This window comes from Liolophura sinensis, chromosome 12, assembly GCF_032854445.1.
Source record: "Liolophura sinensis isolate JHLJ2023 chromosome 12, CUHK_Ljap_v2, whole genome shotgun sequence".
NCBI lineage: Eukaryota > Metazoa > Mollusca > Polyplacophora > Chitonida > Chitonidae > Liolophura > Liolophura sinensis.
In genome coordinates this window covers 29,180,361-29,252,449 of record NC_088306.1, presented here as the reverse complement: position 1 = coordinate 29,252,449, position 72,089 = coordinate 29,180,361, and the positions used below count along the sequence as shown (strand labels likewise).

Here is a 72,089-nt window from a genome sequence, read left to right as displayed (position 1 = left end):
TGCAAGTTTGTGTGGATATGTGTTATATACGGTGACTGCTCTTGCACCTTCAAGATAAAATCGCTTCGCGCAAAAGACTAGCTGATGGAGTATATTTCTCCACAGGCGAGGGAAGAGACGAATGTTGAATTACATGTATGTATTGAATGACAATTTCATCATTGCCTAGAGAATGTAGGGTCGACTCCGAATGACATAGAAATATTCAAAATCTACTGTAAAAACAAAATTCACCACAAATTGTTTGAATGGGAGCAATTAAAATGAGACAACTAAGCATGTTAAAGACATTAAATAACCCATAATAAATGTAATCCTGTCTACAGTCATGCAGGTATACTCATATATCGCTCAACATTCATTCTTTGCATTCAGTGGCCATCGGTAATTACAGGTACAATATCCCTCACTCTAAGCCAAATGATAATACCGCGGTGTAGACAGCGGTCTAAATTAAATGTGAATTTTGATATTTGACGATTCCCACCAGTGAGGTACATTAGAACTATTATGGAGTAAATTTCTAGATTACCCCATTTTTATAGTTTGTGGTTTCTTAACGGCGCTTTGGGAGGCTGTCACACATGGGTGAGTGTCTCAGTGACATGCACAAATGTTGGTGGTTTACCCCTGCTGGGGATTTCCTCCATCTCTCAACCTGACAGCCAGTGTATCAAAATGAAAACAACAGTGAAATACAATGGAAAAAATGATAGCACGTAAACGATGATGTAAAGAATGACAAAAATTGGCAATTCAAGAAAACTATTCGCGTCGAACTACAAAAACATTGAAATGCTCTCAGGGTGAATAAGACTTTTAGACAAGGCTCAGTGAAGTGCTGCTAGTGTGCTGGAGCCATTTGATTTAGGCGAGATGCGGAAAATTTAAAAGTCTATCTGCTAGTGTCTCTCAAATTACTGATCGTGTATAGTCAGATAATGGCCAAAGAGCTTGTAAATCGCTTTAAAACCAATCTCAGATCTGCGTTAAGCTGACAGTTTTAATAATCATGTTCCGTGTTAAAAGATAGTTTAAATAAGACAGGCAAGATAAAAAGCCAGTTATAAATCCAACAATTTGCAACCAACAATTTTTTTTGAGATGGGCGGGGGAGGGGGAAGGAATCATCAGAGCCCGCCGAAGTGGGGGAACTCAAGGTAATGGTTGAAAGTCTTGAAATGTATTTCAAATTTTCCGTAGATAGCTTTTAAATTATATTTGTTTATTTATTTTCTTGGTGATTTACATCGTACTGAAGAATATTTCACTATTTCGAAGGCGTCCAGCATTACGGTGGGAAGAAACCGGGCAATGCACATACATCACTTCCAGACCTTCCCACGTACAGCATAACCACGGAGATCTGGACTTGAACTCACAGTGATCGCATTATTGAGAGGCCCTTGCAACACGGCGTTGGCTAAGCAAGCTAACAGTTAAGTCACGGATCTCGAGTTACTTACTGAGTACTCCATCAACCACACTCCCATTAAAGGTGGGGGTTCTTAAAATGCAGATGCATAGAAAACCATTTCTTCAAGCTTTGGAGCAAATATAGTCTTTGAAATCATCTAGTGCATTTAAAACACTCAAAATCAGCAAACTCTGGCTTTCACTCATTTAAAACTACTTTAAATTACTCCCACTCCTCCCTCTTCAACCAAGGACTTAACGACGAGATATTTGGTGTCGGAGATCCGGTGGGATATTTGCTTTGTCGTGCTCCATACATTGTACAAAATCAAATCCATTAAAGCGTGACATCAGCACAGCACGGATTTAAATCCCACATTACGAGCATTTCACGTAAACAACTTACGAGGATTTCCTCAAGTCTCGCAAGTGTACGAGCCTTTCTGTGATCACAGCCGAGCTGACGGGAAATCTCGTGATCAAGTTTTAAGTCACGTGCTACCCTGGCAACTGGATGAGAGTGTTAAATGGGGTGTGTATGACAGAGCCTCCACTTGCTGGCATTATCACAGCAGGCTGTTTTAGAACACGCATAAATCAGTGATTTATAATTTTTTTGGCCAAATTTGTTTACGCCACGATCAAGAATATTTATCTTTGGCAAAGTCGGCATAACAGGAAACACTGTGAACAGAAGGCCTACTCCAAAACGTCATCGATCATTGTTAGCCTGATCATCGAAATGCTGACGTCCAAATGTTGATGATAACTTGGCAATACAATCGAATCGAACTTTGGTCAGTCAATGAGCCATTTCGTTAAAGACAACCGATCAAATTACAGTATACTCCAAAGTGTATTCTTTAGGTCTATAGCTCTTACGATTTACAAACATGAAGGTCTATACACAAGTCATGGAAATAAGGATAGAAATATGAACTGTATCTGATATGGCCATGTTCCATGTAAGACGTTGAGGCATGCGCATAGCCTCCAAGCGTAAATCCCGATACATAAACCATGAATAGACATTCCATATAAGTCCATACACTAACCTTTAGGTATCGCTCAGACCAAACTTTCATATATTCACATACAGAAACTCAAGAAGCATATAATGTTGCGGTTGTAGTTTTTGCTGAATTACAAGAACATGAGCGAGCAAGACGAAAAGAGTTATTCTAGAAAAGTTGTCAGACCACTAAATGAACTCTCACAGTCTCTCTAACAGATCTGGCCGTTTTAGGAAAAAAAGTTTATTTGCTCTCCAGTTACACTTGAACCTGATAATTCATAAGTCAACGACATTAGGGTGTCGGTAAGCCTGAGGAATCCCCCGCCCTTGTAAGGCTCTTTGCTGGGGGTACCTTTATTGCGGCTTACTGGGTATTAGATCAAGCGTTGTGGGTGGCTACACCCGCGGTTGTGTCGGCTGGGCCGAGTAGTTCACAGAAAGTTAATTTTTTAGTTTAACAGATGTAAAATTTCATCTGTATTCCATTGTCCCTGTCCGGTGTTATAGCCAAAAGAATGAAGACTTAGATACGAATTGCGGAACTATTGCGCTTTTCAATTCACTCAACATTACTACATGAATATATAAAATACTACGCAATAGATTTATTTATGATTTATTTGATTGCTGTTTTACCACGTACTCAATAATATTTCACTTATACGACGGCGGCCAGCATTATGATGGGTGGACCTTCCCGGCCGGAGAGGAAGCCAGCATGAGCTGGACTTGAACTCACAGCGAGCGCATTGATGAGAGGTTCGTGGGCATGATCTATACCGCCTTTATAAATTTACGCACTGTTTCACACCATATTCACTAATTTTTCATTTTTAGCCTAGGGGTCAATTTTCAGGGCGGAGGGAACCCACCGCTAATTGCCTGCCAATTGCCAGCAAGGCTTCGAGAGCAATCTTGAAAATTTCTTCCATGAAAACTGTATTGAAAACCTGTCTTGTATGTTTAGGTACATGACAGATTTGCACTTAAACCACTTGGCCACGAGCGCCCCCCCCCCCCCCCCTCCTCACTGAAATTATCTGATACCTACACCATTACATATCATGAGCTCATTTCAACAGTAAAGCTGGAGAGTAACTGCTTGAGTAGCATCAGGTTGCAACCCCAGGGATGAAGCAATGTTCTTCGCTTGCATATAAAACTCATCCGTAAAAATAATGACCTTGGATTTGTACATTTACATGCCCTGCTAAAATGAGGCCACTTCCATCAATTATGATGTACCGTATACAAAGTTTAATATAGCATGTACATGTAGATTTCCTCCCGTCAGTTCGACACGAGGGTCTGGTATATCACTTGTTGAAACCAGTCGAAAAGGAATGGTACTGTAGAATCAAAATTGAACAAAATTGCAAGTCTGTCTGATGACATACATGCTAAGGCTAATAAGGTTTCAGTAAAAGACCTATCTAAAATGATTTTAAAACAAATAAGAAAATATTCCAAAAAGTATAAAATACTAGTATAATGCAAGATTTACACACTGAGCCATTTGCATCTTTAATAGGACCCAGGGAGCCACAGCGTGGATCTGTAACAAATTTCCTCAAAACCCGAAAATATCTGGCCCCTCATTTCAAGGAATATGACAAGAGTTGAAGCATAAGGCTGTTCTCCTCCCCAAAAGAAGCGTGTATAGCTGCAGAGAAACCAAAGCACATGCACAAACGGCCAGACGGACAAACATCCATGTTCAGTACAATACATTGAGCAACGTCCCAAGAACAACATAAGCATGGGATTCTTGAAAATTCTATGTTTATAGAAACGAAAGCCTTATCAGAAATGGTTAATCGTCAGTTCCGCTCAAGATGTCTCAACACTCATCACTATGATGAACAGATGTAAGTTCTAATGAGATGAACATCAAATTACCCATCGCTGTGCCTAAAATTTGGCGATAATTTTTATTTCCATATTCAAATGTGTTATTTTCTAAAATGAGTCGTATACCGGGCAGTACAAATTCCTTAGAAAAACGGTCGTTGAAATGGTCTGGATGTTTATAGAGCCAATATTCAATAGCTGTAATCCCAAGTTCACGAGAGATATTGCTGTAAAGATTGATTGCGTCTAAGGTACAATATATTTCATCATCATTTATGGAATTAGGGATGAAGGTTAGGAAATCCAGATAATCCCGAATATATGATGGGACATAGTGAACATATGGTTTTAACAGGGTATCAACGAGCTGACTTAGGCGATGAATAGAACAGACTGGTCCCGCTATAATGGGGCTTCATGTTATTTTCAAGGAATATGAAATTGAAATATTCCTTGAAAATAACATGAAATTTGAAACTGCAGTTGTAATATAACAGAATGTAGAAAGTTGAGAAGGCGTTTTATTATTTTTTTTCCTATGTCAATCCTCCTTACCAGGAGGGTCATTGGGTCCCTTCCTACCTATTGGGCCCCAACAGACCAACGCAAAATCCAATGTTTCAAAGCATTTTACGCCCTTGGAAATTTTCAAACTTGAATATCGAAATAGTCCTATGAGGGCATTTCTAAGGTGGTGAAAATTGTCACCGATTAACCGAAGTATTTCCAGTTTTAGAATGTACTGCCACCGTGTGTTTTAGCATCTCCGTAGGAAGGGTTTCTTCTATTTGGGTATGTAAAGCAACTTAGGGCATCGTAATTGTAAAGTACAAAATTTAGTACATAAAATACAGGACAAATTATGCTTTTTTGCAATAAAATGTTAGTGTTGTCAGTTTGCACTAATTAGCTGCAGGATACCAAACTTACCCAGAATGAAGGATATTGAATGGTCCCTATGAAAGCCTGGATTCAGCGCTCCGTTTACCTTTTTTCATAAACCCTTTAGGCTTCTATTGAGGCTCCATATCAATGAGTAGTGTAGCTGATAGAGCCTATAATTACAGTTATCTTGTAAGAGCACCACTTGGATGTTGCAAAAACCGGGCTGTTCGTTTTTTTTAAAATTGCCGAGTACTTCTCACATGGTGACTGTTGAAAGATGATGTCATCAACTGACGTAACTCTAACACATGCCAGCTACCTCACGTTTAGTACATAATATGTAGGTGGGACCCAGGTTTTTTTGTTGTAAATTTGGTCCGGACCAGAAGATTTTTTTCATATGAAATTATGATTTATACCGGCTCTTTCCCTTGGTACTGCCTTAGAGATCGTATAAAGCAAATATTCTGCAGTACAATGGTACAAGGAACTCAATCGTGTTACTCCGATAAAATGGAGTCAATGTTGTTGATTTATTTAGTTGTTGTTAGAGGCCATACTAAACAATATTTCCCTATTACAATGGTAGTCAGTTTTATGAGAGAAAGCAAGCGGACTGTCATGATTCTTACAGCGCATGTGCGGCTTCATACGCTCTCGTTACCTGACTGCCACCACCAGACAAGCTTGACTTCTGGAGTCCCCGCGACTCATACATGAGCATGTAAGCTAAGTAAGAATTCTCCACCAAAATTGTGCCACATATCTGTTAAAACGAATCTTTGTTGTGCATACATTAGATAAAGAGAGTGCGTGTGAATCAGGTATAAATATAAACAAACGCTGAGACAGGTTTTAGGTCGTACGTGGGAAGATCTGGCAGCAACCTGCGGATGGTCGTGAATTTCCATACTGCTGGCCACCGTCGTATAAGTGAAATATTCTTAAGTACGGCATAAAACACCAATCGAAAAAATAAAAATAAAATAAATCAGAGTTTTTCTATTTCCTGACACTACTTCCTGCCTCATCACTGTGGCCTCAGTAACCTTAGCGCTGTTCGAAATTTGTGTACAAAGTTTGCCAGTGGTGGTAGTGATGTAAAGTCATCGTAGAGAGCGGCGCACGCGCTCCAAGGAGTATGGTGTAAAGAAAGTCGCTGCAGGTCCCTGATGAACATTTTTCACATGTGACAGATATATAGAGCCACAGTACTTGTAGATGCCACATTCTAAAATCTAATGGAAACTGACAGGCACCTTGAGCCATGTCATAGTCACTGAATTAAGTGATGACTACCATCTTGATTGCAATAGCATAACCATCGGTTTATTGAGGACCATAACTTAGATGGTTATACTTAAGATATATACACATATAAGATGCGGAGTGGACTTTAGAACGAGAGGTTTTCAACAAACGTTAGATTGAATAAATGAATGCTTCATCGACCACGTATTGTCACTAAAATCTTCACGAATACTGAGAAGTGACGAATCTGTTAACACCATGTCGAAGGACGCGTATTCTTATTCAATTATATAACTATGTGCGAGACAACTGAGAGATTAGGTCAGGCTCTTTAGAATTCACTTATACAATCTCTTATTGCCCCCCCCCCCCCTCCCAAATTAAAAATGGTCTAAGGCTGGAGTTTGTCGTACAAAACTTTAGCATATATAGACTGGATAATCAGGCTGAAAATCCTACGAATTGCCGAGAAGTCTCACCTGGCACGAGAATCACGAAGCAATCTTAGGCTGAAGTCAAAATTTCGATCATTAAACTTAGTATGTTCCTTTCCCTGATTTTAGCTGAAATGTGTTTCACAATAACTTACCCTGAATTTACGTTCTCAGGCAATTTTTTGACCTTGTTACGTAAAAAATGACAATTTTGGAGTGATTTGAAATTTTGACTCTAAGTCCAAGATCGCTTTGTGATCCCGAGGCCTGATGTGCTTGTATAATAGGAGAAGATTCGAGTTCGGATTCAGTTACCGCTATAGATAGAAAAAATCCTCCTGCACCATGTGACCTGTCAGAAATGTTAGGAAACGTTTTTTGATTATATATGTTATAACATGTGCGTCTGAAAAAGGTTTCACAAAGAGGCAATTGAGGCAAGAGGGGCTGTAGTCTTTTATATTGGAGGCACGCGCTAAATCTTTGACAAAAGAAACTGCACGCGGTATAGAACGTTCATAATACATGACTTCTACTGGCCGTTCTGGCTTTTGTAATAGCTCCGATGGAGAAAACGGAGGTGCACGGTAACTTGAGCAGTGCAAAGTTTGCACGGTAAGCTCACGTACAGGCGCATGCACAACCAGTGGTTAATAGCTGTGCTGTACTGCTTCTATCAACTATACGGGTGTTCCGTCAGGGTTCCTTCCATTAAACACGGACGTCAGCAGTAAGCCTGTAACAGGTAATGAAGAAAACCCAATGTCATCATTTTGCAATGGCTTTAGAAGTCCAGGTATTGGCGCACACAACAGTTTAAGTGTATTATATTTCCAGGGCCTGTTTTGCGATGCAGTGGCAACATGTGCACGTGACGTGTACTGAACAGATGCCACGTCACCGTGCCTGGCGCAACGCCTCGACGGCTTTGCAAAGCCCAACACAATTGGGTCATTCAAAACGCGCAGTAAAAAGCACGAAATGGAAGTTAATACACAAATACAGGTATTGGAAAGAGATGTTTAAGGCTATCAGTCACACCTGTTTGATAAACCGGCAAATACCTAATACATCAAGGGCCAGTTCCATACAACAATGGAAATTTGCTTTGAAACATTTTTGTTGGAACCCAAGAGTTTGGAATATGAAAGCTGTTATGTTAAAACTAAAATATAAATGCGCAAACCTCTAGAAACATTCAACTGATTATTTTATTGAAATTTTAAATTTTGAGTTGACTTAAAAATCAGTTGGTGTTACCAGTTCCAGATCACTGATAACTCCGATATCCCAACGCCACTATTCTGCCAATAAAGGTATACGATTAATGTTCGGTGTTTGTGGTAAATAGCGTTTAACTCCGTTATTTGACAACGTTGGCAGATTAAACTAATATATCTCTCTTAACATTAATGTAAAATTCTTATCCATCTAAGGGAACTGTGAAACTATGTAATAAAAAACAAGTAAGCGAAAGTAAACACATCTTACTCAAAAATATCAATCCGCCTGTAACTTGAAAAAGGCCAAACCATCCGATAGCGTCTTTAAGTTGTGACGCCAAAACAGCGCTGACCACACTAGTGATGATCTGAAAGAGGGGAACAGACACGCATTAGGTGCCCGTACATGTGGGTTGGCTTCCCAGCTTATCTGTCAGTAATACAGGAGCAGATTTCATGAGGCTCACTTAACTAAGTTTGCCCTTATCTACCAGGACAACGTATGCTGTAGAGACATAAGTACACTGAACTGGGGGCTATTTAACACTAAGTATGCTTCATGAAACTCACCCAAGATCTGCACTCTTCCGTTTGCTAGTCTGGAACTCGGTCTTTCCGCGTACCGTATGCCATCCTCGGCATGTGGAAGCTATACGCAACAAAAGCATGTTTCTGTAATCCTTCAGTGATTCTTACTTCATATCACCTAGTTATTCGTGAATAAGGATCATAACGTCGCAATGAACACAAATGTATTTGAAACATTGGCAGCAAGCCAAACTCGCTAACCGCCATTTTCAATTTCATTCGGCCGCATTCGGCATCATCCGGAAAAAGAAAACTCGTGGAATGATTTGATTAAAACCAATGAGATGTACACCATATAAAGGGTGACTCCCAAAATTGTTTGGGAGTCTTAACTTTAATTTGTGTGTTAATTAAGAACAGAAGTGGACTATAATCAGTTATATCGGGAAAAAAGACGATCTTAATTTTGGGAAAGAGGAGCCGACTCCATTCTAGCAACCTAGTCATGTGATTTGAAAATAGCGGCTTGAGATGTTCTGATGCTGCCCGAGTGGGTGCGCCGGCTACATTTGAGGTATTTGATATGTTATGGTCTGAATTATTCCCGCATAATGAGGTGATATGAATACAGAATTACTTTACGGTCACTTTACACTTGTTTTTGTGGCGTACAGCATTGGGACTCTGAAGACAGCGCAGACGACAGGACCAAGTTCCAGATTATTGAATATAACGGTTCAGAGCGGTTAATGTGGAAGCGAAGCTGGGAACATGTCCAGTGGATATCAGGGCTATTTAACGGCGTGGTCAGGAGTATTTCCGTTAAGATGCTACTTCAGTCTCAAGAGGAACCATCTAGAACATCAACATGATATGTAAAATAGCCTATGGAACAGAATTAACAACACGGTGAATAATGATTGACGATGGTTAACGCTATTTAACATCTATAAGCGATGTCCTCAAATGAAAAATCTTCGGCAGTTTCCGTAAGATTTTCCTGATGTGACGTGATAATATTATTTATGTGACGATCAGTCAGGCAGATGTGACGTTACCTGTACATTACATCACCGTTACCGGTGATGTCATGTACCACCATCACTGTTACCTGTGATGTGAAGACGACGCTGTAGTTAATCCCGACTCTGCTGGAGCCAAATGTCCTGGATACACAGGCCGGCATCATAGAGTAGTTCCCGCAGAGCGAGAAGTAGAAGGCACAGACCCAGACAAAAAACATGACCTGTCCACCCAGCTGAGTCAGCTCAAATGTGAAGAGAAAAAGGCACATGCAGGCACACAGGAACATCATGGCGACCTGCACGAGGGCATCAGGCCAAAAAAAAATATAATAATGATAAATAAGTCATAAAAGATAAAAATACAAAGCATGCTGCAGTTTGTTAATATCTTTGGAAACAACGAATGGAAGAAAGAAAGTATGAATAAGGTAGATATAACGTTTTGAACGACGACACAAGACATAATCTCATTAAAAGGCGTATTTATCGAACGGTACCCCTTTACTTTCGTTCTGGAATGTTTAGGCAAAAATCCATGTATTAAAAGTTAAGTTACCCCCACCCCTCAACCACCACTTCGATAGCTTTCACTCTGTAGATTCTCGTGCATCAGTATATACCAAAGTAGCTTTTGCAAACATAGCTAAACACTTTCAGTGTTATTATGATTATGACGTCATGTCTGGGGCCCGCAAGGGGTGGAATTTGTCTCGTTTTGGAACACCATGATACAACAAGTCTCCGGGAACTATTGTTCGGGTTATAGGTGTTTTTCCCCGGTTAAAAAGGAATAGTTTGACACCAGAAATGAGAATGAGGCAATTCCCCCTCAAGTGCCATGCTGTCAGAAAGGAATTTCCCCCGATATCATACTATTCTTTAGTATCTAAATATTTTCTCATTTCTCTGAAACTTTGCGAGTGACAATTATGTGCTTAAAGGCTGAGCAAAATTTCGTCATACTGCATATGCAATCGAGAATATCCAAAATTAATTTACTCAATAACGGACCCATTTCAGAACACTATAGTGCTGTGGTTACTTAATAAAACAGTCAGAACTGTTACAGCACAAATTCCACAAGAAGTACTCGTGAGAGGTACGAGCACGATCAAGGAGTACACTCAAGCGTGCACCAGATACATGTACTATGCCGGCTTGTTGTCCGTGCGCATGACAGTATCGCCATGTACTCTCAAGGACTCTCAGTGTGTTCTAATCTGCTACACTTGTACCTTGTACGTGAAGATGTCTGCCATTAATCCCCAAACAGGTCGGCCGGAGGAGTTGAACAGCGCGGAGAACGAACCAATCAGCGCCAGGAAATGGTCGTCACTGATAAACGTCTGGCCAAAAGCCTGCATCAGACATATCGACGAGAAACATGAGTAGGTTCCATTTATAATTAGCTGCCAAGTGTATATTAGTCCAGCAATGGGTAGCCCAAACTAGCCGACCTCCATTACCTCTAGTAACGGTAGCCCAATCTAGCCGACCTCCAATATCTCCAGTAATGGGTAGCCCAAGCTAGCCGACATCCAATATCTCCAGTAATGGGTAGCCCAAGCTAGCTGACCTCCAATACCTCCAGTAATGGATAACCAAAGCTTCCCGACATCCAATACCTCCAGTAATGAGTAGCCCAAGCTAGCCAACCTCCATTACCTCTAGTAACGGTAGCCCAAGCTAGCCGACCTCCTATACCTCCATTAATGGGTAGCCCAAGCTAGCCGACTTCCAATACCTCTAGTAATGGGTAGCCCAAGGTAGCCGACCTCCAATACCTCCATTAATGGGTAGCCCAAGCTAGCCGACTTCCAATACCTCCAGTAATGGGTAGTCCAAGCTAGCCGACATCCAATACCTCCTAGAGACCAGATCACCGATCATATTTAACCCACCAGGAAAATTTCACTAACCTTTACAACTCATACCCGTACTAATGTTTGGTATACACTGAATCCTAAGTCATCCTGTTCTGAAAATTGTCAAACCCGACACTCACACTCTCTTCTGCCAATAACTCAGCCCTTGACACTTTCGAATAGAAAAGTCCAACCAACGCACGCCATGTTTCTAACTCCAACCTCCGGAAATGTGCGTTTTGGCGGTTTGAAAATTTCTTTCAAACCGTCATTGGATTCCAGTCTAAACAGTCTATCCTTCCACCAGACAGGCGATGTGACGTTAAAAGCCATAAAAACATCATTCATTCATTCAAACATCCAGCTTGTACATGTACATGTACTTTTGCCAAAGGATAGACTTCACAACATAACCCACGTTGGTTTGAAGCGTTGGTGTCAAAAGTTTCAAAGGTTGGATTACTGTTAAATGTTTTATCTATACAATGTTTGACATTTCTAACAATAGGACAGGCTCGAGTTGTACAGTATTGCTGTTCTAGACAGTCATCTGTCTGTCTACCTATAAGTAGAGCACATACCCACTGGGCCTGGTAATCAGTGACTGGTAATCAATGTCAAATAATCAGTGAATCTGGCAAAAAATCAATGATTCTGGCAAATAATCAGTGAATCTGTCAAATAAGCAGTGAATCTGGTAAATAATCAGTGAATCTGTCAAATAAGCAGTGAATCTGGTAAATAATCAGTGAATCTGGTAAATAATCAGTGAATCTGGCAAATAATCAGTGAATCTGGTAAATAATCAGTGAATCTGGTAAATAATCAGTGAATCTGTCAAATAATCAGTGAATCTGGCAAAAAATCAATGATTCTGGCAAATAATCAGTGATTCTGTCAAATAATCAGTGATTCTGTCAAATAATCAGTGAATCTGTCAAATAAGCAGTGAATCTGGTAAATAATCAGTGAATCTGGTAAATAATCAGTGATTCTGGCAAATAATCAGTGATTCTGGTAAATAATCAGTGAATCTGGTAAATAATCAGTGATTCTGTCAAATAATCAGTGAATCTGTCAAATAAGCAGTGAGTCTGGTAAATAATCAGTGAATCTGGTAAATAATCAGTGATTCTGGCAAATAATCAGTGATTCTGGTAAATAATCAGTGAATCTGTCAAATAATCAGTGATTCTGGTAAATAATCAGTGAATCTGGTAAATAATCAGTGATTCTGGCAAATAATCAGTGAATCTGGCAAATAACCAGTGATTCTGGCAAATAATCAGTGATTCTGGTAAATAATCAGTGATTCTGGTAAATAAGCAGTGATTCTGGTAAATAATCAGTGATTCTGTCAAATAATCAGTGATTCTGGTAAATAATCAGTGAATCTGTCAAATAATCAGTAATTCTGGTAAATAATCAGTGAATCTGGTAAATAATCAGTGAATCTGGTAAATAATCAGTGATTCTGGCAAATAATCAGTGATTCTGGTAAATAAGCAGTGATTCTGGTAAATAAGCAGTGATTCTGGTAAATAATCAGTGATTCTGTCAAATAATCAGTGATTCTGGTAAATAATCAGTGAATCTGTCAAATAATCAGTAATCTGGTAAATAATCAGTGAATCTGGTAAATAATCAGTGAATCTGGTAAATAATCAGTGATTCTGGCAAATAATCAGTGATTCTGGTAAATAAGCAGTGATTCTGGTAAATAAGCAGTGAATCTGGTAAATAAGCAGTGAATCTGGTAAATAATCAGTGAATCTGTCAAATAATCAGTAATTCTGGTAAATTAATCAGTGATTCTGGTAAATAATCAGTGAGTCTGATAAATAATTAGTGATTCTGTTTGAGTGGGGGGGTGTTGCACAGTTGAAAACTTACTAACCCCCTTTGACCGAAATTTTGTCTCCTTTCTCTCTCGACTAATTTTGCCATAGTCGCTCTCCTGTGACATGGAAGGTAATTTATCGGGCGACAACTGTCATGGATGGATATAACAGCGAATGACTATACACTGCAATTAATGGAATTAACGATTGTAATCCCCAGCGATTTTTTTTTATATATGTTCTTATGTTCTTTTAGGGGTCTGCTTCTTGGGTGGTGTTGTGTTTGTAGGGGATTCAAGCATTCAATGGGGGCTACCGTGGAAATGGAGGCGGATATACACTTGGTAAAAGTAGTGAACATATGTCTAGGGGGTCAACTGGCCTCTGAGTGGATGACTTTGATCCATATCAGCAGTCAGATTTCTGCAAAGTTTGATCGCGCAACCCTTATCAGTAATTTGACTGAAGTTGTATCAGGGAACGAAGATTACAAGGCCCACAGCCTTCGCACATTTGGGGACAGTGCTGTGAGGCCAAATGTTAACATGTAAGTGTATGGAAAGTTAAGTGCGGAATGTGGCCAAATCTTCCGTCACCCTAGTCCCATATTACCAAAATTGTAGGCTTAACCGGTAACCGCTTACATAATTAGAGACGGCTGAAAACCGGGCGTTTAGTGTTTTACTTGATCACGTCTATATTCTATTCTGGCACGGACACGGAGATGAAAATATGGTCTAAATAACATGCAAGTAAATGCAAAACCTCGCTTTGTGTAGGTTCACAATTTACACATGCTATAAAAAAATGTCTTGTTTTTTAATACAACGAAACACTAAAAATAATCAATTAATTTTAACAGAAAATCTGTTGTCTGGGTGACGCTAGAATGCATTAGGTTGTATTATAACATACGGTGTCGAGTTCACCAAAATATCCCGTTAGTCTAAGATAATCTATACTGGGTGTGCTACATTTAACAGACTAACCTGCTGCATTAACAGAATACATTCTAGCATCACTCAAACATCAAACTTTCTCTTAAATTTAACAAACTATTTTTTGAGAGCACTATAATATCCGGTTAATATGAGTAATACGTTTCTCAGAATATTATCTGAGCCGTCGTCTGTTTGCCACAGCCGCAGTTGAGTGAAGTGCCCGGATGTACGGCCGCTCTCGAATTGTGTGATCAGCACGTACCTTGTACATAGAGGATATGAGGATCGTCCCTTGTCCATTTAACAGGAGAGTCAAGTATAATATCCAAAAATCACCCGTTTTCATCATATCCTTCACCGAATACTGTCTCTGGGATAGACTGAAATGAAGAAGTGCACATATGTACAGTATAATATAGGCTAACGAATACTTTGAGCTTTACGAAGATATGTCTGCAGTACTGCCAGAGTAGTGTTGAATCGTAATCATCCATTTATCCAGTCATTCTTTCACATTTGTTTAAAGTTTCAACTTGAGCTCTCACTAATTTAACATGAGTTTTACAGAAACTTTTTGTACATGTAAAGGTACTGTATATGTGCATCTGTTGTAATGCATTAAGGCAAGCAATAAAAAGGCCTGACTACATGTGTATTTTGTTGCTGTTAAATATGACTAGAATGCAGTGAATCACAACTGATTTGAATTTCGCACGAAAAAGTCACACAGGTTTAAGAACATATAATAATAAACTCCTTCAAAATATCTTGCAACTCTAGGACTTGATCTTGCTTATTCAGTGAAGAAACATGCTACATATCTACCCGGTATTAAGATGATGATGCCGTACTAACCCGACTCAGGGGCTAATTAGGCTAATGATTCAAGAACTGAATCTCGTATATGTTAAGTATCTTGATACTGCAATCATATGGTGCTATCTTCACTCACCTGTTCAAATATTTATACCTTTTTGATATTGTATTTTTTTTATTTCCATTTTTCACTTTAAGTTATGTCAGTGTTATGGATGAGATAACCGGGTGCCCGAGATATACCTGTATCACAACCTCTAGCAAGTTACGGAAGAACTTTCTCACATGTGAGGCTTTATCCCGCATCCCACATTACCTCGCATCAGACAAAATACTCCGGTTTTCATTGGACAGCAACGGTGATGTTTTGAAGTGTAAATTCCCGTATCCATAGGTGTCTGCTGACTAGGTTATCTCCCGTTCTAATGATGCCATTTTCGCATGGTTTAACTGAGTAGCAATGTACTAGATAACTAAGAATATTGGTAAATGGCAAGATATCTTCAGTCAACGTCAGACAAACGCGTAAAACGAATGTCGGTGACTTCTTACTGTGACCAAAACTCTTTACGAATAGTGAGAGCTTTGAATAAGAATAAACGTCTGTCCGTTGAGAGGAACAAAATCATCAAAGTCCATGGCAAAGACCGGGATTCTATTCTTCAAATGCGAGTTAAAACGAATTACAATTTTAGGCTTAAGGTGTATCTTTCAACACGATTTTGTTTAATCAATTGTGTAGGTTTACGGCAAATTGTGCTGTGTGGAAGCCATAAAGTGTTATGCGGGGGCAGAAGAAAAAAGAAAACTGTCTTCAATTTGCATTCAATCTACATTCAATGTCATAATCCTTCGATATAAAACACCCGTGATATGGTTCTTCCGAGAAAGCAGAAGAGAAAAAATTCCCACTGTTTAAAACTTACGTTATATCTGGCCAGTATTTGTAATGCTAGTAATGCTCTATACAATATAAACACATTTACTAGTGAAGTGTGCTCGTCATGTTTGTTTGTTGTAGATATATAAATTTAATGCTCTGTACAATATACACACGTTTACTAGTGAAGTGTGCTCGTCACGTTCGTTTGTTGTAGATATATAAATTTACGTTAAATTTTGTTCTGATATATTAAAGCCAGCCTACGACTCTCTTCTTACTTTGATGATACTTTAATTGGGCAGTGGGGTATGGGGTGGGGATGTGGTGGGGGAGGGATCTTGTGGCGATCTATGATTTCAATGTGTAATTGTGTACATTAACGACTTACACAAGTTTTACAGGAACAATACTTAAGCTCTGATTGCCGCAAACAAGAAATCTGGTGTTATTATTTTTATTCTGGACCAACTCACGTTTTGGATTCATTTTCGACTTCGCTAGTGTAATTCGGTTTTCGTGGCAATTTCTGCAGGTGGATTGCTTCGCCAGTTGGATGGACAAGTTGATGTTGCACGGTAATCGTCAATAAAAGAACGGCCTTGATTGGTCAAAAAATCAGATAGGTCTCCATGATTTTCCTTTCTGCGATCTTGACTGGATGCAGCCCTTGTCCAGTGGCCGAACAGATTCGCCAGTTGACGGACAGACCCGATTGGCTTAAAACAGGAAATAATAGAATTTCAATTTATGAATTTACAGCTTATTTGGACTTTTTAAGGAGGCACTGGTTGGATATATTTTTTTTATTTTTATTAAGATAACGTGAAGATATGCCATCTTTACGTACATGTACATGCATCTTTTTCCTCCAAAATGTGTGGCCGTTGTGTTTTACGCATTAGAGCCTGTATAGGCCTACAGTACACTGTAAATATCTCAAGAAGGTAACGAACATGGACCAGCTCACGTTTTAACGTCGCCGATCACGAGTCCATTATCCTGTGGCAAGATTCCTGAACAAAACTGCTGTTAACTTCTCCCCTGTCGACTGGTTTCCGAGAAAACCTTGTCGTCGTTGTTGAGTCGCTGTCTTCATCGTCTAATGTTACTTCCAAGTCTTCCTTGAAATACAAATCGAAAAACCAAAAAAAGAAAATCGTTCCGAAATAATTTTTAAACACGCTTCGATTAGCTGTTGTGTGGATTTTATACACTTTCCAATTTGACTGGCCACTTTATATTCTGTTCAAAAATTTACCCAGCAAAGACAGAAAAGGGTAATGGTGCTACGGTCGAAATGTGGAAAATCTTGAGTCAAACGTCAATGTTTTTCAATATAGTGTTTGTTGGACATTTTAGGAATAAACTGTGTGGGGTTCTTTTTGAAGACAAGAACAAGATTAGTACATGTAGCTCGTTCCCACGTGGCGATCATCGAGTCGATCTGTCGAATTAGACAAATCGAAAGGAAATAGGACATAACATTCGACAAATCGAATCGTCTGAGTGCGGCTTATGGAATAGACTTATATTCATTCGACCTGTCGTGCTCAAAGGAGTCGATATACGTAAATTTATTTACTTTTGTCTGATTGCCGTTTTACTACGGCGACCAGCAAATATGGTCGTAGGAAACTGAGCAGAGCCCGGGGAAAACCCACGACCATCCGGAGGTTGCTGACAGACCTTCATACGCATGAGCTGGTCTTGAACTGACAGCGACCGCACTGATGAGAAAGCGTCTGAATCATTATGCGTCGCTGGCACGCTAAGAACTCGGCCACGGAGGCCCTCTCGATACGACAAATCGCATCGTGTGAGCGCGGCCTTAGTTAAGTATATTTTTATAATTTTAGTGCAACTGATGACAAGAATAAGAGTTGTAGGTTGGGCGGGTTTCAACTTCTGGATGTGTTGTATAGGTTCGTTTTTCTTTTTTTGTAATCCCCTTGCGCAAGTGTATCCGTCTACAATAATAATTACAAGACTACCTCGGTGGCAGGTGGATCCGATATAAGACAACAGCCGAGGATCTGCAGACCGGCATAAGACCCGGCTAACATAAGGAAACACGTGGGTACTCGCTCTAACACAGCCACCTGGGTGAAATATCTGTTGATCAAATAAATGACACATACAACTAACTTTTAGTGATGTAAAAATACTGCACATGAGAAACCCATATTACCTGCTATTCACTTCATACAGAGCAGTTCATTGTGTTTTTCATTTGTTTTCTTCTGTATTTTTTAAAATCAATTTTAAGGATTTTTTGTGCACATAGCCGGTGTTAATAGTTCCTTGCTTGGAGGACTCGCTTATGTATCTCAGGGACGTCTTTTTCTTAGTAATACAGTTCTAACGCCATTCAGCATACGTACAAGTTATTGGTAGTGGTTTCCCCTGGGTTTTACAGGCGGTTTCCTCAACCGTTAAGTCTGGCCGCCGTCGTGGAGGTGGGATACTCTTTCAAGAGATGTACTATGTACATGGCGTTTAAACACCAAACAAACAATAACAAAGCCAAAGTTGATTTTCTACTTTCATATGTAGTAAAAATATTCTCACTTTTCGTTGGATTGGTTTGATATGGCTTCATCTGGGGTAAGGTTTTCCGGATTGATGTAGATTGTCTGGATCTGGTTTAAAACAAAGGCACCAGCCCCGAAACCCATCTGCACCAGGCCAGTCACTAGACCCTTCTTGGCGGGCAGCCACTGTAACGAAAGGTAGACCTTATACCGCTTGGTGCTTGTTTGTTGTTTTTTTTTTTATTTGTTTGTTTTTTATATAAAGTCGGCGGTAAGTTTCATGAGAGGGAGAAGCTCACGACCTTACATATATTCATTTATTTATTTCATTTGGCATTTGACGCCGTACTCATCGATAAAAGGCTACTCGACAGGCAACATGCACGTGCATTGTCGAGCCTTTATTGAATGCATCAACGAATAAATGGATAACCATAGCTTAACGCCATTCACGTTAAACAGTATTGCAGCCATACCGTAGCGAGGACATGTCTGTATACGCAGACATTATGATTATTACCTTGTTTATTGCCAGCAACATGAGGGAATACATGCATGTAAAAGTGTATAGAACTGACGATTTAAATCTCATCACTATGGGGCTGGCACTGTACAAACACCCCGTGTGTTGCAGAGATTTAAAGGCTTGTAAATGCATCATCACCCACACACCCAAACTTATATTGAGTCTACTTTTCCGCACAAATGTGCACTGGTAATATTTGTTCTCAAACGGTCGTCACGCAAGCAGCACTTGAGTCACGAAACGGCCAATGGACACCTGTCCAACTTTCAGGAGCAGGACCTGGACGCAATTTTATGGACGTCAAGTGTTCCTTTCCCAGCTCATGATGATGACGTCACACTAAAGACAGTACAACGTTACAAAAGAAACTGATATATTGTACCATTGAAGACGTTGCTCTGCAACCCATTTTTGATGTAACAATGGCTAAAGGTCCTGCTTCTCACTACAGCCATCTCAAGGGATAAAAAAAAATCTGCGGCCTTCCCACTGTCTTAGGAAACTACGATTAGAATCCTACATATAAAAACATTGTACTCACTTTCATCGCACAGGCGAACGCTGGGGTATACGCTATCCCGAGGCCAACCCCAAACAGAAAGCCGTAGGTGAACAGTAAAAGCCAGAACGACTGGTCGATGGAAAAATAAGTGACGGCAACTCCACAGCTGTAAACCAATAGGGAAAAATGGAAGCAAATCACGCAGATCAGCCTGATACGTACTTAAGTTTAAAAACATTTTTTAAGAGATGACTGAAAACATCAGGGCAACATTTGATTCTGAAAACACATACAATTATTTGTAAGATGTGTCTTCTATAAATACTTATTTATTTATTATTGATTGACGTTTAACGCAGTGCTAAAGAATATTTTACGGATATAACGGCGCTTAGGTTTTGGGTGGAGTGCCTGTAGCAAACGACCGACTTTTCGGCAGGTAACTGGCAAACCTCGTGACCTAAATCCGCTGACGGAATAGCCAGAGTGGCATTCCAGCACGAGACCTCGTTGGTCAACGGCCTGTCGAATGCACCGAGCGTGTACTTTAATCATTATGGAAGCGAAGAGGCGACTTGTACCTGACAAGCATAGTTGTGGAAGACAAGATGTGACTTGGCGTAGATGGCGGGCTACACAGTATACATGACAAAGATAATTATGGAAGAGGACAGGTGCCTCAGTGCACACGACAGGGATAATGATGGAGTAGAAGAGGTGCCTCAGTGTACATGACAAGGATAATTATAGAAGAGGAGAGATGCCTCAGTGAACAAGACAAAAGTAATTATGGAAAAGGAGAGGTGCCTCAGTGAACACAATAAGGATAATTATGGAAGAGGAGAGGTGCCTCAGTGTACACCACAAGGATAATTATGGAAGAGAAGAGGTGCCTCAGTGTACATGACAAAAACAATTATAGTAGAGAAGAGGTGCTTCGTTGTGGACGGCAAGGATAATTATGGAAGAGAAGAGGTGTTTCAGTGTACATGACAAGGATAATTATGGAAAAGGAGAGATGTCAGTGTACCAATCAGTGTACATGACAAGGATATTTATGGAAAAGGAGAGATGTCAGTGTACCAATCAGTGTACGCGACAAGGATACATGAATTGTGAAAGAGGAGTTCGTGTGTGCATAGCGAGAATAGCTATGAAAGTGAAGAGGTGCATCACCGAAAAAACCCGACTGCCACATTGTTATTTATGACCTCATATTACACATGGATTAATGCGTTGAAACAGACATTCGCATGCCAGCCGTCAACCAATGAGGACGTTCCAGGTCAATAATTTCCCAAAACGACGTATAAGACAAACCATCAAAGAACTAAGAACTAAAAATAGGACGGAATCGTGAAAAGAGAAGCATTCAACAGGTTCCAATGATGTTGGGAAGACGCAAGGTATGTTCTAGGCTACTGAGTGAAATCAGTATTCAAATCGCGTACCATCCTAGAATATCAGTTGGCGATAAGAAAATATGTATCTCAGTTGCGAGAGTCCTAGTCCCGAGACTATCATGTCTATTGGAGCAGTTACAGGGATACAGGTTTCATATATACATATAAGTATGTATGATTTATCTTGCGTTTATCGACACACATAACCCCTCATCATAAAATGAAGCCTACCTCATCACACATCCACCGATGACGGTTGTGACTCGTGTAGAAAACTTGAGCTGCAGACCACCGCTGATGGCCATACCCACGGCCTGACCTGCCAGAGCCGCCGACTGTATCCAGATGGCGCCTGTGTTCCGAAGGTCCTTAGACTGACTATGGATACGCAAGTACGATACCATGTACGGGATCATGTTGCCTGGAACAGGACGACAGGTAACTAAGGGTATGTCAGACAACTATTGGTGAATCATGTTTGTGAATGTGGCTCTGGCGGATCGTTAGCTACATGTTTTCAGTTAGCCAGCATCGCCCCCTTAGCGCCAAGATCAGAATTAGTGCCCAGGGCTGTGCCCAGTTTCCTCCGACCTTAATGCTGGCCGTCGTATGAGTGAAATATTCTTGAGCGCGGCGTAAATCCCAATAAAATAATTAAATATCAGTGAAATTTTCCTCAGTGCTGCGTAAAGCCCCAATAAAATAAATAAATAAATAAAAAGAATTAATGGTCCTGTCAGGTAACCGTGTGTAGGGGTCGTTAAAGAAGAAACGTTAAAGATGCTGTTCCAAAACAACTTAAAACATCACTCCCCAAAGGAATATATAAGACATGAAATAGATATGATAAATAGGGGTGGCTACATGTAAGAGAGAAGCCCTTGTCCATGTCCAATGCAGGGAAGAGATTTGATTTTCTAGGCATGCAATCCGCTTAAAATCTCAGAGTCGTAGTCTACAAATAATGTTCCAGATCGGATACACATAACGGTGTCTCCGTCGCATTTGGATTGCAAATTGTTCATAAACTAAGGGAGGCATTTGCTCTGGTGATTGTTAGATCGATGTTGTGGTAACTTTTTTTAATCCAAAGACTTCTGTCTTGACTCTTGGAAATATATATAAATCATTTTTTAAGAAGTTTGGTAAGACTTGTGAAGTGTGCGTGAACTTTACGAACTGACATCGTTGTTTAAAATAAGCAAACAAAGTCTATTACCCCATCACTTTCAATGTTCATTATGTGTTTGAAGTCTATTTCTCTATCCGTCTATTTGGAAATAAATGCTAAATTGGGCTCTCTTATTTCTTCTACTTTTAAATAACTTTTCAGGTAACACATTTTTTATGGGAAAACAAATCTTATTTTTTTTACTTTTAAGTAACTTCCCGAGGAACACAGTTTTTAATGGCGAATACCCACTGTGCATTCTCACCCATAAGAGGACTTGAGGACCAGCTGGGGGCTGACTTTTCAGGTAACATGGTTTTTTTTATGGGAAAACAAATCTTATTTCTTCTACTTTTAAATAACTTCCCGGGTACAACAGTTTTTAATGGGAGAGCAAATCTTATTTCTTCTATATTTAAATAGCTTTTCAGTTAACACAGTTTTCAATGGCGAATACGCACTGCGCTTGCCATATACTGAAGGCCTGTTTCGAAAATGAAATTAAAAATCAAGCCAAGCATACCTGGGATGGTGCACTTGAGAGGTATTTGAAAAGAAAAAAGGCATTGAGATATGTTTTGATATGGAAAGCATTCAGCCTCGACAAAGCCAGTCTACACGCATGCAATATTAAGCATAGAGTCTATAGGAATTAGGGGACATGCTTATGCATACGTGTAAATTTTAACAGGCACCGTTTGGGTATATTCATTTTTACGAATCAAAACAAAGAAGACAAAATGTCAGATCAGAGTCTCGGGCAAGTCTGCAAGGCTATCCAATCCACCGAAGCCCGTCGTACAACGGAGGCAATTCACAAGGTTAATATGGACAGAGCAGAGAAATATTATATGCACATTTAGATTCAGGCACTTGAATGAAAACATCAAATCATAGTATTGACCATATATATAAGTTAATTCGCAACCAAACAGTTGTGGTATGTATTACTGTATGGGGATTTGTCGGACTCCATGAGGAGATAACTCTTTGTGCGGACTAAATTATCTCCCTTGATTGCACATTTTTACATTACTAAAAACATGTGCACTAATTGCGATGGAATCTGACACGCATGTGGTTAGGCTCTTTCGTTTTCATTAATCTGGGAATAAATCCCAACAGCTTTCACAGGCCAAGCTTGTCGCGTGACTAAGACAATTAATCACAAATTTAACTGTGGTACAAACTTAATGGCCACGCTGTCACATTGTTTTTCACGTTGACATCACCTTGGCCTCTCTTGGTAGCTTCGTGACCGCTCAATATCCCTAGACGTTATACCACGCGGGTTACGATTGTCACATTGTGTGTTGTTTTTGACGTTGTCTTCAACGCAGTTTGTGACGTACTTCTGACCTCTCTTGGTAGTGTCGTGACCTCTCGTTGCCCTGAGACGTCGCGTGGGCCACTGTCACATTGCTGATAGTCTTTATCGGGACGTTGACGTCGTTTCAGAGAAATTTATCTAGATTTACTGGTTTGAGGGCATTTAATTGCTGATTACATGGAGAAGGTGTATTCTTATAAGGGTAAGTATATGCCTTTGTATACTGGTAGTTGTAATTAATGTTGCGATTTCAGTTAAAATTGCGACACCCAGGCCAAACCCTTAATCCTATAAGCAATGTTACAGTGACCAAACAGGATTCAAGTAGATTGACGTTCTATGTATGTAAATGTGACTTGGTAGAGGTGTTTGTGCTATGATTAATGGCGTGCTGCTTGTCTCTTCTAACTTAAGGATTTGAAGGTGACATATAAACCACACACATATAAACCGCCTAGGTAGCCTAATGGTTAGAGAATTTGCCTCCAAGCCTCAGACCTGGCGATCAAACCCAGGTCGGGTCATACCAAGGATTTTCAAACTTGTTGCTGCCTCCCTTGGTGCTCAGTGCTGAAAGGTTAGAGCAAAGAGATATGACTGGTTGACCCGGTGTCAGTATAATGTGGGGTGTTATGTCTGGTGTCTTCGGCAGTAATCCAGTGGCGGCAGCATTTTGTGAACATGGACTCGCTCTTTTATAAGAAGACACAATAAATGTACAGTCATATCACTGAAAAACTATTAAGTACGACATAAATCTCCACGCATACATACGTATTTGTCTGCTATGTGTAATGCATTTAACACTGTATATAATACAACTATGTATACTAGTGAAGCTTACTTGTTATGTTCCTGTGCAGATACCACTAGATGTATACATTTTCGACCACCTGTACGTTAAAGTTTATACTGATATATTAAAGCCGGCCTACGTTTCATTCTCGTGTTACTTAAATAATATTTTGATGGGGTGGGGTGGGAGGGGAGGGGGTGGGAGGGGAGGGAGGAACTTGTGGTTATCTATAATCTCAGTGCATATATTAAAGACATGTCATCTGTGGTGTAGGATATTTCATTTATACGACGGCGGCCAGCATATGGTTAGCGGAAACCGGGAACACCCCGGGGATAACCCACGACCATCCGCAGGCTGCTGCCAGACCTTCTCCCGTACGGCCGGAGAGAAAACCAGCATGAGCTAGAAGAACTCACAGCGACAGCATTGGTGAGAGGCTGCTGGATTATTACGCTGCGCTAGCGCGCTAACCAACTGAGCCACAGAGGCCCCTGATACTTCCAGTGGCTGCAGCACTTTAGTACTGCGGCATGAACTCGCCCTGCCACAAGAAGACGCAGTATATGTACACAGACCTAATGACTCCACCTCGTCATATGACTGAAAAATGGTTAAGTATGACGTTATACATACATAAACACACACACATTTACATGTAACAGCTTCCTAGATTACTCACACAATTTCCCACTGTGTAACATACAGTATTTGAAAGCTAAAATGTGAAGTAACGCTCATCTTACAGACAAATGCAAAACCATGCGTAAAATACTTTCATCTATTTTTCTAGATATTTTTTTGAAGCTTGTTGAAAGGTATGAAAATATTTCAATACCATGGTTGGCATTATGAGCCATACAGACGGGATCTAGGAACTCTGACGTCACATCACATTTTTCCTAATGTTCACCAGGAACTCTGACGTCACATCACATTTTTCCTGATGTTCACCAGGAACTCTGACGTCACATCACATTTTTCCTGATGTTCACCAGGAACTCTGACGTCACATCACATTTTTCCTGATGTTCACCAGGAACTCTGACGTCACATCACATTTTTCCTAATGTTCACCAGGAACTCTGACGCCACATCACATTTTTCCTAATGTTCATCAGGAACTCTGACGTCACATCACATTTTTCCTAATGTTCACCAGGAACTCTGACGTCACATCACATTTTTCCTAATGTTCACCAGGAACTTACCACATCACATTTTTCCTGATGATCACCAGAAGGAAGGAATTTTGGGGGAATTTTTGTTATCAGTAATCTTTTACTCATAGGTAATAAGAGCTATTTCAACATTCAGTGTCGTAAATAGAGTTGAAAAAACTTCTTGTAACGTCAGAACTCCTAAGCTTTGATAGTATGGTCCATAAAGCCGACCCTAGAATTCAAATGTTTGAACGCCTTTAACTCTTTTCACAAAAATCTAAAAAAAAATAAATGAAATTATATTTATGCTTAGTTTTATTTATTTATTTATTTATTTATTTATTTATTTATTTATTTATTTCATCGGTGTTTTACGCCGTACTCAAAATATTTCACTTATACGACGGCGGCCAGCATTATTGCATAGTTTTAAGTGGTCTGTTTACTTCGATTTATTGAGGTCTTTTCCTTTAAATGTTACAAAAGTGTTTATGTATCATTACATGATGTAGAAATTCGGATGCCCCCCCCCAAAAAAGAAATTGCATCTCATTATAAAGTTTAACTTATCAATGTCAAGATGAACGTCTTAAACACTATCTTTCAATCAGTACTGTTGACCTCAATTTAAGACAACATTGTAACTTTACGGTTTTAAAGGTGCTTATTGACACCTCGCTGAGAAATGCATTCTTTAAACTCTCTGTAAAACAATCAAAATAGTATACATGTACATGTATAAAAGATGACGTTGTATCTTAAAGCAGTTCGTTGTCATATGACTGAAAAATAGTTAAGTACGACGTTAAATACCAAGCACTCATTCCCTTAAAAGAGATGAAAACATAAAAATGATGCCAAAATCAGGCGAAAGAGTGTCAAAACTAATAAGCAAATATGATCTTTAATGCTTTTGAGGATTGTTTTTGTCAAGAAAAAAGGGTTTTTGAAAATATTTTTGTATGGTGGGTATCTGGGACTTTTGGTATTTATCGTTGTTGCATAATAATGTTCTAAATAAGGATGTGATGCTTGTCTAATAAATTTATTTGAATGTAAATTTGTTGTTTATATCGAAACATATCCATTTAACCTAAATTATAATCATATTTATGAACATATTAAAAATAAAAATATGATCTAAATTGAGGTTTAATACATTTGTTGGCTGAAAAAACAAATTATAGTGCAAACAGATCTATTAAACCTGTGTTACATCCTTATTTATAACATTATTAATCAAAGGCTATAAATACCAAACGGTGGTCCCAATTACCCACCATACAAACATTATTTTCAGGTGTGCTTTTCTCCTTAAGGAAAAATGGGAAAAATATTGAAGACCACATTTAGGAATAACTTTTCGCAGTCTTTAATCTGAATTTTATGTCATTTTTATGTTGTCTCCATCTTTAACTACTGTTTCGTTTTCCTCGGATGTAGTTTTCTTTTTCCTTTTTCATAACACAGAAATGGCAGATCCAGGTGTCGATCAAATACCCAATGGCAGTAGTTCCGAGAAGGACCTCATATCGACTGGAACGTTCTCAGACAAGGATATATGGGCGGATTTCGAATCGGCCATAGAATTGTGCCATGAGCCGAGAAGACAAGATGAGAGAACAGAACCGAGACAACTGTGCCAATGGAGCAAACTCCTGGGTAGAATTAGGGGTAAGCAAGAAAGGAGTTCTAGGAACGCATGCACAAAGGGGAAGTTTTCTCATGACAATAACGAAGAAGAGAAGATCTGTTCTTCAGGTAACGTACGCAAATCGACCTTGTTGAAGTCTAAGCAAAATGTAGAGGAAAGCTGCATTATTGTTTCAAAAAACGGGGGCGCAGGCTCCACGATAATGGCAAAGAAGGTGCAGGCTCCGGGATAAGTTTGCCACAGGTGATCTCCGATGACGTCATTCAAGAGCAAAGTCAAAATATTGTTCATACCACAAAACAAAACCCAGTCCTTCTTTCCTAGTGACAAAATCTCACGGAGTCCCAAGGTGACACCAAAACACAGCTGCATCACTACAGGGAACGTTAAGGTGACTAATCAGGGTACAAGGAAGGAGAATGTCACAGGTCAGGATATAACAAACGCCAAGGTCACAAGTCAGGATACAGGGAAGGTCAAGGTCACTAGTCAGGAAGACCTGGACAAATCTGCATATAATCACGAACAAGATTATTCCAGGCCGAGTCCAGTGATGACCAGGCCTATTATTCCTCTGATTTCACGGACCACGAGAAGCCGTTCGGATTCGGAATCACGTGCTTCTGGCCGGAAACTGAGGCGGTCACCATGCCCTTGTGTAACGTGCCCAGAATGCTGGGTCTGGGCATGGACGAATGGCTGACCCCTACACACGGCTCCTATGACCTCTCGGACACCTCGCTCAGCGACTCGGCGGAAGAAGAGGAAAGTGTCACGTCCAGCTCAGATGAGGAGTTATCTCCCAGGAGTGAGTGAGTGAGTGCTTGGGGTTTAACGTCCTACTCAACAATTTTTCAGTCATATGACGACGAAGGAATCCTTAGGGTGCACGTACGTGTAATATGCCTCCTTGTAGCGGGACGGATTTCCACCGCTCTTTTATTTAGTGCTGCTTCACTGAGACGACTTACCGAAGGCAAGTAAGCCGACAAGCCCGAGCCATTATACTGAGACGGGTCAACCAGTCGTTGCACTATCCCCTTCATGCTGAACGCCAAGTGAGGAAGTTACAACTTCCTCTTTTAAAGTCTTAGGTGTGACTCGATCCAGGATTGATCCTGGATCTACCGGTCCCGGGATGACCGAAAATCATCGCCAGGTGGCGATGGAAGAGGCCAGATGTGATCAGTTCGTAAAGTTGGAAAGTTCCGGCTCTCCTGGCGGGCAGCATATCCGCGGACAGCTACCTCAGCCGCGTAACCAATTCCCATGGAAAGAGATTGGCAAAGGGTGTAACCCCGCCACAAAATTCTATTTTCAGGCCGATATGCCGTGTGTTGAAGAACCGCGCGCTGAAACACTGCTTTTGGACCGGTGCGCTAATGCGTTTACCAAGCGTAAACCCAACGCCTCTACCGTAGTTCAGTCGATCAGTACCTCCGTAACAGACGAAGGAAAGCCAGGAGTAGCCAATCGGAAGACAGAGCTATTACAGATGACAAGCCAGCAAGTCCATGCGTCACAGTAAACAGCCAGGCGAAAATTAGTTTACGTCAAAGATTCCGGGAGACAGTAAAGCACGTTAGAGAAAGGTTTCGGTCTTTTGCAACAATGTGAACGGCATGCTATCAAAAACACATTCAACAAATGTCCAAAGAATTGTGAGTTTGAATACGTGTGCATGCAAGAGGCTCCCAAGAAAATTGAATTTTACATGTGACATGTGCTCATCATTTTAGTCTGGATATACAAACGTCACCTGCTGTTTTCCATATTGTTCGTTCTGCGACCTCTGCTGATCATTTTAGTCGGGATATACAAACGCCAACTGCTGTTTTCCATATTGTTCGTTCTGCGACCTCTGCTGATCATTTTAGTCTGGATATACAAACGCCAACTGCTGTTTACCACATTGTTCCTTCTGCGACCTCTGCTGATCATTTTAGTCTGGATATACAAACGCCAACTGCTGTTTGCCATATTGTTCCTTCTGCGACCTGTGCTCATCATTTTAATCTGGATATACAAGTGCCAACTGCTGTTTGCCATATTGTTCGTTCTGCCACCTGTACTCATCATCTTAGTCGGGATATACAAACGCCAACTGCTGTTTTCCATATTGTTCCTTCTGCGACCTGTGCTCATCATTTTAGTCTGGATATACAAACGCCTACTGCTGTCTTCAATATTGTTCCCTCTGTGGCCTGTGCTCATCATTCTAGTCTGGATATACAAACGCCAACTGCTGTTTGCCATATTGTTCCTTCTGCGACCTGTGCTCATCATTTTAATCTGGATATACAAGTGCCAACTGCAGTTTGCCATATTGTTCTGTCTGCCACCTGTGCTCATCATTTTAGTCGGGGTATACAAACGCCAGTTGCAGTTTGCCATATTGTTCTGTCTGCGACCTGTGCTCATCATCTTAGACGGGATATTAGTTTTGTATTCTTATGCTTCATCAAGATTTAGCGAGAATAAAAGGCAAGAAAAATGTGACAGAATCTAAACGACGTGAAAACTGCATTCCGAAAAGGGGAATGTAGTGGGAAGTAACAACATGGTGTATCCACGCATCTATATGTATGCAACAAATGGCCTCCACGTCTCTGACAAAACAGTAATGTCCTGAACAATAACATTGCACCTTGGGCTCTACTAAAACTTCCAGACCTTGTAGTCTGCTCTTACGTTACTTCATATGTCATTATGCACAGCGCGCCCCGCATTCGCATCCTAAGATGACACAGAGCGCCTCACATTCGCAGCCTAAGATGGCACAGCGCGCCTCACATTCGCAGCCTAAGATGACACAGCGCGCCTTACATTTGCATCTCAAGACGGCACAGAGCGCCCCACATTCGCATCCTAAGATGACACAGAGCGCCCCACAGTCGCATCCTAGAAGATGACACAGAGCACCCCACATTCCCATCCTAAGATGACACAGAGCGCCCCACATTTGCATCTTGAGATGACACAGAGCGCCCCACATTCGCGTCCTAAGATGACACAGAGCACCCCACAGTCGCAACCTAAGATGACACAGAGCAGCCCCACTTTCGCATCCTAAGATGACACAGAGCTCCCCACAGACACAGAGCCACATGGACAAAGGGAAAGAAATCCTTACCTCCTGTGATCATAAACTGTGCACGAAATATGCCAAATCTACATTGACTATAGCACCAGGTCTGTCCTGACACTTACATATCTATGTGCATGTTCTTGGATTGCTGTGAAATATGCTGTAAATAATTTTTGCCTTCTGACTATGATGTCATTATCTACGATGCGGCTTGCCTGTTTTCACATAATAACGAATTTCGAGCATTGCTATATTTGGACAGTTCTCCTTTTCTTACCATGTTGTTTTATCTTTGTAATACTTCACCTATTGTACATATTGATGGAACTATTTAAATTAAAATCTTACAACGACAGCATAATACTTATTCTATTGTTTTAACTATACCATTCTTTGCCCAGTGAACAGATATCTCAGTGAAAACCACGTGTAGCACTCTGGCACGTTCTACAACGTCGCACGCGGTGTCAAGCACATTTTCCAAGCTGACGTATCTCTTCACCGTATATAGTCCAGGACCCAGCTTCACAAAACGGCATAGGTCTACGACATTTTTTTATCGTACATTTGTCGTATGATATTTTGTACGTCACTATTACCGTACCATTTGCCTATATGTGCGATTATCATACATGTATCCCAGTTTCACAAGGATATCCTTCATGTACGATAATTGGACATACAGGACAATGGCACCGTAACAGTAACGTACAAAACGGAGTACGACAGATGTACGATAAAAAACATCGTACACCGCTTTGTGAAACTTGGCCCTGGAATTTTCGTCAAGCCCAATTGGCGTCCTCTTCGTGAAACATGCACCTATGGTCTCTGATTGACTTATTTACTTTCTCACTTACAAACTTGATTAGGCTGTATATAAAGCCGTATTGCGGACAGTCTCATTTGTCTGACGGCGGGCAAGCATATAAATGGGGGAAAATGGACAGAATTGCTTAATTGCTGTTTGAAGCTGTACTCATGAATAATTCATTACTAGGTCAGGTGTACAGGTGGAGAAAACTGGATTTGACCCTGCAACTTTGCTTGTAAGTAGCATGTTAACTCCTCCCTATATACCACATTACAATGTCCCATAATTAACTATAATAACAATATAGGATAATTCTTTTTCAAAGAGATTTTACTAAACAAGACTGGGGTCACTTTCTTGTCATTTTAAACAGCTGTGTTTACTATGAATGTGGGAACTTGGTAATCATCTGTAAAATATCTCGTGATAAATACATAGATGAACTTTTGACATTCTCTTATATTGCAGATTATAAAAGCTAACATTTTTTCAAGTTTTAAATGCCGTAAAATATGAATGCCGACATCTTAAAATAGTACGACGCGTATTAACTGCTGGCAGGTTGCAACCGAATGTTAGATTACACGATTTGTAACAATGCGGATCACAACACTTAAAATTGGTAAATTACACCATTTTCTAACTTTGTAAAGTTTTCATTTTCTAACGCTTTAGAAAGTGCCCCCACCCCTTCACCTCCCCCCACCAAACACCACTGCCAAAATGTTATAGATTTATATTATATAGATTGTTATATAGATAAAATTATTAAAATTACGTCTAATTGGATCAGTTTTAAGTAGAGAAATCAAATATCACCATCGTGTTCTTAAACAATATATGCAGACAGTCAAGTACGGTATGCCACGATCTTGTCTTGCATGATATCGTGTCATTAAATATGCATGTTTGGGTTTTTAAGCCGTTCTGAATAACTTTTCAGTCATTAGGTGTGTATACATGCACAGGTATAGGTCGTACGTGGGAAGGTCTTCCAGCAACCTGCGGATGGTCGTGAGTTTCCCCCGGGCTCTGCCCGGTTTCCACCCACCATAATGCTGGCCGCCGTCGTATGAGTGAAATAATCTTGAGTACGGCGTAAAACAACAATCAAATAAATAAATAAATAAATAAATAAATGCACAGGTATATACTGTCTTCTTGTGGCAGGGCGACAGGGCGAAAATGCTGCCGCGTATCATGCCCTAGACACCAGGCATGACACCCCAACCAATCACATTATAATTATATAATAGCATGTGCATTAATTATTATATCACTCATCCAATACGAGTCGGTTATATATGCTGCCAAAACTACAGGTACTAGCAACAACGACGATTAACACAGCAATGGGAAGCTTGCCTGTCCACAAGACACCCAAAAGAAGAAACATACATTTAATTTGCTAAGCCACATCTCACAGATCTGATTTGATTGGCCACAATAATATCGGATTAAGTGCATTATTCTTGATTGCGGTGTAAACCACCAGTCAAATAAATAAATAAGTAAATGTTTTCATAAGCGTTCCACGAAGCTCTTGGGCCGTTTGCCCAGCCAAACGTTGTTTGAGGACCATTTGTCTTCCACCAGTATGGTATGGATATCTGTACGTTATATGCAGGGAGGACCGCTTCGGTGGCTTAATGGTTAGGGCGCCCGCATCGTAGTCGGGAAACTCGGGATCAAACCCGCGTCGGGTCAGACCAAAGACTTCAAAAACGGTGCATGCTGCTCAGCACTTTCCTTTCAAGGAAACAGTGCTAGCTGGCTGTCACCATACCCAGTTGACTGGGTATGGTGTCATGTCTGGTGTTTTCGGCATGATACAGTAGCGGCAGCACTGGCGGCATGCACTCACCCTGCCAAAAGGAGGCACACACAGTGTACCTACACACACAAAATCACTCCGCGTTGACTGAAAAAATTGTCAAGTACCACCTTAAACCCCAAGCATTCATTCATATGTGGGGAAGGTTGAGACTGAGTCTATAGTTTATCCGGGTTGTCTTTTCCACCTTTAAAAAGGTGGCCGTCTTCGTAGAAGTGAACAATTTTGAGTATGTAGACGGTGTAGCAATACTCAAATAAATACACTAATAGATATGCTGTGGCAATCCGGGATAATGGATGCGATTCTCTGATGTTATATCCTGTACCTGCGCTCAAGGGAACGATTGACTAAAATAATAAACATTAAATCAATAAGAATATCCATTTATCCACACTTACCTATGGTATATATTGTGCCGAGTGACAGATGGACAAGGATTCCCCCCAAAATGGCCAGATACGCTCTTAGGTTCGACTTCCCAGGCATTTCCGAAACGATGTCTACAAAAATTGTAAACATACACTCACATGTGTATGAACGTGTACGTTTACTGTAGATATAGGCCTATATTTTGGTCATCCACACCATGGCAGTATAGAAAGTATACCTCCACAAGCCCAATTCTCGTGTGTTTTTTTTTATAAACCTTTGTTTGTAGATAATATATACATTGCGACCAAAATTTAATTCAAGGGCCAGCGTAAGCTCTAAAATCGTATTTGAAATTTGACCTTACAATGGGTTTGTGGAATGCTCTTCTTTCTTTTTCTTCCGCACAAGAAGTAGAAATCTCTTTCCTCACATAATATTTATAATAAAGCCAAAATTTAATGCAATGTGGCTCTGCAGAAATGTACCCAGAAAGCCTTACGAAACGCGCAGAACTGACACCGTGCTTCAGTAAGGTTGAAGATGAATAAAGCCAGAACAAGTATATCTGAAGTGTCAAACAACAAAAATCTTTGGTACATGTAGTTTCCGTATTTTGATGTGAGCTGGGGCTGTTTTCATGAAGCTCACTTAGATAAGTAAGCCCTTAACAACCATGACAATGTACATGTATGTTGTAGATATAAAGCTCACTTAGATAAGTAAGCCCTTAACAACCATGACAATGTACATGTATGTTGTAGATATAAAGCTCACTTAGATAAGTAAGCCCTTAACAACCATGACAATGTACATGTATGTTGTAGATATAAAGCTCACTTAGATAAGTAAGCCCTTAACAACCATGGCAATGTACATGTATGTTGTAGATATGAAGCTCACTTAGATAAGTAAGCCCTTAACAACCATGACAATGCACATGTATGTTGTAGATATAAAGCTCACTTAGATAAGTAAGCCCTTAACAACCATGACAATGTACATGTATGTTGTAGATATGAAGCTCACTTAGATAAGTAAGCCCTTAACAACCATGACAATGTACATGTATGTTGTAGATATAAAGCTCACTTAGATAAGTAAGCCCTTAACAACCATGACAATGTACATGTATGTTGTAGATATGAAGCTCACTTAGATAAGTAAGCCCTTAACAACCATGACAATGTACATGTATGTTGTAGATATGAAGCTCACTTAGATAAGTAAGCCCTTAACAACCATGACAATGTACATGTATGTTGTAGATATGAAGCTCACTTAGATAAGTAAGCCCTTAACAACCATGACAATGTACATGTATGTTGTAGATATGAAGCGCACTTAGATAAGTAAGCCCTTAACAACCATGACAATGTACATGTATGTTGTAGATATGAAGCTCACTTAGATAAGTAAGCCCTTAACAACCATGACAATGTACATGTATGTTGTAGATATGAAGCTCACTTAGATAAGTAAGCCCTTAACAACCATGACAATGTACATGTATGTTGTAGATATGAAGCGCACTTACATATTAATAACTATAGTCAACTTAAAACTAAGTACGCTTCAGAAAACATATTATGTCTTAACTTTCGATTTGAATTCAAAAGCTCATAACAGAAGCTGGGCCCAATTTTAGCGCCATAAAGTGTTAAGGAGTTAAGATAAAGTCAGACGTAAGACAGCCTTCGGTTACACAGACATGACGTCATGCAGTGGAATTTTGCCGACATGACGTCACAAAACGCTTGATGCCGTGTTCTTGTGTGGGGTAACATTTGACGTGACGTATGAAAAACATCGAACCCTGCAAAATATGTATACATATACCTTGGTACGTGTAACTGGTTTTTATAATTCAGGACATAAATCCCCCGATTAGGTACATGTACACCGCACAAGGAGGTACTCACGTGTTCAGGTGTTGTTCACCCTAATGTACAACTATGTGGAGGCTCTGTACATGGCACTTCAGACAGACAACTATATACTTGTCGGTGAGACTCGTTTTTAGTTGGCTGCACAGGTGCTATGTCACTTGTGGATGCAGGTGTTTGTCGCTGATCGGTGTTGATGTCCACTCAATATTTTGGGCTCTGTATATCCACAAATTAAGTGCCTGCTCATGCACAGAACAGAAGTCCCACAGAATACTGCAACACACGCCACAAGTGGTCGAATAAATGAGGGTTACACGCCTTTGCCTGACCAAAACTTAGGTCCACACTGTACAGTAGCCAACATATAGTTACCAAGGAGCACCAATACGTTCGCATATGTGTGCATATTGTGCATATATGCCCTACTTCCACTACATGTACGTCGGTAACGTTATCGGTTTTTATCAGATAAACACGACAAGTATATGTAGGTAAATATCTTGTTTATATCAAGTGATGTCTCCAACCCAACTTCAAGCCTGCAATCAGTAACGTGCAGTAGTTATCTTCCTTTCCTTTCCGGCCGTACCTGGGAAGGTTCACCAGCAACCTATGGATGGTCGTGGATTTCCCTGGTCTCTGCCTAGTTTCTTCCCGCCATTATGCTGGCGGCCGTCGTATAAGTGAAATATTCCTGAGAACGGCGTAAAACACCAATCAAATAAACACATAAATATATGCCAGAATACTGAGGGAGCCTTCCCTATAGCTTTGCCCACTCGTGCCCTACAGGAATCTGCATTTTTCTTCTGTTTGCTAAAATTTAGGGCACCAAACGACTCGACGGTGGCTTTAAGTTAGGAGGTCCATCATATATGGGGCATTGTCCCCTTGTACGTGTCCCCTGCATTAGCTCAGTCCGGCATATTTTACATAGCGTACATTAGATACCTGTATAGCTTTCCAGCTTACGAAAAGGAGAATGAGTTAGTGAATGAAAGGGGTTTAATGTCGTACTTAACAATTTTTCAACCATATGACGACAAAGGAGTCCCTTATATAGAGTGCATGTAATGTGCCTCCCTGTTGCAGGACGATTTCTACCGCTCTTTTATCTAGATCTGTTTCACTGAAACGACTTATCGAAGGCATGTAAGCCGCCACACCCAAGCCATTATACTGATAAGGGTTAACCAGTCGTTGCACTATCCCCTTAATGCTGAACGGCAAGCGAGAAAGCTACAACTTCCTCTTTTAAGGTCTTACGTGTGACCCGACCCAGGATTGAACCTGGATCTAAAGAAGCGAACTCTCTACCAACTGAGCTATTGAACTGTGTTATTAGAGAATCAATATGTTTATTGTCCATGTAGCCACAGGTTGTATTCCTTATAACACAGAGTCTGTGCGTTAAAACAGACCTTTGTATACCAGTCCTCAACCAATAAGGTTCCACGTCAATACTCGTAAGGCCAATTTCCAAAGACGATGTATAACACAAACAACCCAATCCCTAAATAGAACGGAATCATGCAAAGAAAAGCAGTCAACAGTTTTCAATGATGTTGGAAAGACGCAAGGTATATTCTAGACGACTGAGTGAAATCAGTATTCAAATTGTTTAGAATATCAGTTGTCAATAACAAAATGTGTATCTCAATTGCGCTTCGATTGAAAGAGTTCATATATCTAAGTGGCGATGTAAGTCAACACGATGAATATAGCGGCCCTAGCTCCGGATTGAGCGGAATAAGACAGAATCATGAAGCAGAGCGCCAGAGATTCTTGACCCTCTATCTATATTTACTTACAAGAGAATTATACTCATGGTAAAACACTCATCAGGTGCACTGTACATAAAATGCAAAGAAAACACCAGCGTGAAGAACATGTTATGAGAAAGACCAAAAAAACACTCTTCATAATTTTTTTGGAGCTTTTTCAACCTAGTAAATTAAGTTTTGGGAAAGTTACTCTTTAGTTTATCTGGCCAATACACCGAGAAGGGGTTTACGTTAGATCCCAGACACGCCACTATACGCGGTTACACATGTCCTTTAACAAAATTCCTCTCCGGCCGTATACGTGGGAAGGTCCGGCAGCAACCTGCGGATGGTCGTGAGTATTCCCCGGGCTCTGCCCGGAAATTTCCCATCATAATGCTGGCGTCCAACAAGTGAAATATTCTTGAGTACGGCGTACAACAGCAATTAAATAAATAAATAAAGAAAACAAAGGGCAATAGGGTCTAGCACCACAAGCTATAAGCTACACATTGATATGTTTGACATCCAAGCATGTTATTTTGCAAAGAAAATGCAGTTAGAAGATTTTTTCCAAGTCATAAACTCTGTAAGCTTTGGTGACCTATAGGACTTGTTCATTATGTATATACAAAATTTGCTAGTGGTGACAATCACAAAAAAGCCACAGGAGGGTGTGACGCATGCGTTGTGAGGAGTATGCCCCGCCTATAGCCTACCAGTCAGCATGGTTTGAATAAATGGATCAAACATACGTAAATGGATTTATGTATGCATGGCGTCTCTTGGAAAATTTTACCCCAGATTCAAAGATACGGAGCTCACTGGAAAATATCACATCGGTGAAAAACAACTTGAAGAAGGCTTCTTACTAACCATCTTTTTCCCTATCCCATACCGGTATCTTCATGGCCTGGTAGAGTAAAGTTTATAGTGTATCGGCCAATACATGGTAAATCCATCATCGCAAAAGGAAATTCCTACGTTATAATACAAACCTAGGTACACTCGATATTCTAATTACGTTCTTTAATTGTGCTAGAAAACATACTGTCTTGACTTCATACAAATTATAGAACAAACAGACGTGAATACTTTGAACAAATTTCAAAGTGTGAGTAAAGCATTTTAAATTCACCCCGGTGTAATTTTTATATCGTTGGGGTACAAAGAGAAGGACAGGAGATATGTTGCTAATCCCCCCACCCCCCACCCCACCCCACACAACCCTCACCCCCTCATCATTACGCCAGTGTATCAGCAGATGTAGTCCCTCGACACGCTATAAGCAGAATAGTAGGTATGCAAACATAGATTATCCGGTCATATAAATTATATGTTCATCATGTTCCCGCCCTCTTTAATATGGTCTACAGTTAGGCCGTGGTCGTGGGAATTATGCTTTGCTAAAAAAAAAAAAAAAAAAATTAATAGGGCCTACCCGTTAAGACAAAATCAGACTCATCACATCGACTAAATAAGCCCGTGACTACGAAATATAGGCCTATATTATTCAAAGAAAACAAACAAACCAAAAAAAAAAAAAATAATAATAACAGGAGGTAGAGAGTGGTACAGGGAGAGATCGTGAGAGGGATAGACAGTAGTAATCAGGATCAGGTTTGGAATCTTGTTTTCATCCATCATGCTTGCGAGGGATACAAAGAAAGGAGAGCCTGCGGAAAGAGCCGATATCAACCGAAGAGCCCCCCCCCCCCCCGCCAGGGAGTCTAGCTTGACCCTACTGTCAATAGAGGCCATTAAATTTCAAAGCTTACTTTTACAGCTCAAACACATTTAAGCTGTTTATTTGCGTGGAATTTGTCGTATAAGCACTTTATCTGAGCACCAGGCAGATGAAAATCTACTTCTCGTGCGGGGCGTGGAGCTACAAGATGGACGCTGATTCGTGCAGAGGCTATGTTTGGGCAAAATCTCCGCTGAGGTTGTCACACGAAGAGTGACGTTGCAGATGTATCGTGACGCCCCCTTCAAAACATGTGATAGAAGGAGCACAGCGAGTGTGACGACAATGTGACAGGACATAAATGAGCAGGCACTGAGGCAGGAAATATGGTAGCGTTGAAAGCTGCAGGAGTTGTGATTGGTGGCATTTTGGTCCACCTTACCCTGGGCACAATCTATACATTTGGTAAGACATTACTTGTGCATGTTTATGACACTGATCCGGTTTCAGAAAGCCTTGAAGAGCCTCGCACGTTTTTGATTTGTTTGTTTTCATGGCCTAACGCTATTTTAGCATTACGCATAATCGTAAACAGGTGCCGCAGTAGTAGTAGTACAGCTGTTGACAGCCATTATGCAGTAGAATCACTGGACGTTATGAACACAGAAATGTTTTTATAAAGTAGACTAAACTTATTTTGCCGCGTGCATCTATAGATTTTTTGTGCATGTTAATACCAGCATATGGTACACGTTGTTTGAACTTTACCTAGTGGCCTCGATCCGTGGTCGAGCAGTTAGTGTTTTAAGCTAGCGCAACCTGGGCAGGCGCAGAGTGCTCACTGGCTCATTTAGACTAGCTCCCACCATTGTTGTCGCTGTGAGTTCAAGTCCAGTTTAGGCTGCATGGCTTCCTCTCTGGTGTCTTTCCTAAATCTCTGTGAACTTCTGCCGAGACCCCTGAAATGCCAATCGGGCTTATTTTCAAGTCCAGTGAGAGTTGGCCCCGCACCAACCAATACCCTGCATGTTTTTGAGTTGTATGTTCGTCGCTACATCGCTACACAGTGACATTCCACTTTAGGGCATGGAAAACTACTTGCCTGTCTTTAAACATGTGGCTCAAATGGAGGCTTCAAAGTAGTTATGACATTGAATAGACATGTTGCACATTCGTGTCTGTCAGCTCAACTCCGCTGTTAGCAGCTCATGTAAAATCTTGTTTTTTTAACTGTGTTACATGTGTAATGCGAGAGCTCCCTCCTTGTCTAATTCAAACCTGCGTGAACTCGAGAGTGTTCTGAAATGCTGACTCAGCTTAATGAGAAGATCCGTCTAATCCTGATGAATTAGTGTTCCTTATTCTATGTACCATGCCGTGTCAAAATTGGCTGATTGACCGTACCAAGCCATAAACATGATATAGCGACGATGTCACAAAAGAAACGTCACTCTGTTGTTGTGTTGTTGAAGAGGTGTAGGCCTATTATTTGCTTTGGTTCTCCTATATCAGTTTTTTGGTGTATTTTCAAATGAATGTCTGCTGTATCAAACTTTCTTTCCTCTCTTTATTTGGCAGGTAATATGACCCCTTATTTCACATCGTATATGCGTCAGAATAACGTTAGTGATGTGACCTACGGTGACAGTGTGTGGATTTTTGCATCGTCTGCCGTGGGACAGGGCACATCAATGACCTTCGGGGGATTCCTGGAGCAGAGAATAGGGACAAGGGCAAGTGTACTGACAGGGGCATGGTTGGCCAGGTGAGGTCATGAATTTATTAATAAGTGTTGTAAGCTGTGTTTACATGCCACATCCATTTTTGACATGTTCAATCATGTACAGTGTATAGTGTATACCATGAGTACAATGTAACTTTTTCATCTTCATTTTAATGGATGGAAATGACTTTCAAGGTATGTCAGCTGAACAGTTAATTGGTTACATATAGGTGACAGCATACAGGTGACTCAGTGGCCTAGTGGTTTAGTGTGCTAGAGCTACACAATGACCTAGGAGCCTCTCACCATTGTGATCATCGGGAGTTCAAGTCCAGCTAATCTTGGCATCCTATCAGAAGGTTTGTCAGCATCCTGTGGATGATGGGGGTTTCCCCTGAGCTCTGATCGGTTTCCCGTCACCATAATGCTAGCAGCCAAAGTATAAGTGAAGTATTCTTGAATGTGTAGTGGACTGCTGGGTATGTAGGGTGGGTTGGCCTGGATGGTGTGTTGGACGCAGTGATGAAGTGAGGCAGCAACATGCTTCTTTATCAGGGGACAGACAAGGTGGGCGTTCAGTGTAGACTGTGGAGAATAGAATCTGTAGGTTCTCTCACTTTTATTGTTTCTATGACCTAGGTTACTGTTAGAATAAATGGCTGATGGCTCTCAAGGGGTTGTTTGTGCCATCTTACAGTCACCTATGAATATAACGTCAAACATCTATGAATATAACATCAAACTTCTATGAATGTAACGTCAAACATCTATGAATGTAACATCAAACATCTATGAATATAACGTCAATCATCTATGAATGTAACGTCAAACATCTATGAATATAACATCAAACATCTATGAATATAACATCAAACTTCTATGAATGTAACGTCAAACATCTATGAATGTAACATCAAACATCTATGAATATAACGTCAATCATCTATGAATGTAACGTCAAACATCTATGAATATAACATCAAACATCTATGAATATAACATCAAACATCTATAAATGTAACGTCAAACATCTATGAATATAACATCAAACATCTATGAATATAACATCAAACTTCTATGAATGTAACGTCAAACATCTATGAATGTAACGTCAAACATCTATGAATATAACGTCAAACATCTATGAATGTAACGTCAAACATCTATGAATATAACATCAAACATCTATGAATGTAACGTCAAACATCTATGAATGTAACGTCAAACATCTATGAAGGATATAAATCATCTGTTCCTTCTGTATGTTTCTTTCCCAGCCTGGGTGTGCTGCTGACTTTCTTCAGTATCAAACAGTCCTTTGTTCTCACAATGATCACCTATGGACTGATGTTTGGCCTCGGGGTGGGGATTGCTTACGCTATACCCATGGCCTGTGCAATGAGGGTGAGTACTTACTTTGGGTCATCAGGAGCCTCTCATCAATGTGTTCGCTGCGAGGTCAAGTCCAGCTCATACTGGCTTCCCATTGGTTGTATGTGGGAAGGTCTGCCAGCAACTAGCTGCAGATGGTTACGAGTTGGTCGCCTTGTTTGCCAGGTTTCTTCTGACCACAATGCTGGCCTCCATCATACAAGTGAAATATTTTTGAGTATGGCATAAAATATCTATCAAGTAACATAAATACATAGGTTGAATATCTACAGTGTATTGTCTACAAGTATAATGTCGTGGAATTATGGTATAGGATTTTCATACCTGGAATCTCTTGTCAATACTGATACTCTTTAATTGACTTTTGTACAGCAGGGTCGGTTGATGAAAAAGTTGATGCAAGGACTAAACAAAAGTACAGCTTAACCTATGAAACAAACAAATCCATTCCTGCTCACTGATAAGGCTGTAGCTGTATGTAAGGGGGTTTATTGGTAAACAACAACAACAACAATTCAGAGATGACAGAAACAATACTGGGAGATGATTTATTTTGTTTTCCATCAACTTTTTGTGACCTTATTAACAGATTTTATTCTCAACATTATGATGTTTATGAAGTTTGATAATAGTATGTGTACATTTCATGTAGGACATGTAGAAACTGTTTTGAAATGGAAATTGATACAGTACTGTTTGTTAATTCCCACAGTGGCTGCCCAAGTACAAAGGTCTGGTGAACGGTATGGTGGTGGCTGGCTTTGGTGGAGGAGCCTTTATCTTCGATTACGTCCAGACAGGCTTCATCAATCCCAGGAATTTAAAGGCATCTCTGAATGTAGCCGGTGAAAAGTGAGTCGCCATTGTCTGGGCTGAGTAGCACTGTGAAGGCAAGAGGTTATAGTATCCGTCTGGGATCAAACCTGGGTCAGATCGTTACCAAGATTTTAAAAACCTTTCTTGTTGCTGCCTCACTTGGCGTTCAGCACTGAGAGGTTACAGCAAGGAAACAGAACTGGTTGGCTCGGTGGTAGTACAATGTGACTGGGTGAGATGTCATGTTTGGTGTTGTTGGCATGATACTTCAGTGGCAGGAGCACTTTGGCAGCACGAACTCACTCTGCCTGAAGATGACAGTATATGTGCATGAAAACCAAAGAATACATACATATATAAATACAGACACACAGACATATATATATGTATATGTATACATGTGTACATACATACACACATACATACATACATACATACATACATATATAAATACAGACACACAGACATACATACATATGAACCTACATAAAAACATACATACATACATGTATAAATACAGACACAGACATATATACATGTGTACTTACATACACATAAATACATACATACATACATACATACATACATACATACATATATAAATACAGACAGACATACATACATACATACATACATACATACATATATAGATACAGACATATACATGTGTACATACATACACACATACATACATACATACATACATAAATACAGACACAGACATACATACATATGTACGTACATTCACAAATACATACATAAATACATATATAAATACAGACACACATACATATGTACGCACATACATACACACATACATATATAAATACAGACACAGACATACATACATATGTATATACGTACATACAAACATACATATATACATATATGTACAGACACATGCATACATAAGTAATAAGGATGTGTTCAATCCTGAATGAAGTCTGGAAAATAAAATTATGAAAAGTTTATACACTGTTTTTGAGTGCGGGTCAGTATGTGTGCAGAAAAGGCATAAAAGGCATATCTCCTCTGAGTCAAGCTTCTGAAATTCCTGTTCCTACAGCTATTCTAGAAAACAGTGTCATACGTAAATCAATCAGTCAGCCAAACCTCTATTGGTCATTCACAGCTATTTTGATGAAGCTCGTGTCCTGGACAAAGTGCCTTACTGCTTCCTGCTTCTGGGTGGTATCTACGCAGCTCTGTCGCTCATTGGAGTCTTACTGCTTCAGAACCCGCCGGACTGGAACATTGAAGAGAACATCATTGCTGAGGAGGAGGTAATGTCTCACATCATGCCACTCATCAGAAAAAATCTTCTTTGATCTATTCTTAGTCTATTGGGAGATGAAGTCAATGATCTAAATCAAGCTGAAGATTTTTGGACACAATTGGGTACAAAATAAACAACTTTCAGGCTATAAGTTTTCATTTAATGTACGGTCATTTGCAATTTTGTGGATACAATACAGTATGTTAGTTTGTGGATACAATACAGTATGTTAGTTTGTGGATTCAATACAGCATGTTAGTTTGTGGATTCAATACAGTATGTTAGTTTGTGGATACAATACAGTATGTTATTTTGTGGATTCAATACAGTATGTTAGTTTGTGGATTCAATACAGTATGTTAGTTTGTGGATACAATACAGTATGTTAGTTTGTGGATTCAATACAGCATGTTAGTTTGTGGATTCAATACAGTATGTTAGTTTGTGGATACAATACAGTATGTTATTTTGTGGATTCAATACAGTATGTTAGTTTGTGGATTCAATACAGTATGTTAGTTTGTGGATACAATACAGTATGTTAGTTTGTGGATTCAATACAGTATGTTATTTTGTGGATACAATACAGTATGCTAGCAACCTGCGAATGGTGGTGGGTTTCCCCTGGGCTCTGCCCAGTTTCCTCCCACTATAATGCTGGCCGCCATCGTTTAAGTGAAATATTCTTGAGTACGGTGTAAAACACCTATCAAATAAATAAATAAATCAATACAGTATGTTATTTTGTGGATATAATACAGTATGTTATTTTATTTCTGTGGTTTTATTTGAAATTTGCATATTTAAACACTTGTGTGCCCATTTATGCTTAATTGCCTTCCAGTCATATGGTTTGGACATCTGTTTGTCTCATGTGAGAAAGCTTGTCAGTTATGTGTCAAAAGTTAGTGGTTCATCCCTTCATAGGTAGAACTGACTTCCATCACAGAAGTGAAAAATTTATGGGTGTGGCGTTGAACGACAGTTAAAGAAATATGTGTATCTGAACAAATTTGTTACAGAGGAAGGGAATTGAACGATCCATTAATTATGAAGAGAAAGCTGGCCTGTTGGATAACGAGGTATATGATAGACCAGAGATGGGTAAAAATCCTCAACACATCACCGGCGACCTTGAAACCGAGAGACGCAAGGGTGGGGCATCAATATCGGGGTCAGTATATGTAAAACAATATCTGATATTAATACTTCATCTACATGTATGTACATGTGTGTTGTTTCGTTATATATAATTTTTGAAAACCCTAATTAATTTAGCATTAATCATAGGTAATCTTATTGCGTTTCTTGTTAAAATGAAGAGGCAGAAACTGTGTGTATGCTTACAGAAGCTTGGGATATGTCTTGCTTGAAAAACATGGCTGAGCTACGAATACCTTTTATTGTGATTGTTTTTCGTTTATTGTGATTGTTTTTCGTTTATTGTGATTGTTTTTCGTTTATTGTGATTGTTTTAAATTATTCATTTGCTTCCTGTTTTTCGCCCATAAACCAGCGTAGAAGAAAAAAATCTTTAGCAGGACAATCACCCTATTTAAATAAGGACGGAAATAAAAATGCTCTACATGATTTTCATACAGGCCAGTACGTATGCTTAAGAGTGATATGTGGGTACAAAATAAGTTATATGTAATTGATGAAAATCAAGATTTTTTCACTTGATCTTATGCCAACTGCAGGGTGTTACAGGTGATTTACTGTCTTTATTTTGTCAACGTTTGGAATGAATGCATTCTATAAGGCAGATCAGAAGCTAGAGACCACATGATCTCCTTAGTAACAAGCGGTGTGTGTGAAGAAAACGGTCCTCCCAACGGTACTGCATTGAAAAATGCCTGTTTTTGAATCGCTGTCAGCGATCTTGTATCCGTTTCAACCTTCAGGATAGTCTGAGTATGTCTGCAGAGATTTCCTGACGTTATTTTGTACAACTAGGCTTTACTGGCTGCTAGCAAAGTGGCAAAATTGACCTTTTCCCCAATTCTTTAACATAGGGCGGCCGTTTTGTTTTAGACACAAAAGGGTGGTCACATGACCCCCAACTTCTGACCTGTTTTACAGAATAGCCTTATTGGTATTTTGCTTATCTCCCCTTTGTAGCTGAGTTATTCCCCTTGGCATGTAACCTCTGTCTAATACCTGCATGTCCACAAAGGCATCTCCTCATTACCAGTAATGATCCTCCAGATTTTCAGATGAGGAATCAGAGATACCCACAGATAATGAGGCGGCTCCAAACAAATTGTCATCATCTGATAAGTATAGGTATACTCATATTTTATTGCCTTTCTTTAAATTTTGTTTTATTTGTTTGTATTATTGTTATTTATGTGTTTTTATATGAACATAGTCATGGATATCATGTAATATATAAATGTGAAAGCATCACCTGAAAAAGACAGTTAAATTTTCTTTTTACTTCTCAACCCATTAAGCCTTAGGAATACTGTTGTAACTCTCTTTGCGTGTTTATCTGTCTGTCTGTCTGTGCTTCCTCATCTTTATAACAGCACAGTATCTCAACCTGTTCATCAGCTTAAAGCCTGTCTCCCCTTGGTTTGAATAAATTATCAGCTTAATTTACATTTAAACTATCATCTTTTTTATCACTGCTGTATAACTGAACTCGTGAAAGATGAAATTCATTATTTTCTGCAAAGATGATTGTGTCACATTATGCATTTGTCCTTTGTGATGCTCTATTTTTTTTATTTGAGGGATGCTTCCTTGTTTTTTTTTTCCAGCTCATGCTGGCTTCCTCTCTGGCTGTAGGTGGGAAGGTCTGTCAGCCACCTGTGGATGGTTGTGGGTTTCCCCCGGGCCCTGCCCGGTTTCCTCCCACCATAACCACCGTCGTATAAGTGAAATATTCTAGAGTATGGTGTAAAACACCAAACAAATCAGTCAATCCTTCTGTTTACTCGCTCTGCCCACCTTGGCCCAGGGGTATGGCTGCAGAGGTTGCTGGTGCCTCACTCCCCAATCTGTCTGCACGGCACATTGTAAACATTCCTCATGTATCTGTTGGGTGTTTGTCAGTAAGGCTTACAAAGGTTATACAACAACAACATTTACATGTACAAGGTATTGGGACAAATATTCGCAGTGGTTATTTTCTGTAACAGTTTTGAAAAGCCAGGTCATTAGATTCAGTATAAAAAAGTTATTGTCTTTGCTACATGCTTTTGTGCATGATTTCTGGGAAACAGTTGTACAACATGCGGACCTAATCATGCAGAAGAAGAGTAATTTTTCACCGATGTTGCCAAACTCTTTTTTTTAGTTTCTTTAAAAAGGCACCTTATAATCATTACCTTTTCACACACATTATCTCTAGATTGCCACTGTGTTTATGGTTGCAGAGTGGTATTTAGCTGGTTCATTGCTCTGTTTTTTGAAGATTCATGGAATATTTTAGAAGTACCTTGTTTAAGTATGGTTAGAAACGTAATGAAAATCATGTTTCGTCCACAGTGGGGAGGATTCCTCTGGCCTTGAACTAAGCCCCAAGCAAGTCTTGAAAAATCCAAACTTCTACAAACTCTGGCTTATTTTCCTGTGCAATGGCACTCTTATTGTTTTTGTGTCAACTCTGTACAAGGTAAGAATTGAAGAAGAAGTATTAATTATCTTTGACCCAAAATTTCGTACATGACTATTAATGTTATATACTTTAGTTTTAATGTTTCTTTGTTGTTAAATAATTCGGGAGGAGCATAAATACTTGCCAATCCAAAAAAATAATAATATCAGTCAAGTATGAAAATCTGGTATCAGTTCACGTGGTGTTGTCTCTGGTGTCAGCAAATCAAATGAGAATCACAGCTCATTAATTAATGATAAATCTTTTATGTACATAACTATTAATAAGCAGGTACATGTAGATATGAATCTGATATAACACCTTAGTAAATAAGTTTGAAACTGCAATTACAGACATGTTTTATTGCAGCAGTTGTTTACTTGTGATTTGAAGAATATCCCTGAAACATAATTACCTCATCAGTTGTTTATCACAAAGCATTGTTGATTAAAGCCAGGCTTATGGCTTATGGCTCACGGTTCATGGCTCATGACTGATGGCTCATGGCTCACGGCTGATGGCTCACAGCTGATGGCTGATGGCTCATGGCTCGTGGCTCACAGCTGATGGCTCATGGCTCACAGCTGATGGCTCACGGCTGATGGCTCATGGCTGATGGCTGATGGCTCACAGCTGATGGCTCATGGCTCATGGCTGATGGCTGATGGCTCACAGCTCATGGCTCACAGCTCATGGCTCATGGCTCACGGCTGATGGCTCACAGCTGATGGCTCATGGCTCACAGCTGATGGCTCATGGCTCACGGCTGATGGCTCACAGCTGATGGCTCATGGCTCATAGCTGATGGCTCATGGCTCACGGCTGATGGCTCATGGCTCATGGCTGATGGCTCACAGCTGATGGCTCATGGCTGATGGCTGATGGCTCACAGCTCGTGGCTCACAGCTCATGGCTGATGGCTCACGGCTGATGGCTCACAGCTGATGGCTGATGGCTCATGGCTCACAGCTGATGGCTCATGGCTCACGGCTGATGGCTTATGGCTCACAGCTCATGGCTCATGGCTCATGGCTTATGGCTCACAGCTCATGGCTGATGGCTCATGGCTCAGGGCTCAGGGCTGATGACTGATGGCTCACTGCTGATGGCTCACGGCTGATGGCTCATGGCTCACGGCTGATGGCTCATGGCTCACAGCTGATAGCTCATGGCTCACGGCTCATTTGATGTGTTAGTTTCATTATAATCCCTAGTTCATGCAATTCACCAATAAAACCTCACAAATTATTAAAGGAAAATCTGCATTCATGTTGCCAGCTAAGGCTTACCCCTAACCCTGTATTCATTAGTGTCAGTTATGAATAAGGTTTAAAGCATAGTGCTGACCATGCAAGTTTATCTTTTCTGTAGGCCTATGGTCAAACATTTATACAAGATGACCTATTCCTGGCCATAGTGGGGGCGTTCGCCGCTGTGTTTAACGCCAGTGGCCGAATCATGTGGGGGAGACTGTCCGACAGATTCTCATTCCGTGTGAGTTTGTTCGTCAAGCGGTTTCGTCACTCTGCCTCTCTCTCTCTGTCTCTCTCTCTCTGTCTCTCTCTCTCGCTTTCTGTCTGTCTCTCTCTGGGTGTAAAACTTTGGTAAAAGTCAATTCAGACCAACAGTGTTTCTCATGACCTTGCTTAATCTCAAAATAATACCCTGATTATTGATAGTTAATTTTCACTTTCTTGCATGATTCCTTTTTTGTAAACTTTAATTGGAACATACGTTAAATGACCTAAAGATTCACCCTGGGAGTCAGAAAGTGTATCCCAGGATTCATTGCGTTGAATCATAATGATTTTAGTAAATGCATTTCACAACAGGTTGTTTGTTTTATTAGCATTATTTTGTGGTAAATGGAAAGTTAAGAGAAAAGTCTGTGGAGATTCCGCGTGACTACCCAGTTCCTTTACGCATGTGGAGTGTCATGGCAAATATCTGTATTTAAACTGCAGGGTTCTCTTTATACAAAGGTGTAGCATCTTGCCGCCAGCTCAGATCATGTAAAAGTAAAGGACAGTAACTCACGTGCGAAAGTAAATGACAGTAACTCACGTGTGAAAGTAAATGACAGTAACTCGCGTGTGAAAGTAAATGACAGTAACTCGCGTGTGAAAGTAAATGACAGTAACTCACGTGTGAAAGTAAATGGCAGTAACTCACGTGTGAAAGTAAATGACAGTAACTCACGCGTGAAAGTAAACGACAGTAACTCACATGTGAAAGTAAATGACAGTAACGTGTGAAAGTGAACGACAGTAACTCACATGTGAAAGTAAATGACAGTAACATGTGTGAAAGTGAACGACAGTAACTCAGTTGTGAAAGTAAATGACAGTAACACGTGTGAAAGTAAACGACAGTAACTCACATGTGAAAGTAAACGACAGTAACTCACATGTGAAGGTAAATGACAGTAACATGTGTGAAAGTAAACGATAGTAACTCGCATGTGAAAGTAAACGACAGTAACTCACATATGAAAGTAAATGACAGTAACATGTGTGAAAGTAAACGACAGTAACTCACATGTGAAAGTAAATGACAGTAACGTGTGAAAGTGAACGACAGTAACTCACATGTGAAAGTAAATGACAGTAACATGTGTGAAAGTGAACGACAGTAACTCAGTTGTGAAAGTAAATGACAGTAACACGTGTGAAAGTAAACGACAGTAACTCACATGTGAAAGTAAACGACAGTAACTCACATGTGAAAGTAAACGACAGTAACTCACATGTGAAGGTAAATGACAGTAACATGTGTGAAAGTAAACGATAGTAACTCGCATGTGAAAGTAAACGACAGTAACTCACATGTGAAAGTAAATGACAGTAACATGTGTGAAAGTAAACAATAGTAACTCACATGTGAAAGTAAATGACAGTAACGTGTGAAAGTAAACGACAGTAACTCACATGTGAAAGTAAACGACAGTAACTCACATGTGAAGGTAAATGACAGTAACGTGTGAAAGTAAACGATAGTAACTCACATGTGAAAGTAAACGACAGTAACTCACATGTGAAAGTAAATGACAGTAACATGTGTGAAAGTAAACAATAGTAACTCACATGTGAAAGTAAATGACAGTAACGTGTGAAAGTAAAGGACAGTAACTCAAGTGCCGAAGTAAAGGACAGTAACATGTGTGAAAGTAAAGGAGAGTAACACATGTGCCGAAGTAAACGACAGTAACTCACGTGCGAAACTTTAGGTCATTTATGGTAATCCACATGTAAGTTGATTAAAAAGACAAAATGTACATGTTGATGTGAAGAAGGAAAATTTAGATAATTCCTTTTCCAAGAATGTAATTGAATTTTAATATTAATTAGAAAATTGCCTTGTTCTTTATTAGATCGCCATGATGGTTCTGTGCTGCTGTATGACAGCCCTGATGTTAACTCTACAGATAACCAGCCTAGCGGGTAAAGCCATGTACTTCGTCTGGGTTTGCGCAATTTTCCTCACTTTCTCCGGAAACTTTTCGTTGTTTCCCACAGCTGCGTCTCGTTCTTTTGGCCAGAAGAATATGGTGAAGAACTATGGATTAGTGTTCACCTCTCAGGTGAGAAATGACCTGTGCACCGTTACCCTTATAAGGTGTACAGGAGGTATACTTGAGGTATATGTGGGGTGTACCATTGGGGTGTAGTATGTCTGAACTGAGGTGTGTCTAATGTGTATTTGAGGTGTATTGAAGGTGTATCTGATGTGCTGCCAATTATGCAAATTAGTACCTCAAGCGTACTTATAGTACACCTCAGTGGAGGTGTACCCTGTAAATATTAGGTAAAAAATATGATGCCAGAGGTGTATCCGAGGTACAGCTTAAGTATAGGGAAGGGCTCATTTTGCTATTTACAGTATACCGTATCTGTAAATCTCAGCTTACAGCAACAACAGCGATATACATTTACATGAGGCTTCCTACCTGCTTGATCAAAATTTAGTGCTTATCCTTTTATATGCCCTTTAGAACTGCTCATGTACCCAGACATGTTACAAATTCTGTCTCAGGAAGCATAAATCTTTGCATAATTGGGTTGTTTTCCCACAACCTGGAATATATATGCACATTTCTCAGGGTAGCCATCTTGGAATAATCAGGGGCAAATATATCCATGCTCTGTGATTGGTCAGTATTTGCACACTGAATGCCAAGTCAGTATAGGGTGAGACACAGGCTTATATTTATATAAAACATTTTTTCTTTTGCACAAAAACATTTGTAATTTTCTAGTCACCATACAAAAATGTCTAATTCTGCTCTCTTGTTCTAAGACTTTAAAAAAGTGGCGGAGGTATATCACAGGTACATCATTTACTTTTTGTTAACCTTCAAAGTTATTAACGTGTACCTGACGTACAAATGTTGATTTTTTTCAAAGTTGCTGAGGTGTATTGAGGTACATCATCACATACTCAAAGACTGCTCAAAACACTAAAAGTTTCTAAGGTGTACCTGAGGTACATCATCACATACTCAAAGACTGCTCAAAACACTAAAAGTTTCTAAGGTGTACCTGAGGTACATCATCACATACTCAAAGACTGTTCAAAACACTAAAAGTTTCTAAGGTGTACCTGAGGTACATCATCACATACTCAAAGACTGTTCAAAACACTAAAAGTTTCTAAGGTGTACCTGAGGTACATCTTCTTAGTGTTGATTTTTTTTGAAGTTGTCAACATACATCTGAGGCATAGGAATGTGGCCGGGGTGCATTTGAGGTACAGTACACCTCAGATAACATAGATGGGGGGTACACGTCATCTGTACCTCACACTGAGGTGTACACCTCATGTCTGTAAGGGCAGGGCCCACTTGCACGAAGTCCTGTTAAAGATAAGACCACGTAACTACCATGGTGATGTAATACCTAGAGTGCTGGTGGCAGTGGTAGTTACATGCTCATAACGTTTAGAGGGCTTCGTGCAGGTGGGCCTGTCATTGCTGAAAGAACAAATTCTATAAAATTAAAGTATTTGCACTTGAACAAATGTAATATTTGTAGGGCTGTCTACAGGTGATCTACTGTGAAGTTCATCCGTCAGAGACCATTTTACCTTTGACAGATACTGCATAAATGTACATATACATTTTCTGGCGATTTTGTAAGCTAAAATAGGTGTGTCAAGATTACCTGCCAAAGGCTGATTGTTTAAACCATATACTCTAGACCTGGTTTCGTCGTTGTGAAACTGATTGCTGTCATGCATGTATTATACATGTAAGTGGAAGATTCTTGGGAATATTGTCTGCAACTCCAATCAAATGCACAAATAAATGAAAACCTGTCAGGTGATAAATACCTCATCCTTGACATGTTGACAGGTAATTGCTAGTCCAATAGGAGCTGTTTTGTCTTCCCAGCTTAAGGATGTTCTAGGATGGAGTGGAATGTTTTTCTTCCTGGCAGGATTGTCTGTTCTTAGTAAGTCAATTCTGAATATATATTGCTACATGTAGCTCTCTATGGTAAAGGGGAAATGTGGCTTAATTATCAAGGTTCACCACTAATGAACACCAGACATGCCCATATGAACACTAGACATGTCTGTATGAACACCAGACATGCCAGTATGAACACCAGACATGCCAGTATGAACACTAGACATGTCAATATGAACACCAGGCATGCCCGTATGAACACCAGACATGCCCGTATGAACACTAGACATGTCAATATGAACACCAGACATGCCTGTATGAAGACTAGACATGCGAATATGAACACCAGACATGTCAGCATGAACACTAGACATGCCCGTATGAACACTGGACATGCCAGTATGAACACCAGACATGCTAGTATGAACACTAGACATGCCTGTATGAACACCAGACATGTCAATATGAACGCCAGACATGCCAGTATGAACACCAGACGTCAATATGAACACCACACGTCATTATAAACACTAGAAATGCCAATATGGACACCAGACTTGCCAATGTGAACACCAGACATGCCAGTGTGAACACCAGACATGCCAATGAGAACACCAGACTGGCCAATGTGAACACCAGACTTGCCAATATGAACAGCAGACATGCCAGTGTGAACACCAGACATGCCAGTGTGAACACCAAACATGCCAATGTGAACACCAGGCATGCCAATGTGAAAACGATACATTCCAGTATGAACACAAGACATGCCAATATGAACACCATACATGCCAATATGAACACCAGACATGCCCGTATGAACATTAGACGTGCCAATGTGAACACCAGACTTGCCAATGTGAACACCAGACTTGCCAATGTGAACACCAGACATGCAAATGTGAAAACGAGACATGCCAGTGTGAAAACTAGACATGCCAGTGTGAACACCAGACATGCCAGTGTGAACACCAGACATGCCAATGTGAAAACGAGACATGCCAGTGTGAACACCAGACATGCCAATGTGAACACCAGACATACCAGTGTGAAAACGAGACATGCCAGTGTGAAAACGAGACATGCCAGTGTGAACACCAGACATGCCAGTGTGAACACCAGACATGCCAATGTGAAAACGAGACATGCCAGTGTGAACACCAGACATGCCAATGTGAACACCAGACATGCCAATGTGAAAACGAGACATGCCAGTGTGAAAACGAGACATGCCAGTGTGAACACCAGACATGCCAATGTGAAAACGAGACATGCCAGTGTGAAAACTAAACATGCCAGTGTGAACACCAGACTTGCCAATGTGAACACCAGACATGCAAATGTGAAAACGAGACATGCCAGTGTGAAAACTAGACATGCCAGTGTGAAAACTAGACATGCCAGTGTGAACACCAGACATGCCAGTGTGAACACCAGACATGCCAGTGTGAAAACGAGACATGCCAGTGTGAACACCAGACATGCCAATATGAACATCAGACATGCCAATGTGAAAACGAGACATGCCAGTGTGAAAACAAGACATGCCAGTGTGAACACCAGACATGCCAATGTGAAAACGAGACATGCCAATGTAAACACTAGACTTTCCAGTGTGAACACCAGACATGCCAATATGAACATCAGACATGCCTATATGAACCAGAATGTTTTGTAAATATCAGATAAATGCATCCCACTATTATTATATGTTACGGATGTCCCAAGATAGTCATCAAATATGTGTATCCCGGTATTATTACATGTTTTAGATATTCCAGTATAAACGTCAGATACATATGTCCCAGTATAATTACGTGTATTAGATGTCCCATTATAAACACCAGATATCCAAATACCGGGCAATGTCTAGAAAAATAAAACTACAGGCTGTGCATACCAAACTTTAAAGGTGACATTGTTACTGTGCCTAGAGACATTTTACAATTCAGACACTTTCTGAGAACCAATAAAGAATGTCTCCTAGACAGGAGGATATACATATTTCATCTCTGTTGTTGAAATGGATGGGAGCGGAATAAATGCAAAATCATTTTTATAGTTATTCTATGGACATTTGAATCTTGTCTCTGTTTAATGTTACAATTTTGATATCCTCATGTTTGCTCTGACCATTACAGGATTGTACCAAAACAGTTTTTGTAATTCCTTTGCAGGTTTAATTATAACCTTCACATTCCGTGTCAAGAGAATGGATGGACGAAGAGATATTTAGCCCTGTGGGAGTCAGAAGTCAGGAAATATCCATCCTCCCAGGCAGTGAAAAAACCATTTGTATCCAATATACTGTCTTTGATTCCTACTGAAGGGTTTGTTACAATAGACTAGCATCAAGACTCCAACAAGCAAAGCATGTATTCTTGCATTTAAGACATGTAATTGTGATTGACTGAATACTTGGTTTGTAACGTTGTGATTAGCAATTTTTCAGCCACATGACGACGAGGAGTGTGTACAATGTACTGTGTCGTCTTGTGGCAGAACGAGTCTATGCTGTCAGCGTGCTGTCATCACTGAAGTATCATGCCGAAGACACCAGATATGACCCAGTCACATTAAGCAGGCACCATGCCAACCAGGCTTGTTCCCTCACTCTAAACTCTCAGTCCTGAGTGCCAAGCTAGGCGGCAACAAGTACCATTTTTAAAGGCTTTGGTATGACTGGACCCTGGGTTGATCCCAGGTCTCCTGACTTGAAGGTGGAAGCTGTTATTGTTAGGCCACCAAAGCGGCCTCCCATAAATCTGCATTGACAGTGTACACATGTATTACAATATCATACAAGTACATGTAGCTGAACAAAGCATCCTGATTTGTATGCATCTACATATACATGTTGTATGTTTGTTGTTGTCATCAATCAAGTGATGTCAGCAAGCAGAGGACCTGAAAAGCTTAAATTCTTTAGAATTGTAAATGTACATTTATTTTAAGTGCCTGAAATGGTTTCCGCTTGGTACCTGCATGAGGGCAACCTAGGTACTTGCCTGAGTGTGGTCACACCTGAGTCTGATCACCCCTGAGCGTGGTCACACCTGAGTCTGGTTTGGTCACACCTGAGTCTGGTTTGGTCACCTGAGCCTGGTCAGACCTGAGTCTGATCACACCTGAGTCTGGTCACACCTGAGTCTGGTCACATCCAAGACTTTGGAAATGGACTGTTGTCAAGATAAGGTGTTAGCCATTCATTTGCCAGATCACATGAGATGATGGTGCATTCTCCGTCTCAGACAAGTGATTTTCAAGATTCTCCTGCTTTCAGTGTTTTCTGAGCCGATGACAGTATCTGACCATTGCTGATTTCTAGTAGCCTTTAATTCGCAGAGTTTGGTGTCTGTGGTATGGCATTTCAGTGAGGCGGCATTACCTGTATACTCAAATGGACACTGGAACTAGCCAACTAAGCAGCCAGTATAATGAGATAAATATTATGCAGACAATGATGCCAAGTAAAATTGAAACAGCTGTATTTTTAGAAATTTCAATTTTTCAAGACTTTTTAAGGTGTACAGAAATTTAAAAAAATAACAGAATAGAATGGAGAACAGTGGCCTGAAATACTTCATGCATATGTTTTCATACTAAATATAGCAAAAGCTGTGATTCCGATTGACAACTTTATTTTATCCCATTAAATGCTTTCTGTGTTGTAGTAAAACTGCTAAAAATGCTTTGGGAACAGTTTGTGTTGTCACTTAATATGGCATAGTTTTGTGGTTATTGTTTATGTTAAAGGGATACAAATCTGCTGATATATGCTACAGTCTGTATACATATATGTTTGTATGTATGAAGTATATATGCATATATGTGGTTTTGGGTAGCTGCTCAGATGTGTCACGTACAAGTCAGGGAAGTTGGGGTATTAGGAAGGGAACTTGAGGTATTAGGAAGGGAACTTGAGATACAAAGAAGGGAACTTGGGGTACAGAGAAGGAAACTAGGGTACAAGGAAGTGAATTTGGAGTGTAAGGAAGGGTACTTGGGGTACAAGAAAGGGTACTTGGGGTACAAGGACGGGAACTTGGGTACAAGGACGGGAACTTGGGTACAAGGAAGTGAATTTGGAGTATAAGGAAGAGTACTTGGGGTACAAGGATGGGTACTTGGGGCACAAGGATGGGTACTTGGGGCACAAGGATGGGTACTTGGGGCACAAGGACAGGTACTTGGGGTACAAGAAAGGGTACTTGAGGTACAAGAAAGGGCACAAAGAAAAAACTGAATTTATGTACTTTTTTCAAGGTTTTTCCTTGATATATATATATATATATATATATAAGATTTTTTCTGTTTGACATGGTTTGTCATGTATGTGATGTGCAGCTTTGAGATGGTGTAAGGTACAAAATCAGACATTTGGTACAAATATTTTGCATTCTGTGTATAAATTGAAGTGAAATTCTAATTATATTTATATAATCACCTGATGTATTATAATGTATATGTAATTAATAAGTTAGATATTTTTATGTGCTAGTAATTTTATTAAACTATCAGTATACATGTATACATATGTTTATGTGTATATTTATCTAGTCTTTTAACTACAGGCTGTTATATTTGATCTATTTATACAACAGATTCCTCTTATAATAATAATTTGTTATGATTTGGCAAAGTGCATTTGGCTTTGTTTTTGTTTTGTTTTTTGCTATAGTACATATGTGTACTACTGTTATGATATGCATAATAATTAAATGTTAAGATAAATTCATAAATAGATGCAGATGTAAACAGTGAGAAGGTGTTCTAATGCAAATGATAAATATGTCTGTATCAAGGCAGGCCTGTACATTTGCCTGTATGAGAGCAGGCCTGTACATTTGCCTGTATCGAAGCAGGCCTATACATTTGCCTGTATGGAAGCAGGCCTGTACATTTGCCTGTATCGAAGCAGGCCTGTATCGGAGCAGGCCTGTATGTTTGTCTGGAGGCAGGCCTGTATGTTTGTCTGGAGGCAGGCCTGTATATTTATATAAGCGGTCTAGTTTCTGTACAGTTCGAGTAAAACTCGACCAGAGGTTGTGACTTCTGCACGTTCTTCTTTCAGCCGATGTTAGCTGTATCTTAGCAGTTAGACACGGTTTTGTCAGTACAGAAGATGATTTTGTCTTACGAAGTTCGTGTTTGTATTCTTTGAACCCGGCACGATTTTTTCTCAACAGAGGGTAGTTTTCAGGTTTTAGAGAATTATTGTTTTGAGTAGTTAACAGAGGAACCGGAATATAATTGTATATGCACATACATATAAAAATCATCTCACTGCTTTTGATGCGAGACGCATAAAGCCAAAATTTAATTGAGCGATTTTAATTACCTGTATTTGTAACGGGTGATATGTACAGAAACAAAGGCAAGACTTGATTAAATTACCCCATGAGCCTACTACACAACAAAATCCATAAAGCAAACCAGGCCTTTAAGATAAAATTAAAACATGTATCTGTGGTAAATTGTTGGATGAAATTTTATGCCGCGTGTTGCTTTGACCTTGACGTTGATATAGGACGATGATAAAGTGCATTATATAAGCGCCCTTTTGGAGGTTATAACACATCTACTTATATTAATCATTTATGTCTGCACAGTGTTAAAATAGTAGACTGATGACGTGGAAGGAGGCAAGGACATCCGTGGCCGAGGTTGTTAGCGTGACAGCGCGGCGCAATGGCCAAGGCGCCTCTCAGCCATGCAGTCGGTGTGAGTTCAAGTCCAGCTTATGCCTGGTTCCTCTCCGGTCGTCTGTGGGAAGGTTTCCTCCCACCATACTGCTGGCCGCCATCGTATAAGTGAAATATTCGTGAGTGTGGCGTAAAACCCAATAAAATAAATAAATAAATATTACGAGACACACGAGGTGCATGTACAATCCCCGTTTCAGGCAGAGCTATGGAGTGTCTTAGTTTCCTAGGCTGTCCGTGTTGACAATCAGTGATCGACTAACGCTCGTGGGTGAGTTTGTGCAGTCTAACATTTGTCGAAGACCATTTGTCCTCCGCCAATATGGTGTGCATGTCTGTGCGTCACACGTCTGGAGATGTCAATAAATAAGTATATCCAGGCTGATGTGATAAGGGTTATGATCATGAATAATACAGCGGCAATTAGCTAAAGTATGACAGTGATTAACGCATGGCGGGAGTCGTCTTGTGGAATAGCTCTCCGAGTGTACCGGTTCACTTCGTGCGCGTATATCAAGTCATAAATTTTATATAGTTTCATAAATTCCTGGGCTCGATTTCAAATACGATAGAGTACGCCTGATGGGTTATAATTGTTCCAATCATCAGGAATATGATAATCGGATACGTCACCACAAGTTCAGCTTATGCTGGCTTCTTCTCCGGTCGTACGTGGGAGGACTTGTCATCCACGTACGGATAGTCGTGGGTTTCCCTCAGGCGCTGCCCGGTTTTATCCTACCATTATGCTGGCCGCCGTTGTATAAGCCAAATATTCTTGAATACGGCTTAAAAGAAGAATAAAATCAATAAATCGTTACGACTGCATCGGTGTGCAGTAATACAGGCGATATTATACCATGACTTCCTGTCCCTTACTCGACTGATGAAACTGTGAAACCTTTGACTTGATTTGACAGGGGGAATAACTTTAAGGGGCTTAACCTGAGTGGTTTTTCTGTACCAGTGCATTGTCGCCAATTTGAATATGGACACACAGACTCAGTCAAACATCTTTTTTCCCCACATTACTGAATGTTTAGTTTATATGTAGCACCAATTATATCGTACAGCTAATCTCACTGAATATGGTAATTTGCTGTGAAATTCAGGCATGTGAGAGGCGTTTACATCATTCGGCATTCTTTTGTCAAGTTCTGGGGTCGGGATGAGGAGAAAATTTGGTCATAAATTAATAGAGACCATTTCTGTGCATATAGACGTCCGGCGTTGTGAGATATTAAATCCTTCTATAGGTCACATGTAGGGTAGCTGACCGGGAGTGGGAAGAGGCCTAGTTGTTGACCGTGCTTGCTTTTTTTATCAGTCATTGTGTCACACGATGTGGTGGTTCGAACCAGGCCTTGGCAGGGAATTTTTAGGTTCACCCACTCACAGCTTGGGCAGCCTTATTGGGGTTAAAGTAGGCTGGGGTGGGGGGTGGGGGTTGGGGGGGGATGGGGAGTATGGTCTGGGGCGGGGGCTCCGTGGGTTCATGGATAGCGTGCAAGCGCGGCGCAATGACCCAGAAGCCTCCCACCCATGCGGTCGCTGTGAGTTTGAGTGTAGCTCTTGCTTTCTTCCTCTCCGGCCGTACGTGGAAAGGTCTGCCAGCAACCTGCGGATCGTCGTGGTTTCCTCCCGGCTCTGCCCGGTTTCCTCCCACCATAATGCTGATGTATAAGTGAAATATTCTTGAGTACGGCGTCACACACCAATCAAATAAGTAAATGGGGTTCGACGATTTCTCTTTCACCAGTATGGTGCGCATGACTGCTGAAAATTTAACAGTAACTTGCTAAATGTTGGCGCTTTTCCCCGGACACTCCGGGGACTATGAAATTGATCATTAGCAAGCTTTACAGGATTAGGTTTTGAAGAAAGCACCGGGAGGTCGACTAAATACAACCAAGCTTTGCTGAGTTTATTTGCCGTCTTCCTGTCCTTGTGAGAACGGTTTGGACAATCTTTTCGCGCGGATACTTATTAATTCGGAGTGGTTTGATGTAGTCTGCTGTTTGTTTCCGCTATATTGACGTTTTCATCGCTCTACTGGTGATTAACTGGAAGAGATGTATCAAGGAAATGTATCAGGAAGAAGGCAATGGATATTTCCGCCTCAAATATTGGTTCCATTGGCAAGTGAAACTATCTCCTATTAATGTGTCTATACGACGTCTGGAAACATAAATTGCTCCACACGATTCATTCGGACGCGAATGAACATGACCTGTAGAATGCCTTTATGCCTTATCCTCCATATATTTAATGATACCATAATGTCGACCACTGCTGCTTTTGCTCAATAACAAAGACCCTCAGTCATCGCCAAATTGTCTCCCATGAGGACATTATGATATCCGTATGCATACATTCATCAGATAGGCGTTGTTATCGTGTGACTGACGAGGATATTGTCTCCGGATGCTGTGTGAATGTTTCATCTTCAACTGACACATCACGTCTGTACGCTTCTTGATCACCGGGACTTTGTCGTTTACTACGTAATGAGGAAGCGAGACGAAGGCTATGCAAATCCCGAGGAAGTTATCAATAATGACTGCCTGATATACTACACTATAAAAACAAATCTGTTATACTGACAGAATACTATATATGTTTCATGAGTAGATACAGAAATAGACCATGTTACACTGCTAAAATGTTATTTGTGGCAAATTTGTTCTGTTGGCCTAACAGACTATTTTTGTTGGTGTAACGGGATATTGTGGTTGACAACGTAATATTATGTTGCTTTGCAGTAACATGATCTTAAATAAAAATGAAGTAAGGTTCAATAAGACAAACAGCTGAAAACTGTGCGTAACATACTTTCATTTACTTTTTCAGATTTTTTAAGATGTAGAAAGGCACTCAAATATTTGAATAGTAAGGTGGGCTTTATTAGGCATACTGCCGGTATCTAGGAATTCTGACGTCACATAACCTTTTATTCGTGATGTTCACCAGAAGGAAGGAATTTTACTCATGGGTAAAAAGAGTTATTCCAACATTCTGTGTCGTGATTAGAGTTGGAAACATTCTGAAAAACTGTGACGTCAGAGTTCTTGAACTCCGATATTATGGTCCATAAATCCCACTTTAGAATCCAAATGTTTGAACGCCTTTAACTCTCTTGCCCAAACCCCCCCCCCTCCAAAAAAAATAGATGAAAGTAGATTTATGCATAGTTTTAAGCGGCCTATTTAGTGATGCCTACTTCGATTTTAGAGGTCTTTTCCTTTAAATGTGTTTCTAGTGTAATCAGCTGGCTTTCGTAGAACGTTCTTACAGACACACCGGAGTAAGAAAAGGATACGAGGGATCTTCGCCCTGTCTAGTTAGCCAGGGTATGGTTACAGCAGGTAATCAGACAAGGAGCCGATTCCAAAAAGCCTGACTGAAGCCGAAAATGTTAAACTTCTTCACAAAGCATAGTTTTTGGTATACGAAGTTGCAATTTAGACACGTTTGTCTTAAGATAAAATTGATGAGGTAGAAAAATTTTAACTTTTAAAACCGAAAACAATAGGTCGTATTTCCAATTTTGACTTAGATAAGAAATGGCTTTGTGGAATCGGCCACTGGCTCAGTGGGAAGGTGAGCTAATCCAGGCCAGGATTCAGTCTATATTTCGATTTCCAACACCCGTTTTTCGTTGGGCCTTCGACAAGTTATCGAATGTGCTCCTGGGGCCGTTAACACAGGCATAGGTTCGTTGAAGACAACTTGTGTTTCAGTGTTGGATAGAGAAGCCTAAACTTGAAATAATTTACCTTTCACAATTCCTGCTATAACTGCACCGATATAGTTTTAATGAAGTTATGAACTTAACCGTACATATAAATTATGACCTCTATTATAAGTATATGTTAACCTGTAAACTTTACTTACAAATTTTATACATGATGTTCCGTCAAAATTTGAAACTAAATAAATAATTTTGGATTATATATTTTGTAATTTCACTATAGTTCAAATTTAAGGCTTCGGTATTAGCGCAATTTAAATTCAAATTCGGATACATTTGTCTTCAACTAACCCTCATCAAATATTCTCAGTTTTAACTTTTAGCTTAAGGGTCCAGAAAGTGGCATTAAATCAACGTTAAAATTCTGATTTAAATTACCTAGTTTTGGAGATCGAAACGGCTTTGAAATGTGGCTAACCGCAGTTGCGCAAGTTATGAAATTTACTCTGTGTAGACAGGCAAAATCACCTCACACCCTTGTGAAAACCGCATAAAAACGCACAGAACTGAAATCAAGATAAATTGTTATTTCATTCTTGTTTTCCGCCATATTCACGCATGTTTTACTTATATGATGGCCGCTCATTTCATGAAATTAGTAAACCGGAGTGTTCGGGGGGAAAATGTTATTTTTCTGACGAATTCTCCAACATGAGACTGACGTATTCTCCAACATGAGGCAAACAGACATGCTCACCATGTTGGTGGAGGACAATTGGCCTTCATCGAATGTTAACCTGCACGAAGGGCCACACGAGTGTCATCGACCATTTACTTTTATCCAAATCCTAAGGACTTAAAATGTCAGGAAAGCCAGAGATTTCATGTCGAACACCGGCGTGATTTGTCTTGCAGAGATTGAAATGCAAAACGTCTTAACCATCTGGGCATGACTTGCTCCCCTATAACTTATAGGCTGAGCTGAAACGGTTGGAGAAAAAGCTGGCTCATGTAAAAAGTCAGCTGGATGTATTGCAGAGGTCAAGTGTTGCCGGCGGAGGATTATCACATTTGGAGATTAGGTAGATTAACTTGCACTCTCATTAATGTTTTTCTCCGCAACGCCTGTAGTTGTATCCCTTCGTTTTTCATTGGACGAAACGTGTTTCCCATTGCAAAACATTAACAGTAACAACGAAAAAATCATATTGTCATTGGAAGCCATTTTTTATGATTTCATTTGAGATCCTTCAAGTTTCAAGTGGAATACAGAATAAAAACATGAGATGTCCGCTTTTACCTATGACTGGAATCTGTACAAAAATATGCAACAACCCAACGTTTTATTTATTTATTTGATTGGGTTTTTTACGCCGTACTGAAGACCACTTCACTTACACCCCTGCATGATGGTAGGGGGAAACCGGGCAGAGGCCGGGGGAAACGCACGATCATCCGCAGGTTGCTGCAGGACCATCCCACGAACAACACGAGAGGGAGTCGCAATAAGCTGGACATGAACTCACAGCGACCGCATTTGCGAGAGGCTCGCCAAGTTTTATTTCTGTACCATAAACCCTGCATGGTTTACATTTGGTAAAGCAGTCCTATATATGGAAAGAAAACATTAGGTCGAAATCAACCTCATAATAAACTGCATCTGAAAATACCGTCACTTCTTTCTAGCTTTGACTTTTCACGGAATTAAACCTTGACAGATTTGCAAATTGTATGAAGCGCTTCATGGATTATATTCATAGTATATCCCCAATGACGTCACGTCGACATTCTGTGGCCGGGTATTGGCTGACATTACATGGCACACTGTAAACCAGTCAAGTTCACTGGAATATTATTCAAGGCGTAACATTAAGATATAGAAAATGTTGTGTGACATCACTGGTGACGTAAGTGTGGTTCATGAAACCCAACCTACAATCCACAACTTTGACTGAATTCAAATCTGTCTGAAAATCTAAAATACTAACTACTTTCAGAGTTCTTAATGATCTCTTCTTTTGCGGCTTACGTTGTCTTCCCTTTAAGACAGTCTCTTCTGGATTTTCATATGACCTGAACTTTGTTTAATTTTTGATAGCAAATTCTAAAACTCCTATGAAAGAGAAAAGCCGTGTCTGGCTTAAGATGTACATAAGGCAGTCTTCGTTTACCTGCACCCGGGGTTAAGTATCTTTCTTATTTTACCACTATCTGCGTGTTAAATCGCTGACCTAATTTACCTGTACACACGGGCCAAGGCTTTGAAATCAGAGAAACTGTTTTTGGTATTTTCGTACAGATTCCAGGCAACGGTTCATGTCCTCTGAAGACTTGTTAGGATGTGATGCAAACCAATGGTGAAAATAAGACAATGTGAAAACAATCCGAAATTACAAGTATTAGTAAACAGAGCAATTGTGATGAAGTCTGACAGTGTACACTTGCACAGAATATTGGACAAATTGGTGCCAATGTGCCTGATTTCACATGCAAGGAAGATCTCACGGCGTCAGTGCCAAATAATGCTATGTGTATGTAGGGTTTGAAAATGAAATCCTCAATCTGGTTTTCCACAAATATCCGATAAATAAGGCTGTGCTTTACATTGCAGGGAGAGCTCACATATTGTGGGAACGTGTGACCAAATATTTCTTTTGCATTTGGTGTTTTATATATTACAAATTATACAATTCTTTTGGTATAAAGTTTGACATTTTACTATTTTAAAAACAACATACCTACATGCCCAATCCCATACTACGTTTTTGTTTCTGGTGTTATGTTGGATTTACAATAACAGTACGGGCGTAGATGTGGGTAAGAGTCCATAACGCAAGCTGGATCGTTGCCGTATTTGTTAATCCGGCTGATTTCATATTCGTCTACTGCAAAACTGGTTTTCTCGGCGTTTTCCCGGACTGTAGCCTCGAAGTGGCCGTTACCAGGAATAGTTTTGAACGTCACTTGATATAATGTTTCAGTGGACGAAATTTTCCCCGACAAGTCAGCTTTTCTGCCGTCGTGGTCTTCACTTTTCTTAAACCTGAGCACATTGTCATTTGTCGAGTATTTTACCATACGTGTTATACTCAACAGAGTCAAATTCGCACACTGGTCTCTAAAAGGTTCAACAAAAGAGTTGATAAACTTAATTGTCGCCCCGACAGCACCAAGGCCGCCTTCATCATTGTCATTTACTGTCTCCCAAGTTAAGCATGCACACCAGTGCGGCTGAATCCCCGCATGCGCACAGCTTCGTTCTTTGGGAATTTCTCGAAAAGACTGATCCCTCTCTGCGAAAGATCACCCTTTTCGATATTTTTGTAGTCTAAAATATCCTGGAACGTCTCGTGAATGTCGAATGGCGTCGTCAGTCTGTAGGCGTTGGTTCGGAAATTTTTCATAGCTATTGGATACTTTTTATCAAATCCTGGCGGAAATCGGAAGGCAAAGTATGGCATCCTTTCCTCAAGTTTCCCTTGCACGGTTTCACGCACGTCGTGAAACCTGGCACCGTGGTCGGACATCATGATCAAAATAGTGTAATCAAGATAGCCGCCATTTTTGAGAAAACGTAGAAAGTCAAGCGCCTGCGCGTCAGCAAGCTGAAGTTTATTACTATCACCGTGACTAAACTCGGAATGAAAACCGAACATGAATTTCCGTTTATTTCCGTACATGCGAAAAGTGTCTTTCAGCCAGCTGAAAAAGTTCACATGGCGTGGAACAGACCCTAAGCAATACGGTTTAAAATGTGAATATATTTTTTCCGCGACAAGATAAAACGTCCTCATGTAGTGATCAACAGGCTGCTCTTTAAAGCCAAACATCCTGTAGGTAAACGTGCCTATACTCGCCATGTCCTCTGCCCACTGAGTAATATAGCCTAACTTTTTGAACTCTTTCCAAATCCACGGATGCTTGTCGACTGAAGTCGCGTTAGGTTTTCCTTTCCTGGCTTCCGGCAGCTCTTCTTCGGTCTTTCCTGTTAGAATTGGCAACAGCGCCTGGGGTGTTCCATCACCCACGATATTGTAACCTTCCAATACTATGCCGTTAAGTTGGTTAACAAAGTACGAATGTGTCTTCGGTAATTGTCGCATCCATGTCATTCTGGATACAGAATCGAAACCCACCATCAAAATAGTGTACCCCATCGCACTGACCGGAAGCGGTACCTCTGAAGAGCGTGCATGCGCGGCAGCGTTATAGGCAATCCCTGAGTGAATGTTAAAGTACCTATGTTGGTCCTGAGATACGCATGCCACTTTGAAAAAATCACTATGCAAAGGAGCTCCATCGTGCATGGGTTTTATATGCTGTCCATCCATTGTATGGTAGTCGTCCTTTCCTCTGTATAGCGGGACCATATTCACACAGCACCTTTCCCCTACGCCTTTTGGAGTCCTGTGTCACGTGAAAAGTGCCATTCTCCACGTAAACCCAGTTTCTATCTTTGGAACACTCCAGCCCCACTTCCTCGCGGAAGAACTGTTGCACGGAGGAGTGATTAACCTCCAGCTGCGGATGAATACACACCTGACCAGCTTGAAAGCGCAAGCGCCGGTGATACTCGGACTCTTTTTGCTCAAAGCCGTCGTCATCTAATGAAGGATGGCTGTGAGAATGTCAAAATAAAGATAAGCACTGCACAGGCAGCTATCAGCGAAACTGTCCTTCGTTTTTTGGGTCGCTGACAGAAGAAGGCTAACACAGACATCCTGTTTTCTTTGGCTAAATACCCTAGCACCGGTACCTCCCCTGTAAAAATTCTCGCGGGCACAAGTTGCTAGCATGAGCTTCTGGGGTTATGCCAGTATTAACTGGCAGCGCGTTTCAAAGTTTACCGATGAGAAAGCTTGATTTTTTAACAGAAACACAGCCCTTGTCATTCAGCATAACGTAAATCAGATAAGGAAGCTGCTTATCGCTATTGCGCGTACTCCGAGCCTAGAACATGGGTGTATCGCTGTCACTAAGTAGACTCCGGATAATGTCAGTACATCTTCTTTGACAGGCCTCCGTACCGTACCTCTGGCAGAGCCATCCACAACGTTCCTGCCATACCCTTTAGTGTTGTGGAACTGTAAGGACGTATCAATGTTGTAAGGCTGAACTAATACTCCAAGCGAATTGACACCACAGGTTACAGTGCTGGAGTCATATCATTAATCACTGGCAATGGTGCCGTCGACGTATCACTGACTATATACTATGTCACAGTAGTGACAGTCCTAACTACCACTGAAGAGAGTCATTTTGCCATCACATGGTAAACTTCAGCTTCGGTCGTACGGTACAATGTGTCCAACAAGCTCTTCAGCACTAACATAATACCACATGGGTGTCCATCAGTCAAAGAATTTAGCGCAATGTCGGCTAAACAGAATGAAGTTGCCACTTCCCGTCAGGCCGCGGTATCCTTCACGCTAGCCGGGCAGACATCACTGAATGATGGATAGTTCCATTTCCGGTTCGCACGAGTTGACAGGCCGAGCTCGCGTTTGTCCAGTGATGCCAGGTTAAATGATCTCAGGCTCCGTCTATGTGGAACTTCTAGCAGCTGTGGCGCCGATGGCCTAGAAACAGAAATAAAAGAAATATCGGTCAAAAACATAAGCAATACAGTTATATTGTTATATGTTGATACAGAGATGAAGCGAAAAAAAAAAGCTAAAGAGATAGGATTGGCTGATTGTTCAGCAAAATGATTGAGTCAGCTGATTGTTCAGCACAGTGGTTGGCTTGGCTGATTGTTCAGCACAGTGATTGACTTAGCTGATTGTTCAGCACAGTGATTGGCTTGGCTGATTGTTCAGCACAGTGATTGACTTAGCTGATTGTTCAGCACAGTGATTGGCTCAGCTGATTGTTCAGCACAGTGGTTGGCTTGGGCTGATTGTTCAGCACAGTGATTGACTCAGCTGATTGTTCAGCACAGTGATTGACTCAGCTGATTATTCAACACAGTGACTGGCTTGGCTGGTTGTTCAGCACAGTGGTTGGCTTGGCTGATTGTTCAGCACAGTGGTTGGCTTGGCTGATTGTTCAACACAGTGATTGGCTCAGCTGATTGCTCAGCACAGTGATTAACTCAGCTGATTGTTCAGCACAGTGATTGACTCAGCTGATTATTCAACACAGTGACTGGCTTGGCTGATTGTTCAGCACAGTGGTTGGCTTGGCTGATTGTTCAACACAGTGATTGGCTCAGCTGATTGTTCAGCACGGTGATTGGCTTGTCGAATTGTTCAGCAAAGTGACTGGCTTGGCTGATTGTTCAGCACAGTGGTTGGCTTGGCTGATTGTTCAACACAGTGATTGACTCAGCTGATTGTTCAGCACAGTGATTGACTCAGCTGATTGTTCTGCACAGTGATTGACTCAGCTGATTGTTCAGCACAGTGGTTGGCTTGGCTGATTGTTCTGCACAGTGGTTGGCTTGGCCGATTGTTCAGCACAGTGATTGACTCAGCTGATTGTTCAGCACAGTGATTGACTCAGCTGATTGTTCTGCACAATGATTGACTCAGCTGATTGTTCAGCACAGTGGTTGGCTTGGCCGATTGTTCTCCACACTGATTGACTCAGCTGATTGTTCAGCGCAGTGGTTGGCTTGGCTGATTGTTCAGCACAGTGATTGGCTCAGCTGATTGTTCAGCTCGGTGATTGGCATGTCGAATTGTTCAGCAAAGTGACTGGCTTGGCTGATTTTTCCGCTCAGCAGGCTGATTGATTCCTTAAATTTTTGATCATTTTGAAACCACGCAGATGTAAGGCATAATAATTAAAATAAAACACATTGATTTAAACATATTGGAAAATGACATATCGCGTGACTAAGCTGTACCATTTAAGTTTTTTTGAAAGTGGGCTTGAGGGACCCGTGTACTCATAGTTTTGGCATCTTTTCTATTTCAGTAAACCCAATTATGGTGACCGAAGTGTAAACTTTTATATCTTTTGTACCAGCCGTCGCCGGAGTTATTTCAAGAGTTTCACACATCGGTTGAACATTCCTAGAACAGTCTGCGGTGCCCTAAAGAACACCAGCAGTCTATAGCACGAATAAAGGTATGGTATCATACGACTATATCCTAGTGTTGACGCTGTATTGTACTCATTGTTCTTCAAGCACACTGGCAGCGAGTCTTAGATTCCCGGCGCCCTATTCACAATACAGTGTCGACAAAAACACGAGAATCTTTTAAAATCCAACCGCTACAGACTGCATAAGGTTGTAACGTTGTCTGCACTTTGATCAAGCCTCATCCGTCTGAAGAATGCTGTCTGACTGTTCACGGGTTATATCAAGAGGACCTCTTCTTTGTCTGAACCCAGATCGAAATTACCGTTTCCAGCTCGTCCGGAGAACTTTTGAATCAAGTTGTAAGAAATTGTAAGCACAGGCTCGATGGCCTCTCTTAGCGGCTTTCCGGGAGGTAATTCGGTATTTGGTCGATACTTTCCCGCCGCTTAGGGGAATAAATCCACGGCCCGACAACGACGGGTTTTACAGTGGAATTTAACACCGCCGCTTGTTAACCCGCGCATATTCGCGCTTAACGAGTCAGCAAACAATTGAGAGGGCAACATATGTTTGACAAGCACCTATCGCGTTTTTATGCTCCGGGTATATTCTGTAATGATTTCGCTGCTCAGATCACATATTTTGCCTGGTCCATGATTTGCATGCCGATTTGCAGTTGGTAAAAGTGGATGCATTTTCGCATAGTTGGGGAAACTATACCGTTTAATTATACATACATCTTAAGCAAAAATCGTAACATACATGAATCCCGGGCAGTTTAACACTGAGAGAGTGTGTGGCAAAGAGTGTTTTCTGTCAACTATGATGCATTGTTTCATTATAGTGTACAGGCTTCCCGACTATGAAGGGAACTGTTTTCCAATGCAGCCCCAATGTTATATAGCACTCTTAAGGGCCAGTCAAAGTACACTATTCATGTAGCTATAAACCAACATAATCTCGGAAGCTTATATATCGGTCCACATGTGCTTAGAGTATCACACAATATGATATTTGAACACTGTAAACGAAGTACTTTCAAAGATTAATTTTTAAACAGTTGACTCCCAATGTCTTGAAATTCTTCCAAGTACTTTGAATTCAATGATTTTGAGGACAAGTGGGGGCCCTGAATACTTTGACTGATCAACTTAGTTTAACTTATTCTATGACAACTGGGCCTCTGGTGCCGGTGTCTCAACGAAAGCAAAAAGGCTGATTCTGCTTCAGAATGAGCTATATTTTATTGTCGATGGTCGCCTGTTTCATTGGTTGAGACTGATGGACAGCTTCGTGTGTTCCACAAAAACAGCTCCACCGCTTATTCTAAAATGCAATAAACTCCATGAATGCTCACTGAGGCCTATATAGAACTCAAACGTGTGGCTAAAGTAGTTGACTTCAGTTAAACTATGCATACGATTAGAAACAATGATAAGCATGCTTAGGTGTCACTGAAAATGAATATTTTTGGTGATGTTTTGGTGGCAAACGTCTCAGTTTGCAGAAGGGTCTAGACTGCTTTGTGTCGAGTCTTGCTGTCATCCGTCTAAGGCATTTTTGTTTTCGTTCAGAAAGTTTGTCTTATACGTGGCTTGATGCAGTGGTGGTCTCCTCGCTATGGTTTCTTTTCTCCATGTGAAAACATGACAGTCATCTTACAAAGTCAAGCGAAATATTGCTGCAACTCCGCATAAACCACTAATCAGAAATTCGATAAAGATAATATTTGTTGTATTGCGATGTATCCTTAAAGGGTAGACTGAGGATTACGTTATCCGATCTCGGTCAATCGTGTTATTAGGCTTCCCGGAGGAGTATATCATAAGATTTTTACTAAAGGCAGTAAAGGCAGTAAAGGCAAAAATGAAGCCAGGGTCTTCAGAAAAACGGTGGAAAACAGTATCAAAGACAGATTATGAGACGGTGAAAAAAAAACTACATATGCTCAACAAACCCCACGTTAAAACCCAACCATGCACCATCGATTTGTCTGGTATGGTGATCCTTTGAGGCGGAATCATGTTATAGAGTTGCATAAACCTTTCCAAATGTTGACGTGATGAGATTTGATTCATGATGCATATGTAGTACAATTCGAACTCAGGTGGGAACATGCCGTTCCACATTGCATGGAAAGCGGAGTCACATAGGATCTGTGATCTCTGCTTGTGGGATCGTGATGTACACCATGTGCTATCACTCACACAGGCACGGTGCGATCACGACTACTATACGTCCCTATGATGGGCTCACGGAGTACATCAATCACAGAGCGGGGACCTTTGTGAAAACACTCTCGCGTCCAGCGTGTCTAGGAGCCACTCAATCTCGCCCGCATGGATTGCAAAACAATTGAGGCCAATTTCGGATCGCAGTGGCCTTTGGCCGCCAATGGTCGTACGTTGCCATCAAATCTAACAGTACTTTCATTACTTTTCCTCGAAATTGATGACATGTAAAGTAAAAACAGGGGAAGAGCTGACACTGGTCATCAATATCATCACCGGTTTGCCCGTGGGCTCCGTGAGAATTCAATTCGTGAAAGAGGACGGGAAAAATGACTCTTATTTTCTTCTCCTTCAGGAACATCTCTGCGCCACCGCTTGAATGACACGTTGCCAAATGTAACCTGTCAGAACAGTGTATCAGCGACGAATTGGAGAAAAAGGATAACGGGGTAATATGACGGTGGCAATAAATCCCGCTATCTTGTATCGTAAAACTACATTTTGATATATACAAACAAGATCAACTAAGGTGGGTTATGGGACACCACAGTTGGAGACAGTAAACCCAGCCACTCTGCATTGTGAAACAACATTCCTATATACAGGTATACCAGTTAAAGCAACTAATTATGTAAGGCGGATAATGGGGGCAATCCAACTGGGAAAAATTCAACCACCCTCCATTCTATTGACATGTATTTGTCATGTATTTTTTAC

At 40.5% G+C, this 72,089-nt stretch overlaps 3 protein-coding genes across 4 annotated transcripts; 1 reads left to right on the top strand and 2 right to left on the bottom strand.

Annotated features, from left to right (window-relative positions):
• Positions 1-16,957: 16,957 nt before the first annotated feature.
• On the bottom strand, positions 16,958-22,421 carry LOC135479869 (uncharacterized). Its single transcript, XM_064759774.1, has 6 exons — positions 22,373-22,421; positions 21,168-21,357; positions 19,573-19,699; positions 18,543-18,691; positions 17,966-18,086; positions 16,958-17,095 (listed from the first exon to the last, which is right to left on the bottom strand). The coding sequence occupies exons 1-6, from the start codon at positions 22,419-22,421 to the stop codon at positions 16,958-16,960; spliced, it is 774 nt and encodes a 257-aa protein (XP_064615844.1).
• A 16,416-nt stretch (positions 22,422-38,837) lies between these two features.
• Positions 38,838-55,767, top strand: LOC135479512 (oxalate:formate antiporter-like). 2 transcript variants are annotated; one of them, XM_064759379.1, is made up of 12 exons: positions 38,838-38,962; positions 40,076-40,262; positions 41,498-41,624; positions 42,325-42,464; positions 43,561-43,711; positions 44,727-44,878; positions 45,913-45,990; positions 47,200-47,326; positions 48,680-48,802; positions 50,679-50,888; positions 52,659-52,758; positions 54,893-55,767. In XM_064759379.1, exons 1-12 carry the CDS (start codon positions 38,884-38,886, stop codon positions 54,949-54,951), a joined length of 1,533 nt encoding a protein of 510 aa, XP_064615449.1. In that variant the 5' UTR covers positions 38,838-38,883; the 3' UTR covers positions 54,952-55,767. The 2 variants fall into 2 exon arrangements, with proteins under 2 accessions (XP_064615449.1, XP_064615450.1); XM_064759380.1 differs by lacking the exon at positions 45,913-45,990.
• A 7,486-nt stretch (positions 55,768-63,253) lies between these two features.
• On the bottom strand, positions 63,254-67,176 carry LOC135479868 (uncharacterized). Its single transcript, XM_064759773.1, is given in 4 exon segments — positions 63,254-65,392; positions 65,395-66,472; positions 66,504-66,729; positions 67,115-67,176. Coding segments are annotated over 4 exon segments (1,890 nt in total). The 3' UTR covers positions 63,254-64,868.
• Between the last annotated feature and the right edge of the window lie 4,913 nt (positions 67,177-72,089).

Excerpts from the sequence above, each read along its gene's own strand:
- LOC135479512 (XM_064759379.1), top strand. The coding sequence starts at position 38,884 with ATGGTAGCGTTGAAAGCTGCAGGAGTTGTGATTGGTGGCATTTTGGTC. Across the intron at positions 40,263-41,497 it reads ACAGGGGCATGGTTGGCCAG|CCTGGGTGTGCTGCTGACTT; the intron begins GTGAGGTCATGA and ends TTTCTTTCCCAG. Across the intron at positions 42,465-43,560 it reads CTGAATGTAGCCGGTGAAAA|CTATTTTGATGAAGCTCGTG; the intron begins GTGAGTCGCCAT and ends GGTCATTCACAG.
- LOC135479869 (XM_064759774.1), bottom strand. The coding sequence starts at position 22,421 with ATGTTACCTGAAAAGTCAGCCCCCAGCTGGTCCTCAAGTCCTCTTATG. Across the intron at positions 21,358-22,372 it reads GTCCTCAAGTCCTCTTATGG|GCAACATGATCCCGTACATG; the intron begins GTGAGAATGCAC and ends GTCCTGTTCCAG. Across the intron at positions 17,096-17,965 it reads CGGATCCACCTGCCACCGAG|GAAGACTTGGAAGTAACATT; the intron begins GTAGTCTTGTAA and ends TTGTATTTCAAG.